This window comes from Calidris pugnax, unplaced genomic scaffold, assembly GCF_001431845.1.
Source record: "Calidris pugnax isolate Ruff unplaced genomic scaffold, ASM143184v1 scaffold271, whole genome shotgun sequence".
Lineage (NCBI taxonomy): Eukaryota > Metazoa > Chordata > Aves > Charadriiformes > Scolopacidae > Calidris > Calidris pugnax.
The window spans coordinates 691,293-763,381 of record NW_015091003.1 but is presented as its reverse complement, the minus strand read 5'-3'; the positions used below and the strand labels follow the sequence as shown (position 1 = coordinate 763,381).

The window sequence follows — 72,089 nt, the reverse complement described above, 5'->3', positions numbered from 1 at the left end:
GGCAATCCTCTACTTCTGCCCTACCTGAGGGTGGGGATGCACCTACAGGGAATAAGCAGTCTTGGGGTCCCTTCCTTCTCCAACTGACAAAACCTGCGCAGGGCTTGGGTTGATGCCTCATGTCAGGGGTACAAGACCTCAGTCTCACCTGGGAGCTACTTCAGCAATTCCTTACGGAAGACTGGGAACAGATTATGGTCAGTAAGATTTCAAAAAAAAGGGAGCAATATCGTCTGTTTATACTTAGTGCATTGCCATGGGATCTGACTATCACTGTCACGTTGGGTCAGTAGAAAGGCTTCGGAAGTGTTGTAGGAATGTAAAAGGTTCATTCTGCTACCAGAAAAAAGGATCTGACTATCACTGTCACGTTGGGTCAGCAGAAAGGCTTAGGAAGTGTTGTAGGAGTGTAAAAAGTTCATTCTGCTACCAGAAAGAAAACCAAACAAAAAACCCAAAATGAATTTTAACACCAGCTTTGCAAAGGAAATCATGTGCACAAGTTAGGTTTCTTCTGTTGACTGAATGTACTTATTTCTCTATGTATATTTATGATGACACCCAAGCATTATGTAGAAGTAAGCTACGTAGTGCTATTTCAAAATTCACGTAGGAAATGAAAGCCTTGCAAAATATGCAGGGAAAGACATCTTTTGACTACTATATAAAGCAGCTTTAAAACAACTTGAGAAAAGAAAGCAATTCAATTTTTTTCCTGTGCTTGAGCAGTATTAGGAGTAACAGGGAGCTGTGTGACACCATTCAGACAAGAAGATTGTTCAAGCAAGCCCCTAGTCAGGGGGATTCAGTCAGCCCTCCCATTATCCTTCCCTCCGAATTTCATCCAGCTGGATGAGAAAGAGCCGTGGAAGAAGGAAGCATTTTAAGCCATATACTGCCACTTGCAGGTCAAACTAAGCCCATGTCAGCCACACAAGCCAAGGACAGAAGCACACAAATCTGTAGACATGTAATGCGGGGCTTCAGTGAGAGATCTGGTAGATGCACTCCGGAATCGTTAATTTGACATAATAAATGCCAAATGTCTCTCTCGAGAGAGAGACTGAGTTTGCACAAAGCTAGCTTTGCCACCAAGGAGGAAGTGCTTAGCAGCAAACACATCTCCTTGAGTAACTGGGGTTGTGTATTGGGGTGACTGGCAGCACAGCAGGATCTCCTGGCTTTCACAACACAGACAGGAGAGCACAGAAATACCAGCACGTTGAGAAAACCCTCTTGGACAACAGAAACAGCCGATGAAACAGCCTGTGGTCAGCTTGGGACTGCACCAGGGTGAGTGCTGGGCTTGGGGAAAGCCATACATGCTTTAAGCCATCTTGATCTTTCCTCAGGACCTTCTCAGGCTCTTGGTGCCATTCCACACTGCCTCGGAATAGGTCTGCATCACACTGAGAGCAGCCAGGGGGGACACTCTCTTCCTTGCGGGGCAGCTCTGGTGGCTCAGGTTCGCGCCTCATTCCTCCCCTCTGCCAAGGGAGAAGCCCTCATAAATTTGGCCGTTATAGGTTTGTGCTCTGAGCTACTTTTCTGCAAAACAGGCATCCGTGAGGCTACTCATGCTGGGGGCTTGCCCCTCACCCAGAGAAAAAGCAGCAGTTCACCCTGTGGAAATGTCCTCCGGGCACCACAAACAGAGGAAGCAAGGGAGGACCAGTAGTCAGGAGGGGAAAGAAGCCAGTGAGACCTGCCATCCCCATCCCACCATCACGCCTGGAGCCTCAGAAGTGGGCAGAAGGGCCAGGAGGCGGCAGAGCCAGGGTGACACTAGTTCAGCATGGCCTACTTGGCAGGCTCCCCCAAGCTGAGGGCCAGCAGAGTTTTGCCTCCGGCGGCACTTTGAAGCTGCTGTCTGCATTCAAGCAGCCCCATGGGGCTCCTGAGCTCTCCTGGGCTTCAGAAAGGGAACACAGCCATGTTGGCCTCCAGGTCTGCATCGCAAGGGCTATTTGGAGGGTATCCACAGACCCTGCTGTGTTTGGGGGAGGCAGGGAAAGAAGAAAACTCAGTTTAACACATATGGAAGAGGTGGCCCTCATCTTGCAGCAGGGATGCATTCCTGCTGACATTTTAAATTAATAACTCATCAACAGAGCCCGGATTACACTGTAAACGCACCATTTCATCACAATAGCATCCCAGCCGTCATTTGGGGTGATGTAAAAATAGAAGTAGTAATTAGTGGGAGACTATGACCATATTAATTGCTTTCCAGTCAGCAGGGTGACCATACGCCGTACCCTTTCAGTGAGGGAAGGCAACCCAAGATCTCTGCTCTGGCTCCTACACTGCTCTACCCTGACCCACTGGACAAAACAGGAAAGATCATTTTTTTGATCCTGTTGAAAGGGTGACCGAACCTTCTTGCCTGTGGATTTTGGGTGCAAGGGTAGCTTATTGCACTCTAGGGAAGGAAGTTGTGTCTACTGTTTCCATGAAGTATTTCGAACAGCTGAGAGAAGCTAGGAAGCTTGAACAATGGTATTCACTGAATTACACAGAAGTGAGGAAAATGCTGTAGAATCAATCGGTATTGGTAAGTAAACATGCCACTTGATGTTAAACTTAATTGCTCCATTTTCATAGTAGATTATATGCATTTCGCTCATTGACAGAGAGATAATAATCATTGAATTTAAGCTCAAAGTCACTATTCACTGTTTTCAGATCCTTTCATTCTTGCATTTTCTGTAATTAAGGATTTTGTCTTAAGCATCCTAGAACAGTTGTAAATTGTTTAGATTTGTATAGGATTCTCCCTGACAAATTTTTGTAGAAATTTGCTGATTTGTACAATGAGTCCTGCTGAAAAAGACTGAACTTAAATTATTTTTAAAAAGCAAGTGTGCTACATGTACATGCATACAACATTAATTTGGGAGGGAGCTCAAAGCATTGTGTAACTCCAAGTTTATTTTGTTTATTATGACTGTAGTATAGTATTTATATTTCTAAGTATTTTGGCAAGCCAACATGAGCACAAGTGCAACAGCATCTTAGGCAAAATAACACTGTATTAATATTCCAAATATGGGATCTTCATGATTTGCCACTGTTAGGCTTTCTATAAACAATATGAACTTGATCTCTATTAGAATACATGTATTAAATTGCTTGTAAAAAAATCTTTCAAGACCAGATGGAAAGGATATTTGAATTTAAAAATATGTATGTTTTGAAGCTGGACCTTACTTATACTTCTATGTCAGTCAATTCCTCAAAGGTGTAGACATCTGTCACTCCAGCAACTAATGGAGAGACAGGAGCACCCTTACCATCTTTCCCAAAAAGTGTTGTAAGTAGCCTGGCTGTTTGTAACCCTCTAGTTAAGAGGGACACAAGCAATATAAACAAACATATTTGTTCTGCACACCACAAGGTTCCATTACTGAGCTTTGATTGCTCTCAGATACCTCTGACCATGTCTGCTTTTATGCCACAGGCATCAGAGAACTGTACCCAATTTCCATGACCAAAGGGTGTGGGAAAATTACAACACGGTCAATTAAACCAAACCTTGCTTCCGTAACCTGAGCATAAATTTACTTCCTGGAGCATGGCTGAGCAATTTAAGTCTCTAGAACCTGGACTTGCTGAAATTGCTTTCTACTTTCCTCGTCTTATAATTTAGCTTCTTCCCTTATCTTTTGTTTTGGGGTCTACATATCAGATGGCACTAATATTGACCCTACTAAGAAACCAAAAGAAAAACCTTCCCAGTTAAAAAAAAATATAAAAAATGATAATAATCAAGGATTTTGACAAGCTACAATGAAAAGCTATTGAGGAAATTTTAGGATAATAAGAAAAGTCCCGAAAACCTGGAACTCTTTTGTCAGGTCCTTAAGGTTGCTAATATAAATCAAGCAGAATCAAACCAGAGGAGGCTTACTTCTAAGGTTTCAGATAGCAGTTGCCACATGTGTTTGAAAAATGTACTGTGTGTATCTAAGTCTGGGCTCTGTCCCATTTCATATCTGCACAGGTCACACTTTCAGCTCCCCACCCCAATAGAGTCAATTGTTGACCTTCATGGATAAGTCAGGGTCCATGTGCAGAGATGATCATCATGCTTTCTACTCCTTTCATGCCATTGATTCTTCATCTCTAGCTTTCTATGCTGCATAGAAAATTGTGTATGTAGATACTCTGCTTCAGTGGCCCAATATCCTGTGAACCAGAGAAGTCAGAGTTTCTTTTTGTGGGCTTAAATTTCATAGGATTTTTGTGCCATCAGGGGACAGCCTGCTACTGTCTAAAGACTCTGAAGTAAATGTGCTCAGTACAAAGTACTTCATTTGTTTGGCAGATTTTGGCAGAAGCCTTCTCTGAAGCCATAAGACACACTGCTGTAAAAGTAAGCGGAACCCCTAGAAATACATTTTGATATTTCTTCATCCATGTTCAAGTCACAGCTGTCACCTAGCCTCCTTTGGAGGGTTATGGAAATACCTAAAGCCCTGGCTTATCCAGAGACCCATCTTGAGATGTGAAAGAGACGTGAACTTAGACCCAGGAGTCCTCCATTGCAGGAAAAGCTAGGAGCTGTCAATCACATCTGGGGAGGAGAAGGCTTTGTAGAAGAGACGTCAGAAGGCTTACAGCAGAGTAGGAAATTAAAGTTGGAAATTGGACACTTTGCAGAAAGACCAGAAAAAATTCCCACCCTATTGCAGGAGGCACTCTCCATGCTTTCACGTGCCCAATTTCTACTATCATATCTTTTCCTGCCCCACAGAGATTGTCTCTGGCTTCAGCCCAGGACTACGACAACATTCCAGTTTATCACACAGATGAGTAAAAGTTGAAATTCTTTTTAAAAATGGAGAAAATGCAGAGAAGACCTAACACCAAGAAGGTTTGAGTTTGGACTACAGAGGATACAAACCAAAACACTATATCCCTCTTCAAAAATTTTTGAACTCAGGCTAAGATTTTAAAGGTTATGTCAATTTTCCAGCTTTAACACACGTCCAAATTACATACATCCTAGGCCACTGGCAGATACAGATGCAAACAGCACCTGTACCAAATTCAGTTCCAAAGGAAAATTTAAAAAAAATCAATAAAATAGGCTCCTAGTATGAGTATGGCCACAAATGAGAAATGCCTTAACCCTAGAGAAATGTTTCAGAGGCAATTCTTATGAATTATATGCAATTTCATGGGCACCATTTAGCGAGAAAAATATAGTAGTGTAGTGTGCAAGTGACAAGAGCACTTAAAAGCCCTATTACCCAAGACAGGAAGAAACAAATTTTGGGATTTTACACAGGTAACAGAAAGAGCAGTTTAAGACAAATATAATATATTCTTATATAGAAAAGAAGTAATGATTCACTTAGACTTTTAATGGTTAGAATGAGGTAGCTACATTTATTAAAGGAAAGAGCCATGGAAGAAAGGAACTAAAAAAGTGTTTGGGGCCAAGAAGCAGCTTAAACTCTCTACGTATTTAATACAAAGACATTATTCACAAGTCAGTTATTCACTTCTTGGATATTTTGACTTAATTGCTACTTTGAAGGCCACTGTTATGGATGGGGAAAAATACTTAAGAGTATAATTTTAAATAATGGAGAAGTGAAGTGATCAAGCATCTCGGTTTAGCATAGACATTGGTACAAAATAAAACCCTAGATCTAAACAAGAATGTTTTTCTTAAGTAGCTTAACGCCAAAAAAGTATTTCTGACTCTATCACACTTCCTGCATTCATAGAAGCAACTGTATTTGACCCATCCAGTTAAAGCTCTCATATAAATGTTTCACAGCAATCAGTAGAGCAAGAAGTCTGGGACTATACAGGGTCAGGAGTTGAGAAGGATGCAGTGCTGGTTTTATTTCAAGTCTAATAGATACTGATGATGTACTACTTAGCACTCCAACTCCTGCCAACAGGAATGTGAAGTTCAGTTGTATGACAAGAAAACCTTTCTAATTCAAGGGACAAGTCTGGAATTTTACCAAGTACGACTGGAAGTTGACAGAGACTAAGAGAACCTAACATATTTCAAAAGACTAGTCTTTTCTCAGCCAGACCCATGTTGGCTGGAACCTGAATCCTGATATTTGAAAGTTTGCCTCTTCAGACTAATTCTTCTAATTCAATTTCTTTTTGCGCTGCAGAAGACTGTTACAGAATGCATCATTTTCCTTTTCATCCAGGAGGATGAAAAAAAGGCTGAGTTGCAGGCAGTGCTCCACTCTTTGGACTAAGAGGGAGACAAGTCCTCTGATTTCTTCTCCTATGCAGTTAACACAAGAGCACAGGCCAAAGATGCTGAACAACTCTGCATGAAACCAGCTGAGAGCTAGCATGGCCAGCTCCAATCCAGACATACCAAATCCATCTGGACTTCTTGCGACTTCTGAAGAGCCCTTTGGCTATAGCTCCATCCCATTCCCCCAGTTTTGAAGTTATGGTCCCTAAAAGCCAGCTCTGGACCTGTGCTGCTTCATTTGATCTCTATTAAGGCTAAGCTAATAAACTTAACTGGACCTGAGCCTCTTTGCACAGAGTCTCACTGCAGGTTTGCCTCCAGTTTATCAGTCAGGGGTTTAACAGAAGCAATGGAGGGCTAAGGTTCCTGGTGCTAAATCCTGTCAGGCACTCAGCACCTCCTCTCTCAGACACTATTTTTGAGGTCCCACATCTTCAGCCCTTTAAAGAACAGGACAATGTCCCATTTATTTTGTTCTTCTAGTTTTAAATCCTGTATTAATGCTGTACTTGTTACTTAGCCAGCCAAATGAGACTGTGACTATTATAAGTCAACGGCTCAGAAGCCTGGGGTTTAATACTTCATATAAATTCTGGCACCACTCAATTTCCTCAACAACATGTTCTCACAGTTGACTGAAATTCCAGGGCGGGGGGAAGTGTATCCATATATTAATGGGATATGGGAAATGCCAGCTCTGCCTCTAACAAAGTTTCTTTAACCAGATGTATAATTTTTCTCATTAGCATACTGAAGAGGTATGCATTTTCTGTTACAGATGCAAATGTAACATTTGTACGGATCAGTAAATACTTTTCCACTGCAATGTAAACAGACCTGACAGTTTCAATCTGCCACAAATTTCAGTGATAATTTTATGCAAATACCATACAATACCAAAGGAAACCAGTTTCTTAAATATTCATGTGGGAATACTTATGTTACAATTATTATAGCAAGATACATAAGATTGAAAGTATGCTGACCATAAAATGTCTATAACCTCTCTATTCTGCATAAGCAGTAAGGGAAAACTCAGTGTGATCCTTTATAGTTGTGGCCACAATAATTATTACAAATCACTCTTATTAATCTGCCTCCAGGGGTATGGCTTGTGCAGCTCATCCACAAGAGCTCCAACAGCTAAGTATGTACGGCCATGGAGACTGCCAGCATATGTCACCACGTTACTGCCACTGTATGCCATGCAGGGTTGCTTGAGCACATGCCTTCTTTCATAATATGAAGGAAAACACATTATCTGTGATAACAGCATCTTGCTTTTTCTGGGCTTTTTAGAGTTCTCGGGAAAATTCTCATCTCATTTCTATGGCTGCAGATTAACAGCACTTGTCTTCAAGGGCATTTTCTATCTAAAGGCCAGTTCACCACAAAGGGTGACAAACTCCACAGTCCAAGTGTTAGATATGGAACATTTCTTTTATTGTAATAGTAGACCTTTTAGGCTAACCAGGTGTAGATTGGTATTGGGCACAGCATCAACCATTTTTGCCTCTGCACCGTTGGAAAACCCAGTGTCAGACCATCTTCAATTGGCAGTATCTGGGGATACTCAAGGATTCCACTCATCTCCTTGTGACGAGGGACCCTTGGCCAAATTAAGGATTCCTGGCATTTCAACAATTTATTTTTTTTTTTTTAAAAAAAAAGGGTTGTGGACTGGTCACATTTTTTGTTTTGAGGGTGGCCTGTCTCCAAGTAATAGAGTATTCCCCATGTCACAACAAGAAATCAGGTACATGAACAAAGCCATCTCCACTATCCTGAGATGGTTCTCTGAGGTAGCAATGAACCCCTTTCTTCTCAAATAACTGAACTGGGTCATCATTATTAGCAAGAACGAGAAAAATTATGGATCCTTCCCCCAGCCTGAAGGTTAAGAGAACTCGTTAGGAATACACCAAAGTTAGCTGGCCTATGACTAACGCCCACTGAAGTTTTCTGATTAGGAGTGTTTTAGAAAAGGCCTGTTTGTAAAATTTGTTGCAAGAATGGAATGTTTGAATCTTTTAAAAGCCTCATTAGATTTTAATAAAACCTTCACGTTCATGGGTCAGAGATTAAGAGATATAATAAATGAAAGATCTCACTACAATAAAATTCACTGGAATCACAAAAGAAGATGAAACAAGGTAAAAAAGGAGGGATGGGATTAAAATAGTCCCTTCATCCCAGTTTGGGAAGACTTTACAGAGACTTAAAGATAAAACACCATGTGTTTTCCAGATACATCTTTGTTCCAGCCCTGTGAGGAGATGTTAAGGCAATATTAGATCCTGCTTCCCAGCACCTCTTTCCACATACATGACAAGAAGACAATTCCTTACATCGCATCTCAATTTAAGACTAGAGACATGAGGAAAAGAACTAGGTCTTTAAATGGCATTAAAATTCCCCTTTGTAGGAGAAACATGCAAGTTTCAGACATACAAAGCTCCCCATTAGAAGTAGCTTTCATACTTGCAATACAGACCTCTCTGAATAAGTGTGTCTTGGCTCTCTCTTAAAGTCAATGTCACTGTTGTCACTGAATTTTTGGCAATCTCGGGAAAAAAAAAAAAAAAAATCAGTGACTGTGTGCCATTAGTTGCTGGTTCCTCCGCAGTGTCTAGAGGATCTGGTTCTTTTCTAGCAAGTTCACAGTGCTGTTTGCTCCAATGAGATCCCACTATGAGTCCATTACATCTGGGATACCTACTAAAGATGTGAAGCTGAGCAACCTCTAATGACCCTTTGGAAGATAAGGAGAATGTTTTTCACCGAGGTCCCTGGAAACACAAACAAGAATATTTACCTGTAATTTGTTCTTTGACCCCCTCATACCAGTATGATTAGGATTCTAGCTTTTTAAATTAACCCACAACTGGCAATAAGAAGCCTTGCCTCTGCACCAGGCCATTGCCACAAGGAAGTGGCTGTATCCCATGAGTGATGTGAACCCAGCTTGTGCGAGACCTTAGACTGCAATTCTGAGATCAGGTACAAGAAAGAGGATTGACAAAGAAATAGACCCTTGCCACAGAATACTTCCTGCAGACCTTCATTTTTATCTAAATTGGTCTTCACCAGGAAAGTTCATTAAAGTTTGTCACACTAGAGGAAGAGTAAAAAAATATCACATATTGGTATTATCTTTAGTGCACTAATCCTGTTAATGATTATCTCCCTGATAACCAATGCCAGCAGCAAATTACAGAAGAGATTAAATCCCTGATGATACTGATGAATTTCTGACCCGATCTCACCATTCCCTCTATATTTCTCAGCATTGCAATAGAAGAGGCTGTTCCTGAACTGAACTTCCTGAACTTACATGGAAATTTTTATGGCCACCTTTAAGTTTTGAAAGACTAACCTGTATTAGCAATAATACTGATCTTTAACACACTGATATCTAAGGAGCAGGACATACTCTGACTGAATTAAACATTATGCATCCTTTAAGCATAGACTATGTCTCTTTAAAGTATCAAAGAAGTAAATGGAATTTTCTGATATAGATCTGTACTATATATTACTTAGTACATATATATTTTATATCTGTACTATGTATTACTTAGTACAGAAAAAATTATTTGATGCTATGAGTGCATATCTCACTTTGCATCATGTAGGAGATATCCTTCTGCATCTGAAAATACCTCTGTATTCACTGTTCTGGAAGACCTAAAGAATCTAAAAATAAGCATCAGAGCTATAGTGTGGCAACAACTGTACAAACTCAGACCTCTGCCTTCCGAAGATATTCTAGCTAGCCTTGCATTTGGATTCAGAGTCAACATATCCCTCAGCTAGTCAACAGCATAGGAGAGAGGGCAGTGTTCAAGAGGAACATAAAATACAGACAAGGACAATGGGAGCTCCGATCTCTTGAGGAACCCTCCTTTCACCTTTCCAAAGGAGAATATTCAATGCTAGTCCACAGCAATAGTAATAATCAGCAACTATCAGCTCTGTTACCAGGAAGCAAACAGCCCTAATACCTCTCTGGAATTCGCCCCCACTGGGAGATCTTCCCTTTGGACAGCCACCCACATGGCAAGGAGTCTGCCCCAGCCTCGTATCAACCACACGAGCAAACAGTACTCAGTGTTCATCTTCTGCCCCAAATTCAGATTGCCAGCTGCAGCACGTGAAACCGTATCATCCCACCACAGATGAGTCCTTCTGCAGCCGAAGGAGAGCTGGCTGCCGAAAGAAAAGGGAAGATTTCTTGCCATTCAGCTGCATCACACTACGACACTTTGGAAATGAGAACAGCAAGGCACTGGAGCTAAATGAGTAATTAAGAATGTAAGTAATAGATAACATCATATCAAAATTGATATAAATACACAGATATCTATCTAGGAACTTCCTATTTCAAAATCCAAGAATTAAAACGTGAGGGTTATATAAAGCCAAGATAACAATTCCTTAGATATGAATCAGGAAGTACAGTGTTGCAATGATTTTCCCCAGGACTAAGCACAATTCCAAGGTAGCTGAGCACCAATAACAGTTATCGAGTCTTTGCTGTCAAATACATTGCAAAGAGAGGACCTGGTAATAAGTTAGCAGAGAGTTTAAAAGAAGAGAAATGCTCTTATTCACACTGAAGCTCATGTGTGCAACCATGGAATAAATAGCATTTTCCTTGCTCAAACTAGCTTGTATACACCATGCAATTAACTACATGTATGTGCTACCAAAAAGTGGTATAGAAATAGCAATATCTTAACGAATGTCTGTCACATCAGCCTGATGACTGGCACCCAAGCCGCAAATCTACAACACAGCAAAGCATCACATTACTTATAATCACACTTGTAGGTTCCAGTCCAGTTTCTCTATGTTTGTTCGTCTGACAGATTTCCACGGAAACTTCAGACATTGTTGAAACCCTGAAAGGTTGAGATGTTCCACAGTTTGTCCAAGCTCAAAGGAGATCTATAACTGAGCAGCTCACATAACTAAGGTTTTTTGTGGGTTCATCCATCACTTTAGCCTTAAGAATGGGAAAATCAGACAGTTACAGAGAGCATTGTCCAGTTGCTGAGACTTTCCTGTAAGTTCAGCACCAGAGGTTATCAATTAAATGTTAAGGTGCATAGGGCTGACAGTCTAAATCTTGAGGGCACCAAGATGTTACCATTTATTGGTTAAAGATAACGCTTACTTGTCATTTTGAATATAGATGTGCCTAACAAAATGGTGCCGTAAAAGGTTTGTCACTGCAGGATCTAACAGACTAAGATGGGAGTCATTAAGTTTGCATGGTTATATATTACAACATTGAACTCAGTAACCTATAACATGCTTTCAGGAAAAGCAGAGCAAACTCGAGGTGTATCAGGATGTAAGAGCTGCTGCTTCCAGAGGGGAGATGGTAAATAGAACTTTCTGTTGGAGGCAGATGAGGGTACCCTTGGTCCCTAGCATTAAATCAGGCCAGTTTCAGTGAAGAACCTATATGTCTTCTTTTGAAATCAAGTATTTATGTTAACTTCCATTCTCCATGACAGTTCTGCACTTCAAGAGGAACTTCAGGCTTAGTGTTTCCAACAGTTTTCCACTTATTTGGTATCTCAAGTGGCATAAAAGTGACAGGACCTGACCCATCTTTACTCTGCAGTCATGAGGCTGAGAAAATGCTCACGTATTAATGTCTGTGAAGTAATCATGCGCACATCATGTGCCTTCTGACCAAAAATAATTGGCATTTGTAGATTTATGGCATCTAAAGCATTTACCTATATTAGCAGGGCTGCTGTGCTTCAGAAGAAATGGAATTAGTCTCAGGGAACATCATTAAAATCTTGCAATCAGATAACTAATTAAATGGAAGCTTAATTTTCTTTCCTGCAAACACCTTCAGGGTTAGAATGAGAAGGCAGCACAGGTAGGAAATGAGGGCTTCTGTCCACACTGTAAGAAAATGACTTTACCTCCAGGAACACATGACAGGTATCTCCTGATACCAACACTTTCAGAATAACAAATCCTGCTCTCACTGACATGACAGAGCCCCAGTGTCGTTACAGCTTTTTGCTCAGAAGCCCTAAAACCAAAGCAGAGCATCAGCATTTGACTTCCAATGCATCACATCCCTTTCAGTAGAAGAGGACCATGTACTGAAACAACAGCCTTGGTTGCAGACTTAACAAAACTGGGTTTGATTATTGAGCTTATAAAGATAGTTCTGATGAGAAAAAATAAAAAGTGGGAAAGAAGAGAGAACGAGCACTAACAACTTCAAGAGAAGGGACCGTATAAACATTTTTTGCACAGATCGAGTATAACCCAAAAAACTCTTTGGAAGTTTGGAGTCCAGTACTGGAACAAGGGAAATTTTTGTGACATGAATAATAAAAAGGAAAGAGAGTCTGAAGAACGCAAAAAGTCAAGGAAGCCTAGTGTCCTTGGAAACCAGCTATTGCATTTACTTAACTTCTAGTAGTGGGTTGACGTGAGCAGCTAGGGTCCTTTGGAAGAGCTATCTAACAATGGAAAACAACCTCCAATCTTTTTGTTATGATTAAAGCTAACCTAGCTTGTATTCACGCTCACTGTAAGTACTAGTTATGCTGTTCCTTTCTGTCTATTAAAGTAGCAGACAGATATCAAAGGCCAAGCTATGTGGCTGCCAAAGGCTGCCACATGAGTGAGTGAGCGAGGATGCACAGGAAGACTCTTCCCTCCCTTGCTGCTTCTGTTCCAAGGGCCATTTAGCTAATCCCAGCACTGACCTCTAGGAAGAGCCAGTCCTACATCTAAGGTGGAAACAAAGCACCCAATTCAACTCTTAGGCAGACAGAAGAGGACAAATAGAAGAGGCACCCTTTAGAACATGCAGGGTCTGTTCTTCTCCTCCTCCTGCAGCTGTTGCATTTGGGTTTCAGAAACACAGTCCCCACAGAGCTCCTTTGAAAGGAAGGATCCATGCAGTCCTTGCTTCCTGCAGGTACCAAGAGCTGAACAATTCCCTCCTCTCCAGACCGTGTTGCTAAATCAAGTGTGTGCCATATAGATCCCCTGTGTGTCCCACACATGGAATTCAACAGGTATATGGTCCTACTGCACTTGTGCACAGTTTCTTCCTGTGGCCCTGAAGCCTTAACACACCCTAGAGCTTTAAAAGTTTTTATTCCCCAGAACAGACTCCCCAGTCACTACTTCTGCCATACACTCACAGAAGCTCTGTGGTGCCTGTGTCTTCTACATCCTCTCAACTTCCAAGGCCCCCTGATAAGGCATACCCTGTGAGCAGCTATTCTTTCAACCAATCTAGCAACTCCTGCAGCCCAAGAGAAATTGCAATGTGCACGCACACACTCTTTGAACGCCATTGATAGTCCTGATTTCTCACCTGTTGTACCCAACTCTTTCAACTTATCCTGCTGTATCAAAGCGAAAGCGCACTTTGTGGTGATTTCTAGACCTTCAGAGATCCCAAGGCTACAAAGAAGGAATCCTGAATTCTTATTCCCACTGTGACACATCTCTCCTGGCTGCATTGTTGTGCCACACAGGCAGATAATCAAGGTAGTTCATTTGAAACAGGAACAAAAATATTAGGTAGGTGGCTCTGCCTACAAGCTCATTCAGAACTGGCTTGAGTGTCCCTATGCAGCTCTGTGCAGTGCCATATAGTCCAACCCACCACAAACTATCACTAAAGTGAGAATGCTAAGCTCCCAATTCATTGTGTCATTACAGAGTTAAATCTTTCTGTAGTGCTATCCCCACATATACAATAGCTATGCAGAAATTGCTATAACCATCATACAATTTTCAAGTAGGTATCGAAGTAATTTGTTCATCACGTCTTTCACTAACCTTGCATTTTCTTATCTCTGCTGTGTGTTTCATGTGTAATTTAGATGTTGGCAGGTGCTGCCTGGCTAAAGGTACTATTATTCTCTTAAAGGTATCTCCTGCTAAGCATTTTCCTATGTGCTGCTAACCAAGAAACTTCACTTTTCCCTTCCTTGCTTTGAAGTCATTCCTGCTGATCACGCTAATCAACACTTTGGCAAAGCTTTCCTTTTTATTCTTCATCAAATAAAGTCCTCATCAAAGTCATTGTTCAACATCTCTTAGCACTGGTAGTAACACTGAATCTTGCCCCCTCTCCCCTGCCCTGACACATGCTAGCCATTTCAATGCTTTGCAAGAAACAACAGCCATTTTTGCACCTCTGTGTCAGGCCCTGACCAGCCTCACCTGGGACCTATCTATTGGGGCCCTATTTAGGATCAGGCTAGGCTTTTACTCCCTTCTTCAAGCTTTGTCTCAGCCTGTACCGGGCCAAGCACTCACACTGTGGACTGACTTCCCAACTAGCCCCCAGACCTGCCTCATCAGTGTAGGCAATCATGTGGTGCCCTGTCAAAAAAATCTCACTTTTAAGGGTGGGAACTTTCCTCAAGGGATGATGAGTTTTTGGTGCTATGACCAGGAAGTCTGTGGCTTTCCTTTTGAGGAAAGGCAGCTTCTTCCTTGACAACAAATGCAGCCTACTCTGTAGTCCACAATGGAAGCCAAGGAAATAATTAGGTTTTGAGGATAACTACCAGTTCTGAAACATGCCAAATACCTGTCTTACAGCCATGCAAAGTTTTGCAAACCTTCTGTTGGACATATATGCGGGAGGGAGGATTTCAATCTTAAATCTAAGATGCTTCCACATTGAAGAAATACTTTCAGGGAACAGTCAAATTCCAAGGCTATGCTCTTATGTTCTGTTTTATTGTACAATAAAACACTTTATTGTTTTGTCTTCAGTTAACACTACTTAAGAATTTGCAGCTGTCATTGGTTTGCTTAAGTACCTTGCATAAAAATATCTAAACTCAGCAGAAGCCTTCATGTACAGAGCTGTAAGCTCCCAGCAATGGGCGCAACATCTCGTGGTGCTGCCACACATGCTGTGGAAAGAAGTATTAATTCACAAGTTTACATCGTTGTGCCAATTTCACAAGTAGCTCCTCTGTTTATAATGTTAATGGGAGCACTTGTACACTTCTGACAGTGAAGGGGCTAGGCAGAAGTTATATACTAATCCAGAAACTTTCTGGTCATAGAAACTGAAGACTCATAAAATCTATTTTGTAAATATTTCTTTAATAACTGTCAACATACTTATTTTAAACTTATTTCTTCTTTTTGCACTGAAATTTCCAGAATATGAAAAATAAGCACTGTAGAACTGTAGAAAAAAATGGTACGTCAAGTAACTTCATTATTTCTTTAAAGCAGTGCAAGAAAAGGGTCTCCTGATGCTCCTATGAAATGCATATTGCCTTTGTTCATGGCATTCTTTCCTTCTATTCATTGCTTAAATTATACTCTTATTCAATGTTGTATCAGTTGGTCAATGTGAACATGGATCTTTTTTCATTTGACATCCTTCTACCCCCAGTAAAAATTAAGTCTACTTACAATATTTGTGACTTGCTAACCTAGAGCACCAGAATGCTTTGCCAGCTTGGAGCCCAGCATTTCATGGCAGGCCAAGCTTTGGTACCTGCTGTGTAGTCTGATATGAAAAGCCTGCAGGCTTTTTCTGTTAGCTCCTCCCTAAAGAGTATGAGTTTTATCATCTTACTGTACACCACGCAGGAACTGCCACTAAACATACTACTTTAGACCTGTGTATGGAAAAAGGCTTCTAAGAATCCCCATTAAACACCTCTTTTTCCCTCCTGAAAGCTCTTTGAAAGAAACATTAACATTGCCTACTGGAAAATACCAAGAAAGACAAAATTAAGACCTTGGCAAGAAGTACTATACAGGTGTATTGTTGACCAGGACTCAAAGACTGAACCAAGACAGTCATGGCATAACAGAGTTGAGGAGATGAGAGATTCAGATAAGATGAGAGAGCAACTGACACGAGCGTAACTCTCACCACTTTGGAAAAATGACCACAACAGGAATAGCATCAGAAAAGCATGACCTGAGACCTCACAGTGATATTCTAGGAAGTATAGCACTTCTTTTGGATGTCACCAGAACAAGTACGAAGGCTCTGAACAACTAAACCTTTGGGAGCCTGTATATTGTCTTGCAAGTCAACCCTGTGTAGGTCAGCACTTTGAGCGTTTTAATAGAGCCCATTCCTTTTTCATTCCAGAGAAGTAAATTGCAGCTATCAGGCACAAGCAATGGTGCAGTTTAAGTTACAAAGTAATGAAACGGTGGAGTCTGGCTCAAAAAACAGCTAGGTTGTAAAAAGAAGCACAGTTCACTTCATAAAGACTGAGTGCACCTTAAGTATTAACAATATTAAACATCTAACTTCAGAATAGGATAGCAGAGAAACATTGTCATTCTGCTGTTTACATGAGGAGAAGGAGGTTACATAGATGCAGTAAGATCCTGCCCTTTTAGCCTGTTGCTTTCCTTTTAACAAAAACAATAATTGAAGGATGCACCTAAAGCACAGAAGTCATGTGACTTCCCAAACAAAACAGCATTTGAAACTTGGGACCTTGTTCATACAATCTGGACATTATTTAGCTAAAAGTCACTTTTAAAAATCTTTCTGTGGTAATAAACGTTCATATGAGTCTATTTTTTATACTGGTTCCACTTTCCACATGTGAGAACACTAATGCTATTTCCATATAATTTGATAACCATTACTTTCCTGATGAAATAATAAAGTCCAGCAACATATCATAAGGCAGAACTGTTTCTAGTACTCCATAATATACTGGTGAATCCTGATTAAACTATTACCCTACTTAACTAGAAGACTAATTGCAGTACTATACTACAGGAATCCCTCTGAAAATTAACATCCAGCTTCTATTTAAGCAACATGCTGCTCTTAGAGCCAACAGCTGTGGCTACCTATACTCAAAATACTGCAAATCTATCAGCAGAAGTCTAAAACAGGACAGTACCTTGACACCATTTGCCTAATCAGGCATACTGATTCAGGTTCACTTGCTGCCACCTTCATACAGCTGCAAAAAGTCATCTGTTTTGTACTTCTGGGCATTGAAGAGGAGTGTTAAATCCAGATGTTCTCAGGGCAGCATGCAAGGGAAGGAGCACAGCCCAGCTCTTCCACTCTAGCCTTAAGCAGCCAACCACCAGGGAAGTGGATTATATTCACAGGGAAGCTAATGTGAAGAAAGGAAAACAATACTAAATCAGGAGGAAATAATTTTATTCTCCACACCTGTTCCTCATTGGTATGTGAGTGAAACATCTGTTCCTATTTATAAATGAGTGATGAAGTTGCCACAGAGTAAGACAATGGAAGCTTGTCCTCGTGAGAATAGCAAAAGTACCTTTTCAAGATAGGCAGCTTGGGATAAGCAGCATGGGTTTCTGCTTGCTAGAATTGGAAAGTAAATCATAATCTGATACAAAAATCCCTCAGAGCCACGTTTCTATCGCTGCCAGGTCACTTAGCTCACAACTTTTGGAATTTGCTTATCTAAAGTATGTAAATAATCACACAGCTTTGGGGGCAGGCATAAACACAGGCCAGCTCCTGGCCACTCTTCTGTTGATGGGAGAGGGACACGAGAGGCTGCACTTTAGCACAAGGGAACTGAATCTGAAGGGTTAAACATCCATCATTGAGCCACACAGGTGCCAATGATAAACCAACCAGAACCAACCAAGCTGCCTCCTCAACTTCCCATCCAGGGAAACATTTTTACATATATCCATCTTCCATAGCAGATACGCAGAAATCTGTCATCAGGCCTCACCTCAGAAAGCAGGTTCCTTTAGCCTCCACCTTCTTTGATCACTCTCTTCCCAGCTCTTTTATTTAGAGCAATTGAGGCCGTTTCCTCTGCTCCCTGTTCATTGCCTGGCTTCACCCCTTGCTTTCTGGGTGAGGTTGTAAATCCCACCAGATCAAGGGATTTGGAATTGTATTTAAGAGACTAGTTCATGCTGTTCCCAGGGGGGAGGTGGCTTTAGTGATTTGCTGCATAAAAGCACTTTCTTTCCCTTGTTACAATGATTTCTGACACTCCTAAAGCAAACGTGTGCTGGAAAACACCCAAGGAGCTGAACTTTAGAATTTTCTCCTGGCAAAAGGCATTGATTGGATCTTTACTGACCCAAAAAGAGGAATGCAAAGGCTTTGAGGAGACACTGTATTTAGTGTTGCTGAAATGAATTAGAGACAATAGAAATGATGGTCTGTCTGAATTGAGCTAGTTCCCAAAGATTTGGTTAGCAGACAGTCTGGACAGTCCCTTGTTGGGACAGAGAGTATCCCACTCGGCTACTCAGAGGGACTGTGATACAGGGCTGAACGTGGGTTCAGCAGCTCTCAGGAGAATCACTCTAATCCCTGCTAGGCTGGGTGCTCTGGCCTGGGTGAGGCTGCGGGATTAGAGCTGAATTTTATTTCCCGGTGGAATGACACAGCCAGATATCAGAGTCCGCCTCCGAGCCCTGCACTCTCAGTCATCAGATAAAAGGCACTAATAGGCCATAGAGAATTTTCTTGGACACAGCTGCTGGTCACGTGCATAACGTGAAGCAACACAACAACTTTCCTCTCTGCAGGACTTTTTCAGTATATATTGCAGGAGACAAAATGTCCTGAAGTCTCGCTGTACTGCAGGGAAGGGTCTGGCATGATGCGAGCGCAGACACCCAGCTCAGTGTGGTGATGGCAGTCATCCAGACGATCCGACAAGCATAACCAGAATCCAGCTTTTTGTTAAAATGAGGCTGTATTTCTGCCTACAAGGCTAGATATAGTCTGGGTTATAACACTGTTTTTGATAGGATTCCAGGAGCACAGAGCTGCAGCATGTAATACACATAAGCTTTCAGGATAACCTTGAAAAGCAGGTGCTGAGTTGTTGGGTCTTTTTACTTTTTACTTATCTTCTTTCTTCCTTTTCCTTCACAAAAAAATGTTCAATTAAATTACAGTTTTGCCCATTTTTTAATTTACTTAATTTTTCTGAAGATTCAGAGTTAAATTGGATGCTTGAGCTCACTAGGAAGCGCTTGAAAAACTGGGCCACTTGTTTAAATGCTTCATGTGAATCTGGGAGTCTCAGCAGAGTGTGTGCCAAAATATTGCCACAGGACAATAAGGAACAGCTTGTGCAGCGTGTCAAACTGCAGTGAGTTTGCATGAAAGCAAGGCTGTGAACTCTGCTTTCTCTACAGCACTAAATGTGCAGCTGCCACTTAGAGGAACATAAGGGTTAAGAAAACTAAACGCCACCTTGGCAAAGCAGAAAAAGCCTTTTCTATTTCTCTGTCTGGAACATTTAGAGGTTTTCACCTGATATTGTTAAAACAGCACTGTTAAAATGTTCCATGTAGTCAGAAGCATTCCTTTGCAATCTAGGCAAATTATCTGCAGAATATCAGCAATTCAGGTATCTGTCCTGGTCTGGGATAATGGACAATAAGAATATTAAGCAGGAAGGACTACGGGGAGGAAATAGGTTTCAGTGTCCTTTTACATTAACAACTTTGTAGTCGACTACAAAGCAGTTTTGAGTCTCTCCATAACCTGTGATTAGTTTTAGCCCCTTTTCCAATTTTTTCCCTCCTGCTGGCCATGTCTGAAGATTTGAGTATCTCTGTCAATGATAGAAATATTACAGATGAAAGGAAGACGTTCGGGGAGGAAATAGGTTTCAGTGTCCTTTTACATTAACAACTTTGTAGTCGACTACAAAGCAGTTTTGAGTCTCTCCATAACTTGTGATTAGTTTTAGCCCCTTTTCCAATTTTTTCCCTCCTACTGGCCATGTCTGAAGATTTGAACATCTCTGTCAATGACAGAAATATTACAGATGAAAGGAAGAGGGTGGCATAGCTTCTGGAAAAAAATTGCCGACCCTCCAACAGGAGTAGGCAGACTCAGATCTCGTACAGAGATGCCCTTATGATCTCTGTCAATGATAGAAATATTACAGATGAAAGGAAGACGTTGGCATAGCTTCTGGAAAAAAATTGCCGACCCTCCAACTGGAGCAGGCAGACTCAGATCTTGTACAGAGATGCCCTTATATCATAGTCAACTTGATGCACACATTTTTATATAAACTTAAGGAAATTATTAAAGTTCTGTCTCTGAGAGAACTTTTTGTTGCTTTGTATCACTGTAGTAGTGTATCTTCCTCAAAAAAGTTATTTCTATTCCAAAAATCTCATGGAACTTAAAAGTGTAAAAAAGTTAAATAGATATTCCAAAAATCTCATGGAACTTAAAAGTGTGAAGGGAAGTTAAATAGACTGCACCTTGCTTTAACCATAAGTATATATTCAGAAACAACTTTCTTTTCTGGGAAAAGTAAGGTATGATCATTGTAAAACTACACTGAACAGTTTGTCCTTTGACTTTTTAATCTTTAAACCTATTCAGTTGAAAAACACTGTTGATTGCACCATAGATACAAGTTCTGATAATTCAGCTGGAGATTGCTTTGTCTGACAGTCCAGTAAGTGCTGGATAACTCCAATAAAATTCTCAGCTGAGCACATATTTTTATGGTATTATTTAATTTACAAGAACTTAATTTAAAGTCCTATGGCATTATGAGAAGCAAGCCAACAGAATGAGAACCTGTCATGTAATATGAATTAAATGCAATATGAATTACAGATGTTGGATTACAACTGATCAAGATGAATAGCACATACATACCTATCTGTATGTAATGTAGATAATGTAATTGTCCTATCACTTCATTTCATTCTGCCTTTACAGTTTTTTCTTTTTTCTTCTTTTTTCTCATTTCTAATACCAGCAGATGTGTTTGCTGGGCAAGGACCAAGCCTTTACTGCATCTAAAACCATTAGGCTGCTTCTGAATGTAAGTATATAAATAGAAGAAAGTTCTGTGAGGGAGAAGCATCAAACATCCTACATCTAAACATTCCCCTCAGATGTGGTAATAAACATAGGACTCCACTCCTCTGCTCTGCTTCTTGGTCTCTCTGCAGTGAATGGAAATGTTATTATTGACTTCAGAAAGAACCAGAAATAGCCTGAAAACAGCATATACAAGCAGTAGCAATTGTTTCTAACAGACACTAGGACAGAGGCTGAAAAGTAGTCTTTTTTATTCATTTTAATTTATTAGGTTTGTTGGTAATTCTTGTGGCTTCTATTGCCAGAAGTTCTCAGAAGTAAGTTCTTTTTAGTAAAGGCAGATTCCTGCTAAGGCCTATCACTGGGGTTTGAGGAAAATAAAAAAGTGAATTAAAGTGAGAAGGGAAAGAAGGCTCTGCAGGACATACCTGGCTGTACAACAATATCCCATCCCGTAGCTTATTCCATAAAACACCAGTGTTTAAACTTCTTCAGGGACAGCAGAGGCAGCAATCCCACAAATTTAAAAGCACATTGGTGCGTAAGGTCCAATCTCATTTGGCATCTGATTATCAGCGGAGAAGGTCTTGGTCAAGGGGTTCAAACCTCCAAGTGGATCCAGATAGCCCAAGACATTATTTTATTATTTTCCCAGCTCTAAGCCTCTTTGGCTCCATTTGGTGTTGGATATAAAGGATGCAACTCCTTAGCTGGTTTTAAAAGGAAGATGAAATATTGCTTTGATCATCTGTAAGATCTGAAATTCCTGTGTTTCTTTGATTTTGCTTGTGCTGCTTTTTCTTCAGTGCAATCTTTACCGAGTGCTTATTTTTACTGGTCTGTTCATTTATGCTCTTGGCAACCTGTAATGCCTGCACAGAAGCTCAAAATAACATTATATGCCTGAAGAATAAAGATGTCCTCATCCTTGTGTAGAAACACAGACTATTTCAGTTACTGCTGCTCATAATGAAAATTTACATATGAGGACTTAACTGCTGTCCAATAAAATTGTACTCCCAGATCAGCTTAGGTTTGCTGAAATAGAGCAAAATATTTTACAGTATTCTTTCTGTGTGAAAACGGTTGGCTGGTTGTTGCTCTGGAGAACACAACTCCCAAATAACATTGAAATAAACATTACTTGTGTCAGGGCCCTCCTCCTACTGTGACACTCCCTTTCAGGCAAACTTGCTAACCGGTACTCCAGTGCGTGTACCTCACCACCCCTCACATACACACCTGTTTGTCAAAGTGTGTGCCAGGAGTGATTTAGGAACTTGCCTAGGAATCAGTCAACTGATCTTTGTCTGTCTCCTATTCTACCCAAATAGAGTAGCAGCTGTTGGCAGTGGCTGTTAGCAGGAAAGGACTGATGAAAATAGAGCTAGTCCTTGAAAGAGAGAGATATTCTATGCAGGGCAAACCAGACGAAGTAAATGTGGTTGAAGCCCTAAAGACATAGCTTGTTCTGTTTCCATTTTGCAGGAAAGGAGACTCAACTAGGACGGGAGGAAGGAAGCTAAATCTATGACTGTCCACTTCATCCCCCAATCTCTGGATTCATTTTCAAATGCCTTAATATAACTACAATCCTGTTTGCAAAGGGAGCAAAAAAGGATTTTTTATATAACAGTGAATGAAACAGTTTATGCTGCTGCAATTGTCTTCTCTATTATCAGCTTCATCACCCTGGCCAAGAAAATGAAAACAAGGGCAAATGCAGAGGTAACAGACCTGGAAGTAATCTAAATACATGTTGACAGACATTTCCCCTGAGATTACATGTGCAACTGAGCAAAAATGTTTCACTATCTTCTCCTCTTCCATTAACTTAGTTTCATTTATGGGACTTCTCTGGTGCTGAAAATCATGCAAGCAATTATTTTTGTGATTTGGCATGATTTCTGATGCACCTTTAGCAGCAAAGGACCACATGAATTTGTATAGCAGAACAGATCAGAAATCTTCTCATTCCACTGTTCTGCTTCTCAGTGGCTTGCACTAGATGCTTCACAAACAGCATCTATGGCACCTCATTATGAATGGCACAGGTGAGATATATGTGAGATTAACATAGAATCATAGAATTGTCTGGGTTGGAAGGGACCTTGAAAGATTTTTTTTCTAATCTGTGTCAAATTGAAAGCTCTATGAGTTTCCTTGCTATTATATTATGGGACAGGTAAACTATCTTAATCAAAGCTACACAGTATTTTACACTTATTATATCCTATTGCTCTTTTTCCAGATTCTCAAGCACCATGTTGACTGTTATGGGATTGCTCCCAGCGCACACAGTTTTAAGAGAGCAAGATTCAGTGTCTTAATCTCCTTTACTGATTAAAAGGATGATTTATCCTTCCATTCTGTTTGTCTCGCCAGTTAGTTCAATGCTTTCTTTTCTTTCTACTACATCTTTTTCAGTAAGATGAGAAACCCACAATTTACTGTAAGTGGAAACATGCCTTAACTGAAAATACTGTTTTCCCCAGTAATCTCCATCACCTGCTCAATGAAGCTAGTGTCAGATACTAAAGTACTAAATGATACTATTTAGTAGATATTTGGATCACTGCATGCTGAGCAGACATCATTACTGGGCTGATAAAGCTTCGTTTTCATTTATTTGGCCTCTGAACTTCCCCCTGCTTCTAAAGGAGAAAACGGTACAAATAAGGCTGCCCTGAAGGTTAACAGTTTCTGGCTGGGGCTAGTCAAGGTAGGAAGGAAATTTTACCCCTCTCCTCCATCAAAATGCTTTTCTTTTCATGCCCTGCTATCTAGACATAGGAATGGATCAATATAGCTGCGTACCGAATGACAGAGCAGTGCTCAAGGGCAGAGGTAGCACCTCAAGGAACTGCAACTCACATCAGGTAGATTAAAAGTAGTGCCCTGAATTGCAAGTGGAGAGAGGAGATCTTCTAAAGTATCACATTCTACGAGGATAAAATGCCTCCAGAAGTTCATCAAGGAATTTCCCACTGAATTTGTAAACTGCAATATTTGTTTTTCCAGTGGGTCTGCTGGTGTCCCAACATATCCTAGAGGTTACACTGGAAAAGCTTGTTGCTTTTCTCAGTTTTGCTTAGGATGTTGTTAAACAAGATGCATGTTGAGTGAGTTTGAAAAAATCTCCAAGTTAAATTGTACTTTGTTGATACAGTAGAACTCTCCTCAGGCATATTTTTAAAGACAAAAAGGAAATTTCCTACTGGAAACTAGACTTTGAAGTGCAGAGACATAAACTGTAACTACTTTAATGACCAGTGTTGACAAGAAATAGGGTACTAAAATGTAAAAATAATAAAACATGTTAGAATTGGAAAGTTGGAACTGTATTGACCAGGATCCAGACTATTCTGGTTTCGTATTAAAGGTTAATGATTAGAATGAAAGAACACAGACAGGCTCCTCTTGGTAGCAACACAGTGGAAGATTAAATGATATGATGTGACATATGATATAGCAAAGCAAATGAATCCCATTTGACTTGCTTTGTTTACACAATAGCATAAGAGATGAGATTCACATTTTGAGGCACAGAATCTTCATCCAGGAATTTGAAACAGGTGCAAAAAAAATGAAAGGAAATAAAGCCTCTACTAAACATAACTAGCAGTACTTTCTTGTGAAGAGGCTTTAAGGCTTCGGCCCTGACCCTGGTGATAAATGAAACAGCCAGCACTGACCTGCTGGGGAAAGACAGCAGAGCCCCGGAGAGGTGGTGGGACCACACTGTGCATCAGCCGGTGTGTCACACACGGAGCTTGTCAGTCTGCAGCAGGAAATAAGGCAGCCCTCCCGAGGCACCACAGCCGACACCACCCCACAGCTGGGGTATTTCAAAGGTCTAAATGGGGCAACAATTATGAATGAAGAAATCCTGACTGTCTTTCTCAAATCAGTTCAAAACATTTGCATTTCCAAACAACACAAACCCCAAAGGACTTATCTTGTTGTTCAAAACTGTCATAGGAAAGACTGTGAGTGGAACAAGGACTACTGCAACCCAGTAATTACTAAGACTTACAAACTTTAGGGGATTAATGATTGCTAGAGGGTGTTCGAAGCCAAAGATGGAGACAGAATCAGTCATTACAGTCACAGGAAAATACTGGACAAGGGAATGATTTCTGACACAGTTCATTTATGACCAGGTAGAACACCACAGCCAGTTTCACATTTCTCAAATTAGGTCTGCAAGCGCAGCTCTGCCAGAAAGCAGCCACTACAGCAGATTGCTTCATGCTTTCTTTTTTCTCAATGACAAATCTGAGTCGGGGTGTTATTTTAGCATAAAGAGAGCCAAATTCCTCCTGATGGAGGCAGAGAGGCTCTGTTTACTATGGTATCCCTAAACCTTGCAGCAGGGGCAGCTCAGAACTCAGAGGTCCTTAGGCTCTGCTGCCCCCATTAGACCCTGGACACAGGGAGCCAAAGACCTCCTTGGCATATGCCCAGTGAGTGTTTCATGTTATTCCAAGGATGGACTTGGCTCAGAGGAGTTTCATTCGTTGTCAGCTGCAATGAAGGTTTTTTCTTTTTTTCTTCTTTTTTTTTTTTTTTTAAATATACTTCATTTATTTCCACATCTTTGATGCTTTCCAGAGCAGCTGTTTTCTCATTGTCAGCTTCAATTAAGGATTTCCTGGTACTATGTGACTTCTCCCTGAATGCCTACAGCAGGCCCCCGCTAGCGCTGATCCTGGCTGTCACTTGTGGAAATTTTATTCCATTTTCCGAATTTAAAATTGGAAGCTATATTGGAAATGAATGGCATACAATTTGGGGATAAAAATTAGAATTCATTTTTATGCCTGTAGTTGTCTGAAAAGATGTTGGGATATTGCTCCTACAGGCACATACGTGTCCCCACCAGCAATGTCATGACAGAGCAGGGTGACTTCATACCCCCCTCCATTTTAGGTAGCCAAAGGGGCAGGATTAAACTAGTGTGGCAATTCTGGTACAGATTAAGAACTGAGTTCTAACTTAAGGTGAAATTTAAAATTAAATTCAATTAAAAATAAACACTTAACAAATGATAGCAGACGTTGGCATTGTCCAGGTGACTGATAAGATTGTTTTAATCTCTCATCAGTTTTCTAGAAATTAAACTAAAGCAATTTCAACCCCTCCAAGCTTGGACAGCACTTGCCTCCAGCCATGCTTGTGGTTTATGCTGGAGCAGCTTGGGGTGTTCTTCCACTTTCCATATGGGGATTCATCATGTTATGCCCATTGGGAGAGGGTAGACAAAGTATCTATACCTTGTTGATGTTCTCTATCGTCTTGGGAGGCAAATTCTGTTCCTTGCCCCTTTCTGACTAGAGGCAGACAAACAGGGAGAGCACTGGCATTGCCCTTGGGAGCTCTGCCCTCTTTTATTGCTCCTGTGTAGAGGAATTAATAGTTTGAGTCCTGTCTTATTGGTGGACATGTGTATTAGGTCATTGGTCCCTCGCTGCCTTGGTAGCTAGGCAGCTTCCTAACACTGCTAGCTGACCCTAGCGGTGCCAGCTAGGAAAAAAGCATATTTCTGATCTGGGAGGGTAAGTCTGCTCATAACTACCACTATCAGAAATATATTATACCTATTTTTGGCTGCAACTAGGTTTGAACCTCAGTTTTTATAAAGGGAAAATGAATGCCAGAACTTGCGTATAAGCGCACTACTGCTCTTGACTGGCAGAAGACACCAATAATCTCTGCTACTTGTTGAGCTAATTCATTTGTCACTCCTCATTAGCCTCTAATGGCTTTTACAGCTAGTATTGTTTTTAAGGCTTAGGATAAGAAATACATATATTTTTGCTGTTTGGGACCAGCTCATTCACATGTTTTCTAGCTCTTTCTGAAGGAGGTAATTGTTACCAGTGAAGAAATCTGCAAGTATCTTTATAATTACAGTAAATAACCTGCTCTGCAGTCTATAATCTCAAAGAGCATTTTTTATCTCAGATTAAAAATATAACAGAAGACCTCATGGTTAAGAAGAATGAAAATGGGAGTAACATAAAAAGCATGTCTAAAAACAAGACACATTTACTATCTCATCACTTATGGCCTTCTCTGGCTTAAGATGTTTTATCTAAAATCTATTCTCACTCTTTTTCCTTGTCCTGTCCAATCTCAGAACAAAAGAAGAGCTGAAATGGTTTTAAATGTTAAGACCATGATCTTCAGTGCTGGCTCTGTTGCTAGAAGTTAAATTCTTACCCAATCCATTAAAGGGCACTGGTTTCCCATGTCATATCTAGTTTTGATCACAGCAGAAAAATGGGAAACAATAAAAACAGACATAATGTGAAACAGATTTTTAGCTTTCTGCTTCATTTTTTTTTTTGCATTGGTTTTTCACTTTTGAAAATATGAGTAAGAGTTAACTTCATGCTCTGCGAAAAAGACCTATTTTTTTCTCAGTTCCTGTTGGAAAACATTGTCTTTAAAACAAGATGCTATATAAATAGTAGTGTGCTGTAAGAGTGCCGATGTGGATTGGGTGGCTAAAGTTCCCCATGGTGGCTGGCGATACTCCAAAAGGAGACTTATAAAGCTTGCGAGCAGATCCATTTCCAAAAAGACTGGATGAAGTCTATCCTGGAAAAGCTCCTTCCCTGATTCAGTGCATTTCACTCAGATCATTTGTTCATGCATTGACTAATTCTAGGGCTTAAGTCAACCCATCCAGGTGAAACTTCACCCATCTCAAAAAAAAGAAAAAAAAAAAAAAAAAAAAGGAGGTTAACTAGTCAGAGTTGTAATTTACATGAAGAGTGATAATAATCTCTCTCCTAATAAACTAAAACAGAAGGCATGACAGGAGGCATGAAGCCAAACTGACACGCCTGATTAAAAATCTACTTAGGTGGGCTCCATAAGTGGAGAAAGAGGGTTAAGAGATCCAGGGACTGAGGTTTCTTTTCTACAATGTCTTCCTTTAGTTCAGCATCAAACAAGGTCAAGATTACTGCTGTACTCAGTTTCATACTGCATTAGCAACATCTCGGTTGCAGGCTTAGCGAGGCCTTACTTACAAGAAGTTCCCCTGAGCAGAATCAGGCTCTATTCCATTAATTTGTTTCGATGAAGTCCCATATCGTGTTGACATTCAGTAAATGCTATATTAGATCATTAGTACGTAAATCATATAACTGCCTATTTAGAAGGGTCCCCACAGCAAAGGTTCAAAGGCAGGACTGTAGTTGCTCTGACCAGCAAGGCAATGCTATCCCAGGCTACCAGCTTGCATGCACGGTTATGAGCAATCTCCTGGAAAATTGGCCCAATGAAAGAGGGAGAAGAATTAGACATGTTTGAAAGTTTGAAGTCAGTGATCAAAATTTATTTTTCCACCGGGCATTCTTCTGCCTGTGACCGCCTCGAATTACTCGGGAAAAGTAAATGAGCCTAGAAAAGAGGGGAAACAGTTGAAAAGGCCTTGAAAGATGTATGTGATTTTTGCTGGATTTTTGAGACTTTGGAGATGTCATTTCACAAGCTATAGGGTGGAAGTTCAAGGAAGTCTTTGCTAGTAAGAGGAAAAAGTTAAAAAAAAAAAAAAAAAAAGCCAAACCTCAAAACCCCAAACAAGATACAGCAGGGGGGAAAAAAGGAAGAGGTAGTGGCAAAGGTTGAGGGTTTGGAGCAGTTACACCTCTGTAAATTCTTTCTGAAAGTTGCTGACATAGCTTTGGCATCTGATCATCTCCTAACTGCTGATTAACATAGCACTGTTTTATATTTAACTCAGGCCAGAGCAGGAGGGACTGGGGGTGGGGTTGTGCTGTTTATAAGGGGAGCACGGCAGGAACAATGTTCTTCTGTGTCGGTTCCCTCCGTCTCCCAGCCCAGCTGCGCTCCTTTTGATCATTCACATTTCCTCCAAGCGCAGGGTGTCTTTAATTAATTGAGTGCCTCGTGGAAAGCGAAGTGGGGGAGACGGGCAGAGAACAGCTATAGCTGCACAATTAAAATACAAACCAAGTCTGCTGAGTTTACTGAATGCAAGTGCTGAAGTGACTAATAAGCTTTTTTAAAGTTAATGTTTTGCTCTGAGAACAGACCCGGGAGCAGAGATGGAGGGCATGAATTTTGAGGATGAGAAGTCCAAGAGGTACTGCATGAAGACAAAGCATGTGGCTGTCATCTGTGGCGTTGTGGTCGTTGTAGGTCTTGCCGTGGGGCTTGGCGTGGGATTGAGCAGACCTAAATGTCAGACGGAGGATCCCCCAGCTCCAGGAGTAACAAGCCCTACTCCCCCAGCTCCAGGAGTAACAACAGGTCAGCCAACACCCCCAGTGGATTTGGGTCCCTGTCCTCCTAAAAATGATGAGACTGGAGAATGGAGACATTTCAGGCTACCCACTTATGTCAAGCCTCTCCACTATGATCTGGAAATGAAGCCTGAAATGGAGAAAGACACTTACACTGGGTCAGTCAGTATTTCTATTGCTTTGGAAAAATCTACCAGCTACCTGTGGCTCCACCTGCGAGAGACCAAGATTACAGAAATGCCCACACTCCAGAAATCCTCAGGACAGCAGTTTGCTCTGAATGACTGTTTCGAGTACAAGCCACAAGAGTACATAGTGATGAAGGCAGAAACGGAGCTCTCTGCCACTGATCAAAGTGATCCCTATATACTCACCCTGAAGTTTCAAGGCTGGCTGAATGGCTCCCTGGTTGGATTTTATAGGACCACCTACACTGAAGACGGAGTGATCAAGTAAAGTGGTTTCTCTTTTGTTTATTAAACTTTCTTCTCTATTTCTACTTGCTCAGGCGTGCTCTATTCCATGCTCTATTTGTTTCAGATTCTCCGTCTGGTCTCTCACCAACTTGCTGATATTTCTGGGCTGTTCTTTAATTTTTCTCATTCCCCTAAGGAAGATGCTGTACTCAAAACCCTTTTGCTGTTGACAAGTGAATGTGGGCTGGAGAGACGAAGGGTTTGTTGTTATTATTATTCTGAAAAACTTTTTCAAACTCTACTGGTCCCAGGTTACCCTTGAGCTTTATGAATGGCTCCCTCAGAGAGCTGGAGGGATTAAGGCCTGTTTTTGTCTCTGTAGTACAATAAAAAGCATACAGCTCTCAACACTCTCTCCTAGCCCTCCCCAAGGTAACAGGTTTGGTGTGAATTGTTCTTGTGACAGTTTTTCTAACATAGTGCCTCCTTGATGTTGTAACCCTGAGGAATATCCAAACCAGAACTTTCCTGCCCCTTGTACAGCTGGTTTAAATGATGGGTAGGAAAGTCCAGATGATGAAGGTTATCTTTGACTTGGCTTTTTTTGTGCTCCAGCTCTTCCCTTTTAATATATCAATAGTAATTGAAAGATTACAAAGCCTCTGACAGTTTAGTTAACTCATTCCACTTCCCAGGTTTGCACTACTTCAAGGTGGAAGCTTGAAAAAGCCATTGCCCACTGCTCAGAGACATTTCTTCACAGTTAACATATAAACACTCATCCATTTTCCAGTATTTATGTTTCTGAAGTAACTCATTCTAGCCTTTATAGCTAGAAGATAAACTTGGCTAGACTTTTCCAAGGTCCTGTAGCAGGAACACAAAGACAAACAATGATGGGTTTTCAGGTACCATATTTGCCCTCCTGGGACAATGGTGTCATGAGTGAGTCTCACATCAGCTCCATTCAGCCACTGACAGACAATGCCAGGAGTAGCAGCAGTTACAGGCACCACCAGCAGCAGATCCAAGAGGCAGAGGAAAAAGCAAGCTTTGATTTTTCATACTTAAACATAGTTATCTGATCTGGGAAGAAGCCATGTAGCGAACAGCTCATACCCCAGCCAGCTCTTTCCCTCTTGTTTTTCTCCGTCTACCACCTCAGTATTGCTCTGACTTAGAAGGTGCTTTGATTTTATACTTTGAGTATCTAACATCCCCACAGCAGTTTTAAAGAGTAACGTCTTAGCATCTTTCTAAGTTGAGGTGTGTTACTTCCATCTTATTAGTGAAAGGTACCTAGATATTAAATCAATTGGCCCAGGCATGTCACAACACCAGAAGAGCAGAACCAGGACACAGATCTTCTGTGTCAAAGAGCAGGAGAGGCAAGTGCCCATCCCTCAGATCCAGACAGTGTAGGAAGACAAGGACCAAGCATCTGATGTCAGGAGGAAACGACAACTTCATAAGCTAAAGGAAGCATAAAATGTGAGCTCAGTGCAAGAGGGCTCCTACTTCTTGATTTGGTTGCTGGAAGTTACAATTACAAGGATAATCCCAGCCAGCAGTCTGAGAACACTCAATACAGAAAGGAACTTGAGTGTGTGAGTTTGTTTATTTTCTCAAAGTTTCTCAAAGCCTTGAGAAGGGCTTTAATAAGAATGAGTGATGTTAGATGAAGAATGATCAGATGTTAGAGAGAAGGGGGCTGAGGTGAAAACGAGAGTCAATGTGTAATTGACCTGCTCCCCCATCCCTTCTGGGCAGTGTTAGAAGCAGTGGGACCTCTTGAGAGAATTAATAACACTGGAAAATCAGCTCCGAGGGCTGAGCTGCTCCGCAGCTGTCTATTTGTGAGGGCAAAGGTTTGCTATAATGCTTTTTGTTTACCAATGGGGCACAAGTCCAGGCACTGCTGTTGCTTAGATTCAAATCTCCCACCGCTATTTTGTGGAAAACAGGTAGACATGTGATGAACATGCCTGTGAGTCTGGGATACTCGGTAGTAGAAGAAGAACACTTCTGTGTTCAGAAGAACACTTCTGAGAGGGATCACACAATCCCTCTCAGAAAAAAGGGTGGGTTTGGACATGTCTAGAAGCAGATCTTGAGATATCTTGGGGACATTGATTATTTAAATTGATGTGAGTATGTGAGTTATTTAAATTGATGTGAGTATGTGAGTAGGGATCAGGAAAGCAGAAACTTTGAGAATGCAGATTTTAGACATAGACCTGCCTAGACCCTCCCGTGGGTGCCTAAATCCAGCTGTGAACACTGAAATCCTTTGGTAAAGCTATTCCTCTGCACATTTCATTTCCCCAATGATGAGACGGGAATAACAGTCCTTCCCTACTTTGGGCAGTAAGCTTAAACACATTACATTTGTATTATTTTCAAGTATTAGGGAAAGGTGCACAAGAGTCCTTGCCTGGTAAAGTGGGTTCCTTTAAGGAATGTGCTAAAACCCCCTTTTATTTTCTCCTTAGTATTACAGATAATATAAACATGTCCCAGCAGCTGGTTTTGATTTTACATTACTGTTAGTGGCAAGGTATGACTTCTATTTTATAGGAATTCTCTCTGTCCTCAGTAAAAGTAGAACAAGAGGTTTATAAAAGCTACTCAGCTGGGCACATCTCTATCAGGGAGACCTGCATTTAGGATTTTATTGATTAGGGAAAGGCAAAGTATTCTTTAGCGTATAGAAGTATATAAGTAGCACTCCTGCAGTTCTTCCTCAAGGAAAAAATGTTCTCAAACAAAGCAATGTATCTGAATTTAGGGAAAGACTAGGAGAAAAATTCTTTAATTAGCTCATGGGAGGGGTTTTTGCACTAAACCCCTATGCTCTGGGAAAAAAAAAAAAGAAAAGGAAATTCATCATGGTTCTAAATGCAGTACTGTTTCATTTTGGGAACAACTGGATGCAGTCTCAGCCAGATCTTCACTTCTTATTACTATGATATTTACAACTCTAATTCACATTTAAAGGTCTGGACATCAGCAGCAAGTAGAAGGGCAGAAGCCACAATGTAGTGAAGAAAATCTTATCTAAAAACTACTTTATACAGTTTGAAAGGAAATTAAAAGGAAATTACAACATTTCATGTTTCTAGTGCCATTTCTATGCATGCCCTAGCCGGGAGTTCTCATCATCTACACCATAGCTAAGATTTTCCACTGCTGATGTCTGTCTGCCGCCACAAATATATGAGGATATAAGGACTATCACCTTATAAATCAACAGAGATATCACAGTGTTATCAGTCTGTAAGAACAAGATATAAATGTGTCAAAATATGTAGCCAATTTTTTAAGCAATAGCTGTGAAGCATTGCCCTGGGGACTTGAAGTTAATTTAATTGTGAAATAGCTTTCAAATCCTAAAAAAAAGTGGAGAGACTAACATCAAACAATTTACCAAGCAAAAGAAACTCTACTGAGCCTGAAGTTATATTAAGGTGAATGTTCATTATGCTTTCTGCCCACGAACTTTTGAGTTACTATTATGAACATGATTGGTAAGAACGCAGACATATTACCTCCGTCAGGCTTGAAAATGACCTTGCTGCTACAAGTTCCTAATGACCAGCTTAGTATTTAACCGTCACAGGGCAATGCCAAGGGCAACAGAAGCACTGAAAAATTGGTTGTCAACTGAGCTTGTAGGATTGCTGCAGATCTGTAATTTATGATGCACACTTTTAATTACTTTTTGGAAAGAAAAACTACCTTAATATAGTTGGAGCAGCTGTAGAAGCGCCGTCAGAAAATGCCCAACATTCCAGATTAATTGAAGAAGCATCTGTGATCCCTTCCACCATCAATCACTGCAGAATATGCTCTGTCATCGTGTGGTTCATTAATGGGGGAGCCTGATGTCACTGTGAGAGGCAAGCACATGATACGAACGTTCATAACCTTCACCTTATTTTTTTACGTGACCCCTATTGTCTAGCTCCTCCAGTTGTTTTTGCATAACTGAGATGACTTTCTAGACCCCCCCCAACAAAGCTAGCATAGCATCGGTTAGGATGTTGACCTGGACTTTCTATCTTTCCCCAGCAGTTTCATTAATGGAGTCGGGAAAGCATAACAGCACCAGCAGAAAACTGCATTTGGTAACTGCAGAAAAAGAAACACACAAGCAGAGTGAGATTTTAGGGACACTTACACAATTATCTTCTCAGGAGATGTTAAAGACTCAAATCCCAAGATGTGCTCCAGTGGGTAAACAACACAGGGAGTGACTTAATTAAATATCCCTATACAGGACCTTAATTTCCTTTCAGATAATACCATCAGTAGTTTATTTTGAGCACAAAAATCAATCAGAAAGCTCATAGAGAAGGTGAGCTAAATTTTTACCATCCATGAGGGGTCATTTGTATTTCATTGCCTGACTCCTAAAAATATTTGATGACAAGCAATTGGCTTTAGCCTTTGCCCTGAAACCCAGAGGATGTTACTGACAGACTATTATACGTGTCACACATGCCTATACGATGTCAGCTTGTGCATTTCTGATGTCACCTGCTTTTATGAATGGACAAGTACACACAAATATTTGTAGTTCACTTTTGTTTGTGAAATTGCTAAAACGTTATGCTTAGAAGTTTCAGATAAGATTTAAAAGGTATATAATGAAGGCCTGCCAATGTGTTGTTTGTTTAAGGAGCATTGCAGCTACTGATCACGAGCCAACAGACGCGCGGAAATCATTTCCTTGCTTTGACGAGCCCAACAAAAAGGCAACTTACAACATATCTATCATCCATCCAGAGGCGTACCAAGCGCTTTCAAACATGCCCGTACAGGTATGTATTCTCCAAGTCTTCCACCTATGTGGAATGGTTCTGTAAAGCCACTGGAAAGGTAGCATGGCTTGCAAGGTCCTTGCTCATTCACGGACTCTACCGCCCAGACACTGTAAATTTAATGGTTAATAAATATTCCATAAAACAGGACTGGTTGGTTAGGACTTCAGTGGTCTATCAGCACACAATATGGCAATACAGGGCCAAATCCAAAGCCGAAACGAAATGTCTCCTCTGTCTTTAACTAGGCTGGCTGTCTATTCAGATATTCTAGATGAGCATCCCCTACTAGCTATAAATAGGTAATGGCATGTTCTTCAGTCAAACCAGGTGGACTCTGAGAAGGAATACTCTGGAAGACAGCTGCTTCCCAGATGGGAAGTCTAAAATAATCACTGAAACTACATAAAGCTCCAAAGCAAGTATCTCTGATCACAATCAAATGGCAAAGGATCCTGCTAGCAAGAAAAGTCTAGGATTACTTTTTTTAATAATACAGGATCTGAAATCCCATCTGTCACCTCATGGGTGTAGACACTTGTCAGTCTACTATGACTGTAATTTCCTAAATAATCTATTTCTGGACCTGGTGGGTCAAATTCCAAGTTTTGTATGAAATTCAATAGCATCTATTATCTACCTCTGGGCCCTCTGGAAGAAGATTGAATGGCTTTCAGCTGCGAGAGAGTTTCTAGTGAGTAATTTAACTGAATGTGTAGTGCAATATATAATTTCTAATGAATATGTTCTGAAGCGGGAGATAAAGTGCCAAGTTTAAAAAATAAAAAAAAATAGAAAAAATTAAAAAGAACTTCCAGCCTCCAGGCTGTTGACATTTGCATCTTCCCAGTCATTCCCCCACCCAGAAAACAAAAGGTCTGCTTTACTGTGTACTGCTTTATTTAGAGTTCTCCAAACCTTAACTATTCCCTAGCAATGCAGCTGACAGAACTATTACCAATCTGATACAGCTGCCTCCCAGAACCTTAGCAAATTTAAAGCTCTGACCTATTGTTATTAAAAATATTTCTATGATACCTAAAGGAGCACCAGGCATTTTGACAAACAACACATGAAAGGAGTGTTTGCTGCACCTTTCCTCACGGACCTCAGCTTAAGTGAGGGTATGAGCCTGGAAGGTGAGGGTATGAGACTAGATGTTATCAAGATTTAGTGGGTTTTGAGATTTATTTTACACGTGGACTTTGCCTGTATTACAGACATACAAAAATAAGTTTTCAAAGAAATCCAAGTAAAGGCACAGAAATGTAGAATATGCTGAGTTCATACTCAGGTTTGACTAACAGATGATAACAGCCCTTTGTCATCTGGTGTGCTCACAAGGTCAGGAGCTCTGTTCTTAATAGTGAAAGATCTTTGGGAAATCTTTTCAACAAACGGAAATGTAATCATTTGTAAATGCAAGGCACGTTGTGTGTTACATGTCCCGTAGTAGTTTTGGTGGTGCGGAGCTTTACAATCAACATGGCAAAATCAGCTTGGCAAAACCAGAAACTTGTACCTTTCATTTATATTTTTCACTGGAGTGAATTATATTTTTTTACTTTTTTTTCACGGAAGTTCTCACTGTGTTGAAAGAACAAAATATATCAAAATAGAGTCCAAATGAGTCAAATAATGGAAAAATAGATTGCAAATACCTCTGTGAAATACCTCTGTTTGTGAATATATCCATGAAAAGGGATTTTTGCTCATGGAATTGTATCACCTGTAACACTCACTATCTGTGCTTTATTTATATTGTATTTATAACAAACAAATATCATGAAGTATTGTATCTCTAGTAGAAGGTTAGTGTCTTTTATATGCTGTTTGCTTTTGTCTTATTTCAGTTAGTCATCCAGTCAGAAGCAAAAAAAAAATTATCAGACAGGCAATAGCAGATAATGAATAGCAGAAAAAAATATATAGAGGATGAATCACATACAACAGGTTGCAGGTTTGGTCATATAGTTCAGTTGAGAGTTAAGGACATTCAGGAATATTGGGAATAGTTTTTAATTGATTTACAAAACAAAAACTATGGTCAGCACTAAACCCTATGTACAATTGGTGGGTAAACAACCCACCAATTAGCAGTGGTAATTTCTATCTGAATGAGTTCAGGATAGATTAATTAGACTGGGCTTTATCGTAAGTAGCATCTCTGCAATCCCTGACTCCTACATGATGCATGCATTTAAGAGAGGAGAGAATCCAGTCTTTTCTCTGATCTGTCCAAAGCAATGTTATTTCATGCAACTATTTCAAGAACAAAACAGACTAGCATCCACTGGAAAACTCCTGTTGGCAAAATTCCTGTGCATGTGAATTATTTCAAATCCTTGATGCAAAATTAGAACCAGGTAGACTTATGTAGTGCAAAAAAACAAAGTCCTGTTTCATGTATTGCAGGAAAAACATTTTGTCTGTTCTCATGCCATCAGCAATGGGATGCCAGGAGAGGCTGGAGAGACGATTTATCATTCCTATGTAGACTCAGCCTTCATAGAAATATTGTACCGTCTTCTGCATGTGTTTGCAATTCCAAAAAACAAATTAATTATTTTTCTGTTCCTGCAGCAAACTGTATCGCTGGGCAATGGCTGGAATCGGACAACTTTTCAGAAGTCAGTTCCCATGAGCACTTACTTGGTATGCTTTGCGGTGCACCAGTTTCAGCATGTCGAGAGAACATCCAAGAGTGGAAAACCTGTAAGTCCTGCTGCAGCCTGAACATGGTTCAGATGACAGATGCAATGTGATTTGTATCTAAAAAAAAAAAAAAGAAAAAGAAACATCTAAACAACTCTTTTTCTAATGCAAACAAGAATGTATTTTTTCCTTTCTTATAGCCTATTTTATGCAGCCTATTTTATCAGATTAGGTGTTCACAGTGGTCCCTCTGACATTTGCATACAATGCTTTGCAGTTCTTCCCTGTCTCCCATCTTGGTGAGATCCCAGTCAGTACCTCCCATACATGCACACGGGTGAGGCACACTGTTTCTCCAACCTCATCCCTACCTTGAAGCCCAGGATCAGACGGAATGTACAAGTCCAGGGGTACAAGAGATTTACAGGCCATGGATACGAATACTTTATAGCTTTCCATGGGTTAAAAGGTATGAATCTGTGTGCTTGATGCTTTCCTATTTACAGTCATGGAGACATAGGACTACAGTGCTATATGCCGTTACGCATTGGCTCTAATGTTTATTTTACAACAGTGACTAAAGACAACTGCCTAGTGTAAGTTCTTGACAAATAAGTATAGAAGTGATAGTGCCTGCCTAAACAACTGAATATTTGGTGGGTGCCCTAATGAAGTGAGTATGTTTGAGCCTAAATCCATAAAATTAAAATTGTTCCTTTATTTAGCTGCACCAGGCAGTCCACGCCAGTTCTCGCTTAGATTCAAATCTCCTGAAGGTGCAGCTGATCAGGCATAAGGAGATCACAAGACATGACATTGAATCACAACCTGAAAGCCTAAAAATGATTTTCTCCTCATTTAGCTGAAACCTAGTCTAGGATGCTCAACTCACTGTTAACTTTTTTTTTGGTTTGCATGTTTTTTTCATCTGAGACAGGGGACAATCCCAGGGCTGTATGCTCTTGCTGCTTCCCCTTCCTTTCCTCTTAGGGGTGTAACACGTGGTCTTGCCATTCAGCTCTCCTCCTCTTCTGGAGGCCGTGACACCAATGGACAGGGAATCTAGAGCAAAGCCCCAACCAGACCTCCCTTCCCCTAGCAAGTAAGCTCTTCCCGAGTTTCTCTATCCGAAAAAGCTCAGCAAATCCTTCCCTACTTCAGGCTGTCCACTGATGTGAAAATCTGCCCTGTATAAATCTCCAAAGTGCTGATCCAGTTCTTAGCCAAGACTTCCTGGCATAGCGCTGTGCTGAGGCCTCCCTCCTCTTCACCCTTGCCAGCACCACGCTGTACACTTCCACTCCTTGACGAATAACTGAGGCTAAATTATGCTCAGCCAAGCACATGGAGCCTGGTTTGAGATAGCCATGCGATATTCTTAGATCCCTGCTGTTTGGCTGAGTAATTTGCAAAACAGGAGAATGATTTAGGCCACTCAGCCACACGATTCTGCTAACCAGATGCTCTTCAGCGCGGCTGCTCCATTCACAATCAAGGACAGGACTTTGGTTATTTGGCCTCGATGGATACTCTCTAGAGTTTAGTTATTTGAAGAATCAGAATTTCTGCAGCTTTTGTAGAACATAGTGCAGTAGGAAAAAAAATATGCTGAGAACACATGTAAAACTCTTTGTTTTCTAGATTTCTAACTTTTGCGTTAACATTCTCTGCTTGTCCATGCCACACTCCAGAATATGGCTCTGAGGACAATATTTGGGTTTTTCCCCCAGGCAAAACAGTCAAACCCACAATGTTCCTGACTGATTGTAGTTTTTGTAAATAGAAGGGAGTGTTCACTGAAATGCAGTAATTAAAGTGTGTGTGTGTAGAAGCAGGGGTATTCGTGTCAGCACAGAGGTTGCCTGAAGAAACATCCTCTAATTCAGACCTCAGTTACTACATATCTTAATCAATGCCATTTGTTAAACAATGTCTGAGGACTTGCCTGCACTAGAAAACTTGGTTTTTAAGTGAGGTTAAAATCATAACCCGTTTCCTTTCTCTTAGCACAGCCAATATAAAGTATATGCATGCGATTGTTTTTAATTAAGGGAGGCACAGAAACTCCATCACTAAAAATTACCTTTTCCCCAGGAAAACCAGGCTATCTTTGGAGATTTTAATCAGACATTTAGAAAGTCCTTCTAACCAAACGGTTCCTTTCCAAGGAAGCCTACCTGAGCAATAAGGTATTTAGATTCACTGGCTGCTGAAAAGAACATTCCAAAGTTTGCTGTATAAATTGCTAGTAATAAATCCCTCATCCAATAGAAAGTATCCCTGTGATCCACATAATGCTTTCATAAACAACAGCAACAGCATAGAGCTCACATGACACGGTAAATTATTTAAAAACTCTGCCATTCCCTCTGAAAGCTTTTGCCCTAACAAAGACATTAAAAGACATTAATGGAATCAAGGGTGGGAAATGTGCCTACAGCTGGAAACGATGCTCCTGAGCTGATTACCTGTCAGGTTCCGAATGTCTGCTTTGGAAAATCAGAGAGGAGATTATACAAATGAAACCCAATGTCAGTTCTAGTGCATGCTGAAGGTTTTGGAAACCATTAATATGGATCAGCTAGGGGACCAAAGACTGCTAAATTGGGTAAAGAGCTTACTGAAGTGGAAATTGCAGATTGTAATTGCAAACTGACCCTGAGGGAAATCCCCTGGCTGGAATGGATTCCCGATTGAGTTTCATAAGCTTTTTTTGGTTTTGTTTTTTTCATTCCAGCTTTATTTCTGACCACTTTCCCATCCTCCCCTCTTGGTGGAGGAAGTGTAATTTCATGGTATTGAAATCAATGTGTTGTCAGACTCCAAGAGGGCTTCTAAAGTAGGCTGGCTCCTTTGCTCAGTTTGGACCCTAAACTCCGGGCTGTAAGACAGCATTGAGTAGTAAACAAGCCACACCAACACAGCCAGAAGAATGTGGCCCATTCATAAGAGACACAGAGCCTGCAAAACTATATGGATTGGTTTTCCTAAAGCCAGGAACTTCACTCCATCTTACTTTCCACACTGGAGACATTGGGCTACAGTGAAGATAACAACTTACAGCTCCTGCCAGACACTCCAGTGCTATGGCTCTGCTCTGGGGCAGAGATCTGTGTGAGCTTTGGGACAAAGAGATTGAGGGAAAGACCTCCAGAAGACTCCATAAATTCTGAAGTCAAACCTGGTCTTCCTGATGTGGAGATAACACCCCAAAAGGCTTTTTCAAGCTGTAGGTATCCTCATCATGGTTATGGGTGGCATAAGGACTCCAGTCCTCCAGGGCTTGAGGTTTCCTGTTGCTTGACAGTAATAGCCAAATTAGTCCCAGGCACCAAACATCAGGGTGGAAAGGTCAGCACTCAAGACACCATTTTTGCATTCAGGAAAAAAAACCATGCTCAGATATGCAAGAGGAGCACAGAAATGGTTACTCATCACACACAGGGCTACCAAACACGCCCATTTCCCTGGACCTGACTGGTGGGAAGAGAGCGAGCTGATTTTTGTCAGGGATTTCCAGGGGTGCAGCAGCCCAGCAGGCACCATAGCTGTGACTGGGTGACCGTGTGGCCTGAGGTCCTGGCCAAACAGCCACTCAGTTTGCATGGGCCAGCACACCTGGGAAGACTTACATAACTGGTAAACTCACTGCCCTCAAAGGGTCTGAGATATTCAAATATATAAGGACAAGAGGAAATTATGATGATGGTAGGTAAGAAAGGTAGGAAGAAATTGAAGAAAAGAAGGCATTATGGGCTTCAGACACATTTCAGGATAGAAGTGCTCCTAAAGATTGGTCTGATGGGATCAATCCAGATCAATGAATTGCTCAGAACAAGTGGATTCCCTTTGATTGCACTTGCCCAGTGTTCCTTCCTGAGCAAAGCAGACCTTGGGGAAAGAGGTGCTGGTATGCACCCAGGCCCTGCTCCAAGCTTGGCCACTGCAAGGTTCTGGGGTTCTTGCTAGTTCATGGGTCCTGTTGTTTTTACAAATTAGGCATATTGTGGAAAGCGTGCACTGATTATGTTGTCTTATGTACAACATTTGAAAAACTTTGTTGAATAAATGTGTTAGGGAGCAGAATTCAGCGTCCAGGCCAGTCACTTAGAGAATTTGTTATAGTACACATATAGTATGTTATAGTATACATATAGTGTTATAGTATACATATAGTATGTTAAATGGCTTTTCAATACTTGCCACCTTCTCATTTCTTTTAACTGAAGACTACTCTAATTGTCTCTCTCTATTTTACAGCTGAGAGTCTATGCCCAGAAACAGCAACTACACACGGCAGAATATGCAGCAAATGTAACAAAAATTGTATTCGACTTCTTTGAAGAGTACTTTAATTTGAGCTATTCTCTTCCAAAACTAGGTGATTATTAATACTTATATTGTTAATTTTGTTAATTCACTGTCATGGTTATGTTTCTTCTACAGGTCTCTGTGCTTTGGTATGAAAGCATTTGGTTGCTAATTGCTGATATTATTTTAGAATATTTTAAAACTGTACCCATGTAGTTCAAGATGTTCTTAAAATTCATGATGGGAGTGTTGATCTAAGTAACAGTTTAGTTACTAGTTCTCACAGTTCAGTTTGCTGAACTGAAGCACTGGTTGTAATATGGTTATTTTAAAGTGAGCTAAAATAGAGCCAGAGGAAGTTTAAGAAAAATATGTACCACTTCCATGGGACCGTCAGGACAAAAGTCAGCAGTGAGATAAGGGGAGATGTAAGCTGGCAGAGAGTATGTCATACTATTTATTAACCTCAATGCAAAGTGGGTGTGTATCCACTTCTTAGAAAGATGAACAGGGTTCAGAATATAATTTGTAGTTTCTACTGCTGGGCTAAATAAAGGCCCAGAGCTAAACAAGGGTGGGCACATTATCAAATTTTGCCCATGGTTACAAAACAAGCAAAGAAAAAGCAATGCAGTTGAGCATCCTTTAGCTTGGACTATCTGGACTCTGAATCGGATTTGTGCTGTTTGAACTAATGAAGTTGGCAATGTAATCAGAGTTTTGGAAATGCCCCCTCCTAAGACCTCCAAAGATTTGGTAATTCAGTTAGACTCACGAACTTAAACGGATCGAAAAATATTAACTACAAACAAATCAAAGCAATGTAATTGGGGGAGGGCAATGAACAAGGTTATCCAAACTTTTTATTGGCTATTCAAACATGTGCCTATCAGGGTAACCTGTATTACTCTAATACTGGATTTTTACTTCCTCCTTTCAAAACATCATCTGAGTTTACTGTAAATATCTGTTTGCATTTCAACAACTTAATTAGGACAACCAGTACAATATTTTGTTCCTTCGCACACTGGTCCCCAGTAATAATTGAGACTCTATCCCACCTATGTTTTATATTCAAACTTTCATTTCCATAAAAGCCAGATGACTTTGGCACATCAGTGTATGGATAGGGGCCTGTCCATGCTACCGGGTGGACTGGTAACCCCAGGTCAGCAGTATCAGAGGCTAGATGCTCTTTTATACTGTTTTTCTCAGAATGTCTATTTGTTGGATCACAAATCTTGACTTACTGTGTTGTTCCCCTAGTATTAGAAACCATCTAGATCAAACCTTATGAACCAAATATGTTTCTGCATAATGGTTTATTTAAATATTGTATTTCACATTGATTTATGGCTTCTGGCATTGACATTCTCCCTGTGATCCTCATTTTGACTGTCAAAGAAGCCCTTGCCAGACTATCAGCTTTGATTCTGTAATCAAGTTGTTTAAATTAAGATAAGGAATTCCTATCTTCTATTAGAGTGAGGGTTGTTTCTTCTATTCAGTTTTAAATTCATCTGTACTTTTCCACTAACCCACATGGAAAGGCTGTGGTCATTATTTGCAGAAGGAAATGCCAGTCCAATTGAGTCCGCAATTCTCATTTAAACCTGTATTGATTACTGACCATAAATGAGTGACCCCCACAAATTGCCAGGAGTAGAAGCAGATGTTGTTCACTGCATGGGGGATTTACTTCAGTTAACATGTCAATAGATATTTTTAATAAAACAGCGTGATAAACAATGACATGCCTCATTATGCTACAGATAGTTTCAGAAGGTTTACTGCCTACAGCTTATCCCCAGACAATACTATTAATTCCTGGAGCCAAAATTAAGTGATGTATGATACAGATGCTCTCAGGAGGTGGCATAGCATCACCTTGCGGGACAGATCCTCAGCTAGTGCAACTGACACTAGCTCTATTAATCTCACAGAGCCAGGACGCTTGCTGTAGGCCAGTCCCCTGCTTCTCAAACACAGGTTATAGACTGCAGTCCACAGCAGTAAGCCAGAACCACAAATTCATAGCAAAACAGGCTGTGAATACACAGAAAGAGGATAAGCTAAGTGGCTTAAAGGATACAGCGATAATCGTGTTCTCTTTCTTTCAATGTAGATAAAATAGCTATTCCAGATTTCGGGACAGGTGCTATGGAGAACTGGGGGCTGATCACATACAGAGAAACAAACCTGCTGTATGATCCCAACGAGTCGGCCACTTCCAACAAACAGAGAGTAGCTGCTGTGGTAGCCCATGAGCTCGTTCATCAGGTAAGTTTTAGGACACGATTAATTTTTACAGTGCTTCAAATGTGCAGTCGCAAATATTAATCTTGAAAATACTGTCATTGACTCTCTCTCGGGATCTTCTCCGTGCTCTTACAATTGCAAAATATCACGTTAAAACAGTTCCCCGTTAGTACCAGAAGTACTGCCTCTTAATTTTTCTCAGGAAAATTCAAAATACTTGGGTCCAGACTGTGAGCCAGCTTATGAAAATCTGTCTGAAATGTCTTATAGGAGGTAATTTGCATGTGCAGATGTCTCTTTTGGGCAAGCAAATAGGGACAACTATACACTGTGGAGGCTGGATGAAAACATATCCTTACAAGCACAAATCATCAAATCAAGAGGAAGAAACTAAAAATATTTTCAGTGGCACATGAATCATTAGCAATCTCCCCAGTAAAACGTAATTTTATAATAAAAGTGGCGTTTTGACACAAGGCAAAGCCTGAATTCTGATTTAAACCCCAAAATTATGATAATTTTCATCTGGCAACAGGAAGAAATGTAAACATGTGAATGTTCTATGTGGAGATGTGAGATACTAAAATGTACATTTACTTTTCAGCTAACATTACATCTTTCAATGTTTATAATTGTAGTGGTTTGGAAATATTGTGACCATGGACTGGTGGGATGACTTGTGGTTAAATGAAGGATTTGCCAGTTATTTTGAGTTCCTGGGAGTAAATGCTGCAGAACCAGATTGGAAAATGGTAATTATTTCTGTCTTGTGGAGGGTTGGCAGGGCTGGGGAGAGAATTGTGGAAGGGAGTGAAAATTAGACAAGGAAGATGAAGACTTAAAGTACATTTATAGAAAAATAACATAGTGCAGTGCAACATAAAAACAAAGTTGGCTTAAGCTTTTCCACATACCTATGTTATGGTCTGAAGATAGTAAAAATAAATTTAGTAAAGTTTTAGGTGGCAGGGAAGAGTCATTCTTTTTTAACAAGTGAGTCAAGTGTTTCGTTGTTATTATGGCAAATAATATCTGGGTGGATTCTGTTTTAGAAGTTATAAACATTAGGATGGGGAACTCTGCCTCCTTCCTCCCTTCCTCCCCAGCTCCATTTTTGCAAGAGAAGCCCATAATCCTTTGCAGATCTTGTCACAGCACTGAAATTAGTAACACAAGCTCCTTTTTTGCCTACTAGGGGTTTTTGTGTTACAATACACACGAGAAAACAGGAATGGCAAAAGGTAATTTATCTTAGTTGAGGAAAAAGTCTATCCCTCCTCTCTCAGATGTAAAGTAAGAGTTTGTATGTCCTTCTTTAGAGGAAGTGAAATTTCATTCCTTTTCCAACTGCCTCCCCCTGGAAAAGCTGCAATTCAAGCTACTTATTTTGTGAAGTTAGGCAAATAGTCCTACCTTTGTTTCTATTCTAACATCTTCTCTTTCTCAGCTTGAACAGGTTTTAATTGATGATGTACTTCCTGTAATGAAGGATGACTCTTTGCTCTCTTCCCACCCGATTGTGGTCAACGTGTCATCTCCAGCTGAAATCACCTCTGTGTTTGATGGGATATCCTACAGTAAGGTAGGGTATCCTTTTCTTGTGACTTTGAATGCAAAGAAAGTGGAAGCTTGGGAAAGAAGATAAAAGGCAGGGGAGCTCATAACCATAACTCCTAACCCCCCTGGGCTGTGTCTGTGCAGATCTTTTTTTCTGGGACATTCACAACTCTTGTCAGTGATGGTTCAGTCAAAAGTGACTGTAAGAGGAGCCATGCCCCAGAGTGGCACACAGAATCTGCCACTGTGTGCCAAGCAAACCTGCTCACAGCATGCAGAGCAGCAGGGAAACCACAGCGTCAGCAGATTCTGCCACTAGAGGTGTTGGTTTTTAAATTATCCTAAACCAGCTACTAAGCACAACCCTCTCCCATCACCTTGTGCTGATGCAGCCCCGAGCCTCAATCTAATGCAAGGGCAGATGATGCAACAACAGAGGTCCAGGTGTCCTCTCTCTCACCTCCCCATCATGCCTTTGGGGCAGTATAACTTCTATTTTGAGGAAGCTAAGGCAGGGAACCAAGCAGTGAAAACAGGAAAATAACTTTGACTCATGTTACTTGCAGTATCCCAGCCACCCAAGAAGCCTTAGCAAAGACAAGCTACCACCACTGTCTGCTTGCATTGTCCCTAAATTAGGAAATAAGTTAGCTCCACAATTCACTGAGAGTTGTGGAGCGCAAGACCGACTTGAGTACAGTAGTCTATAGCCCAGGAGATGGTAAAGGACATTCCATTAGGTATTTGACAAGTTTTTTTGCTCATCCTTGGGTTGTCCCTCTCAGTGGTGGTGAGGACCCATGCTATAAAGTCTCTCTCAGGAGCCGCCTGGAACCAGCAGGCTCCCGGACTGTGCTGCTTCTGACCCTGATACACCACATTTGTGTTAACAGCTTCTTGTATGACTCTCTCAGTGTTTCCTATCTGACACCATTACAAATTTCCACCGAACACACAAAGTCCGCCATTATTAAAACCTACTTGTTGCTCTCCTCCAAGCTCCCATTATCAACTAAACATAAAATACGTATTGCATTGCCTTTAGCTTAAGCTACGCTGCAGTCTGTAGCCATAGATATTACTTTTATTAGCCAGACTTGAGCCATCCATTTCCATCAAGTTTTCTGTTTTCAATTGTTAAATCCTCTATCGAACAATACAACCAGTATTTATTGCATCATAAATGCCTCACAGTCAAATCATAAACTATGTGAAAACCTGCATTTTGTAAGACTGTTCTTAAATCAAACTAACAAAAGTCAAGAAACTTACAGAGCTAAATCAAAGACTCTGGACAAAAATGTATTTTAGTGTCAAGCTAAGCAAAAGACACACTTTTCTATGGTCTGGAAAAACAATGGAGAAAAAAAAATCCTAGCTCTTTGTGCCTAGATAATTGCTACATGAACTCTTTTTTTTTTTAAGCTAAAACATTTGAGGACTCATGCATTGTTTGGGAACAGTTTGCTTGGGATGTAATTTGGCTTTGGATATAATTTGGCTTGAATGAGAAAGTCTTTGCATAGATTTAGCTCAAATTACTGTTGGTATTTATGTATAAACGCGTGACAAAATCAACTTGGGGTTTTTTGGCTTTATTTGGCTTCTCTTTCGCATGTTTCTTATAAAAACAATCTCCTCATGATACTATTCATCACTGAACAAATAAAGCATAATTTGGAATGCTTTCTGTTAGTTTTACCAGAGCAATTACAGGTTTTATATGATCTGAAAACTCCAGTGAATTGCCTAAGGGCCAGTGGAGTCAGAGTATTGCAGTGTATTCTGTAAGGGAGCCTCTAACCACTGTCTGATTTGGTAGGGCATTACGTGCCTAGGAAAGATGTACTGGAGTAGAGCTGGTGACTACACAATTAATGTATGTATTGGTTTTAATCTGCTCTTAAAAAGTAATTGTATCTCAGTTCTTTTCCAGTTTAATCCTCTCTCTTAGTGTGAAAGATTCCATTAAAGCAACAATGAGATTTTTGTCTCTGGAGTTCAAACATTGATTACCTTTTCAGAAAACAGATACTTTACTTAAATATCTAGATGCTAGAAATTTGCTCCTAGACCCCCACATTTTTGGAACCTCCCAGCTTAAGAAACAGGATTAAACATTCCACATTTCTGCCACATTCAATCTTGTCATATACTTGGCAGTTACTACAACTGTCTAGAAGTTATGTGGGTGTTGATAAAAGACTCCCCCCACATGTCCATCAGACAAGGTCAGCTATTAAAATCAAGGTCACTCTCTTGAACCTCCCCAAATAGTTAAGAAAAATTATGAAAACACTGAGGTTCCTATAAACTCATGTTAACAAAATCACTGGTGTTCTCAAACACACTCTATCGTGGACTACAGAGGAGGGGCTGGAGTAGGGGGAAAGCAGTAGTAGACTACTTTCTGAAAAGCAGTAGTAGAAGATGCAAGGGCTAAATGTACTTCACAATTTAAAGCAAAAGAAACATCCACTGCCCCCAGACGCATACATGAGTGTGTATTTCTACCCTGGCTTTTAATATAAATGGGAGCCAATGGTCTATGAGAGGTGGTATCAGATAAGTGGCTGACAGACAAAGCTGAGGAACTGAGATACCCTAGCGCATACGCATGGCCTTATGATCACCATTAATCATAAGCAGCATTATGATTACCACTAATGGATATCTGTTCTAAATTTCACTGAATCATTTTTGAATATATTTCATGTCAAACACATTAAATTACTGTATCAGAAAAGAGTCGTCTGCTGACCATCAGTCCCAATAGCCTGGAGAGTAGTCTGCGGGGTATCTGTTCAAATGGCCTCTCTGCTGTGACTCGTGCAGCCAAGTAGTAAGACACGTACATAGGAGAGACAAGATTTACAGAGAATTTGGATAACATTCTTGTTTTTATGGGACAACTGGATTTATAAACCACTTGTAGCATTAGTCTTTCAGCTGCCCTTTGATTTAGTTCAGAAAATGAAAGCATGCTGATCCTAAAAATCATATTCTGTGTTTTAGGTTGAGTTTGCATTGCTTTTGTTTTTCCATCACTTTTTGTCCATACTGTTCTTTATTCCATGTGACTCTCCTACTTCTGTCTTCCCTTTGTTTCTTTCTTCTTTCAAGGCCCTCATGATTTTTTTTCCTGTGGCGCCCAAGTAACTTCTCTGATACCATTTCTACCCTGCTTCAGAGACCAAAGTTCTTACATCAGTCCTCAGCAAAATTTATTCTGAGTCTTGAGATAGCATCCTCAACATGCGAAGCCCCAGATTTGCAGCCTTTTTGGAGCTCCCCACCTGTTGGGGTTCAGCCAAAGTCACTTCCTGCATCAGGCTGTGCTGCTGGATGGGGCTAGGTCCTCAGCCTTGTCCTGTTCAAAGTGAAACAGGGAGCCCCACTTACACAAACTGGTGCAATGGCAGGACAGTAACCCCCAGCAGCAGGGCTCAGAAGTCCTTCAACTGGCACAGCCGAACTCTAAAGTGAGCATCTGATTGCAGCTAAAGACCAACTATCATATCCAGCATTAAGCTCCAGCAGGCCAGCATGCCATGCCATGACAGAGGAATTAGAAAAACCACTTCCTTCATCAGACAGATGGTTTCTATTTTTGCCTTATAAAATATTCACATGTTGCTTTTTAGTGTTAGAGCAGCACGGATTGACCTTCTACCCTTTCCCTTTGTCCTCAGGGTGCATCAATCCTCAGAATGCTTCAAGACTGGATTACACCAGAACTCTTCCAGAAAGGCTGTCAGGTAAGGGTGGCACCAAAACATGCCAGAAATGCAGCTCATCCTCGTGTGACAGTAGCAAAGCCATTATTCAAAAAGTTAGTATCAGAGATCCTTTAGTAGCAAAAGTATTTAATGCATTTCAGTACTCAGTGGACAATGTCAAGGGGAAGAAGTTCCATGCTCCCACAGAAGCAGGAATGTGAACTGCATTAAGATTTGATAGCTTGCCAGTGGGGGACCTAAATTCATGACAGCTTTTAGTGGAGAAACCTCCTCTACCACACTGTTACCCTGTTGTCAGCTAGGATTTCCTTGTTCAGCTATAAAGTATGTGTCTGCAGCTGCATATGGCTATGATCCTCCAACCCACCCAAGCCTGCCATGCAAGGCTTACAAGCTCATCCATGCCCTGACACAGGAGCACCCAGCCCTAGAGAGCTGAGATAATAGGGAGTAGAAAAAGGAGATACTGCACAGTTCATAGTTGTTTCTAGTGGAGGAAAAAACATGATGCTACTACATTATGAAAAGAAAAAATGGGAGAAAGGAGTCCTCCCAGGAGGAAGGTTGTCTGCCTTTTCCTATGAACTGACATCTATTATCTCTGCAGAGTTACAGTACAGACTTACCATATTTGTTCTTACCTCCCCCCTCCTGGAGAGCACGTTTATGGGCTGCTACAAGACAGCTGTATTTCCCTTTATTTTTTCTGTCATGCATTCAGTCAGGACAGTCCCCCAAGATGGAAAAATACAGCCACCTTGTCTACAAGAAATTAGTATTTCCCCTCTACTCAGAGCCTTCAAGAACATTAAGGTAGCTACGGCTAACAGTGAAACAAACAGCACCATCTACTGACTAAACATCTCCAGGATCCAGGTAACAGGGTAAGAAAGCACTAGTTAAGCAGCCAGGTAATACACAGGACAGGAATAATGTTTAGGAGGTGCAAACACTTAGCTGAATACCATTATTCCTTGGAATAACAATTTTGATCACAACTTAGGGGTGACTAGACTTTCCTATTTCCATTCTGAGTCCACAGCCAGTGAAATCTCCTGAAGTAGCTTCCTCCTTCTGAACAACCTCTCACATTAAAACAGAAATTTGCAACGGGGTATGCTGGTGTGCATTTAAACAAAATATAAAGAACTCTTCAAGTACAAATACATTTCACACTAACCAGTCATACTGGAAAATGCTAACTTGTAGTGTTACAGCATGCATTGGAAAGCAGAGGAACTTCATCAGCTGAATATTGATCCATCTAAGCTCCTACTCACAGTACTACCACCCATGGATAGATACTCTATAACTGATCTGTACTCTGTATCTTTGTACAAATGATTATGTTTATCGTTTTCATAAGCAAAGAAGAAAGACCCGATAGTATTTTCACAGTCTTCTACCTCTCTCTAGGCATATTTGAAGAAACACCATTTCCAGAATGCCAAGACAGATCAATTTTGGGAAGCTCTGGAAGAGGTATGTTTTGCAGCAACCCAGACGCTTGCTAATAAGTGTTTTATATCTCACCCACTGATTTCAGTTTCCCAAACTTTTTATACTCTGTAGCTCTTCTGTCAAGAAGATATCACAAACTAGGCAGGCTCCTAGTATATTCCAACACATCTTATTTCTAGCAAATAGATATTATTTCCTCTTTTTTTTTCACAAGAATGTGGGAGTGGAATAGGCAACAAGAAAGGAAGTTTTGTTGACAAATAGCCTGCTACTGAAACATTGCCCCCACAACTCAAACTCATTTCATGGATGGTTTCACCCCTCATCCACCACACACAAGTACCCCATACTCTCCCTTCTCTCTAACCAGACTCGGTTGTTTGAAAGCTCTCAACAGTATCCATCCCCAAGAAATTTTTGTGCATATTTCCATCTCTAGCTTCTGAGTCCCAGTTGAGTCCTTCTCTGTGCAACTATTTTCTGATCTTTCTTTTTCCTTGAGGCTGGACTGTTTCTTTCCATGTGTCTCATTACCCGCAAAAACCCACCTGCACACTACCAGGTTCTTCCCCGATGATATTTCTTTTCCTTCCATCACTGTGGGCACTCAGCCCAAGTTGCACTTTAGTGTCTCCTTTCAAGTTCTGGTCTTCGCTTGGTCCCTGACTTCTTCCTGCTCTCTTTCTCCTATGCATCTTCACATCATCTACCTTGTCTGAAGAAGGAAACAGTGATCTTAGCTCCCTTCCCTCACAGATGGCAGCCTGAGGAGGCAGCACCAGCTATTGCAACCTCCAGTCTCTAGGACAGAAGTTCAAGGTCCACAGAATGGATCAAATTTTACATTAGGGCAGCTGCTGGTGGTTAATACTGACTTCTTCACTCAAAACAGGGCATGCTGCTAGGAGACTTCTCGCTTTGAGAAGTCTCTTCATGTACTTTGTCCTGGTTGGTTATTTCCTCAGAAAAAATGGAGATACCTTAGAGCATGCAAGGGTCCTCAAATGTTCATCAGTATCTCTTGTCCATGTTACTGGCCAGTCTCCTGCCCACTTTTTGTTTCTTCTGTGTTCAATTTTCCAGCTCATTACTTCTTTCAGTGACAGGCACCATAAAAGGATTCCATAAATGGAATATTTTTTGTACTGAACCTGCTTTTTCCTCTGTCCCTTTCTGCTTTTCTTCCTCTCAATGTCAGAGATTTGGGTGGGTTTTTTCCCCTCTTTGAACTGAATTTGCATTTTCACAGCAACCTTCTCCCATTGTTCACAGGCAAGCAATAAACCTGTGAAGAAAGTCATGGACACATGGACTAGGCAGATGGGATACCCTGTTTTGCAGATGGGAAGTAACGCAGTATTCACACAGAAACGTTTTCTCTTGGATCCCAGTGCAGATCCTTCTTATCCTCCTTCTGAACTTGGGTAAGATCCTGCTGTAAATGTCTATTCAAAACAGGTAGAAATACTGTACAAATACTCTCTCCAACTGACATACATGAAGGCAGTGTTATACACTTTCTTACTAAACTTACTCCTAGCATTTGTTTTTTAAAGAGAAAAAAGCAGGAAGTTAGATACAAATATTTCAAATCTAGGACAGCATCAGCCCTTCATCTTGGGGTTTCTTCCTCCAATACAGCCAGTAAAATTGGACAGATCTCACAGAACATATTGTTCCCATGCACAGACAGCTCAGATAGTTGCAAATCTGTTGAACCACTGCAAATTATAGTCCACCAGACTATGGAAAACTGACAAAATTATCTGTCCAGAAATCAGACACCATGATCCAAGTATTTTATACCACTATCATTTGTTCCCTTTCCTATATGGTATAGGATCTATAATGCTTCACAGTGATCTGCACATACAATACAGGGTCTTCTCTACATGTCTTAAAAACATGACTTACTGTAAAATAGCCAGTCATGTATAAATGTTACCAATCCTCATCATGAGCTATTTTTTTCTTATTTAGTTCAGGGGGGTATTGCCTAATTTTAGTGATCTAAAAGATAGTTATCTAGTCAGAGATCTTGGTCTCTTATGTGGCCAGACAGACAGCTGCACATATTCACCTACCCTACTCAAGACAGGTGGGATACTGTATAGGAGCATATTCATTAATTAACAGCTGACTAATGTGAGAGGAGACAAACCCTACCTGTGGGTTGGTGGACCTGCACAGAAAAATGGCTTGGCTGCACCATGGCATTACCCAGCTGAACTATTCAGAGCTGGCACTGTGTATCACAGAGTCTTCATGGCTGGAAAAGACATCTGAGATCACCAAGCCCAACCATACACACACAAAAAAACCCAACAACAATCTCAGGCACTAGAGCATGCCCTGAAGTGCCACCTCTACACGTTTCTTAAATCACTGCCCTGCTCCTGCTTGCCACGCTGTTCCTGATACAGGCCAGGATGTCGTTGGCCTTCCTGGCCACCTGGGCACACTGCTGGCTCATATTCAGCCAACAGGCCACCAACACCCCCAGGTTCTTTTCTGCCAGGCAGCTCCAGCCACTCTGCCCCAAGCCTGTAGCATTGCCTGGGGTTGTTGTGACCGAAATGCATGACCCAGCATTTGGCCCTATTGAACCTCATCCCATTGGCCTTGGCCCATTGAACCAACCTGTCCAGGTCCCTCTGTAGAGCCTTCCAACCCTCCAGCAGATCAACACTCCCACCTAGTTTGGTGTCATCTGCGAACTTAGTGAGGGTGCACTCAATCCCCTTCTCCAGATCATCAATAAAGATATTAAACAAGACTGGCCCCAAAACTGAGCCCTGAGGGACACCACTGGTGACCCGCCACCAGCAAGATTTCACCCCATTAATCACAACTCTTTGGGCACAGCCATCCGGCCAGTTTTTTTACCCAATGAAGAGTAAACTTGTCTATGCTAGGATTTGCCAGCTTCTCCAGGAGAATGCTGTGGGTGATGGTGTCAAAGGCCTTAACAAAGTCCAGGTAGACAACATCCACAGCCTTCCCTGCATCGAGAAGGCGGGTCACATGGTCATAGAAAGAGATCAAGTTGGTTAAGCAGGACATCTCTTTCATAAACCCATGCTGGCTGGCCCTGATCCCTTGGCTGCCCTGTACTTACCACGTGAGCTCACTCAAGATGATCCTCTCCATGATCTTTCCCGGTACCGAGGTCAGGCTGACAGGCCTGTAGCTGCCTGGATCCTCCTTCCAGCCTCTCTTGTAGACAGGTGTCACGTTGGCCACCTTCCCATCATCTGGTACCTCCCCTGGTCAAAAGGATTGTTGATAGATAATTGAGAGAGGCTTGGTGAGCTCTCCCACCTGCTCCCCGAGTACCCTTGGGTGAATCCCATCAACTTGTGTGTGTCTAGGTGCACAAGCAGATCATTTACTATTTCCTCCTGGACTAATGGGGGGGTTGTTCTGCTCTCCATCCTTATCTTCCAGCTCAGGAGGCTGAACACCCTGAGGGTAGCTGGTCTGACTATTGAAGATGGAGGCAAAGAAGGCATTAAGTCAAAGCAGGCACTCAGCCTTCTCCTCATCCTCAGTTGCAGGACATCTCTTTCATAAACCCATGCTGGCTGGCCCTGATCCCTTGGCTGCCCTGTACTTACCACGTGAGCTCACTCAAGATGATCCTCTCCATGATCTTTCCCGGTACCGAGGTCAGGCTGACAGGCCTGTAGCTGCCTGGATCCTCCTTCCAGCCTCTCTTGTAGACAGGTGTCACGTTGGCCACCTTCCCATCATCTGGTACCTCCCCTGGTCAAAAGGATTGTTGATAGATAATTGAGAGAGGCTTGGTGAGCTCTCCCACCTGCTCCCCGAGTACCCTTGGGTGAATCCCATCAACTTGTGTGTGTCTAGGTGCACAAGCAGATCATTTACTATTTCCTCCTGGACTAATGGGGGGGTTGTTCTGCTCTCCATCCTTATCTTCCAGCTCAGGAGGCTGAACACCCTGAGGGTAGCTGGTCTGACTATTGAAGATGGAGGCAAAGAAGGCATTAAGTCAAAGCAGGCACTCAGCCTTCTCCTCATCCTCAGTTGCAATGTTCCCCCCTGCATCCAGTAAGGGATGGAGATTCTCCCTGCCTCTTTTTGTTGATGTATTTATAAAAACTTTCTTTTTTGTTGCCCCTTATATTCAGGTTGAGTTCCAGCTGGGATTTTGCCTTTCGCCTTTCTAATTTTTTTCTCTGTATAACCTAACAAGATCTCTGTACTCCTGAGTTGCTGTCCCTTCCTGTCCCTTCTTCCAAAGGTGGTAAACCGTCCTTTCCCCCCCCGCCCTCACTAGGTCCCATCAAAAGCTTTGTTCATCCAGGCCAGCCATTTTTGCCACCCTTTAATCTTGCAACACATGGGAGCAACCTGCTCCTGGGCCTTTAAGATTTCTGACTAATGGGGGGGTTGTTCTGCTCTCCATCCTTATCTTCCAGCTCAGGAGGCTGAACACCCTGAGGGTAGCTGGTCTGACTATTGAAGATGGAGGCAAAGAAGGCATTAAGTCAAAGCAGGCACTCAGCCTTCTCCTCATCCTCAGTTGCAATGTTCCCCCCTGCATCCAGTAAGGGATGGAGATTCTCCCTGCCTCTTTTTGTTGATGTATTTATAAAAACTTTCTTTTTTGTTGCCCCTTATATTCAGGTTGAGTTCCAGCTGGGATTTTGCCTTTCGCCTTTCTAATTTTTTTCTCTGTATAACCTAACAAGATCTCTGTACTCCTGAGTTGCTGTCCCTTCCTGTCCCTTCTTCCAAAGGTGGTAAACCGTCCTTTCCCCCCCCGCCCTCACTAGGTCCCATCAAAAGCTTTGTTCATCCAGGCCAGCCATTTTTGCCACCCTTTAATCTTGCAACACATGGGAGCAACCTGCTCCTGGGCCTTTAAGATTTCTTTCTTGAAGAGCATCCAGCCTTCCTGGACCCCTTTGCCCCTCAGGACTATATCCCGGGGACTCTCCCAACCAGAGTTCTGAACAGGCTAAAGTCTGCCCTCCAGAAGTCCAGGTTGGAGGTTTTGCTAACCCCCCTCCTTACATCAGTACAAATTGAAAACTTGACCATTTCATAATCACTAAGCCCAAGACAGCCTCCAACCACCACATCTCCCACTGGTCCTTCTTTGTTTGTGTACAGTAGGTCTAGCCAGGTGCCCCCCGCCCTCACTAGGTCCCATCAAAAGCTTTGTTCATCCAGGCCAGCCATTTTTGCCACCCTTTAATCTTGCAACACATGGGAGCAACCTGCTCCTGGGCCTTTAAGATTTCTTTCTTGAAGAGCATCCAGCCTTCCTGGACCCCTTTGCCCCTCAGGACTATATCCCGGGGACTCTCCCAACCAGAGTTCTGAACAGGCTAAAGTCTGCCCTCCAGAAGTCCAGGTTGGAGGTTTTGCTAACCCCCCTCCTTACATCAGTACAAATTGAAAACTTGACCATTTCATAATCACTAAGCCCAAGACAGCCTCCAACCACCACATCTCCCACTGGTCCTTCTTTGTTTGTGTACAGTAGGTCTAGCCAGGTGCCTCCCCTGGTAGGCTCTCCTACCAGTTGTGTCAGGAAGTTATCTTGCATACACTCGAGGAACCTCCCAGCCTGCCTGCTCTCTGCTGTGTTTTATTTCCAGCAGACATCCAGTAGGTTGAAGTCCCCAACCAGAACAAGGGCTGGGAGATTGTTCTCTGGCAATTGCGATACTTCAGCCAGCCACTTATAGAATACTTCATCTACCTCCTTATCCTTGTTGGGTGGTCTATAGCAGACTCCCAGCACAAAATCTCCCTTCTTAGCCTTCCCCTTCATCCTTACCCATAAACACTCAACTTAATCATCACTGGAATCTAGCTCTATACAGTCAAAACACTCCCTAATGTAAAGAGCCACACCCCCACCTCTCCTTCCTTGCCTGTTCCTACTCAAGAGCTTATAGACATTCATCACAGCATTCTAGTTATGACTGTCATCCCACCATGTTTCCATGATGGCGACTACATCACAGCTGTCCAGCTGCACAATGGCTTCCAGTTCACCGTTTGTTGCCCATGCTGCGTGCATTAGTGTAGATGCACTTGAGCTGAGCTCCCAATTTCACCCCCTTCCTTGGCTCTTTACCCCCAGGCCTCTATAGCAGACTCCCAGCACAAAATCTCCCTTCTTAGCCTTCCCCTTCATCCTTACCCATAAACACTCAACTTAATCATCACTGGAATCTAGCTCTATACAGTCAAAACACTCCCTAATGTAAAGAGCCACACCCCCACCTCTCCTTCCTTGCCTGTTCCTACTCAAGAGCTTATAGACATTCATCACAGCATTCTAGTTATGACTGTCATCCCACCATGTTTCCATGATGGCGACTACATCACAGCTGTCCAGCTGCACAATGGCTTCCAGTTCACCGTTTGTTGCCCATGCTGCGTGCATTAGTGTAGATGCACTTGAGCTGAGCTCCCAATTTCACCCCCTTCCTTGGCTCTTTACCCCCAGGCCCATTACCAGTGGGCCTGGTTTTATCCCCTTCCCCCTTCACTTCTAGTTTAAAGCCCTGCCCATGAGCCTTGCTAACTCTTGGCCTAGTAATCTTATCCCCTTTCAGGATAAGGTTTTCCCATCCTTTGTGAGCAGACCCAGTGTCCTGTAAATCAAACTATGGTCAGAGAACCCAAAGCCCTGCTGGTAGCACCAGTTTGGAGCCAGGCATTGATCTGTCTGGTCTTCTTGTTTACTCATTCATCAATCCCCAAAACTGGAGGGACAGAGGAGAACACGATTTGTGCTCCCAAACCCTTGACAAATCATCCCAAGGCCCTGAAATCTTTCTTCATTGCCCTTAGACTTTTTCTCTCTAACTCATCACTGTCTACCTGTAAGATCAAAAGAGGGTAATAATCTGAGGGCCGTATCAGGCCAGGAATGGTTCTATCCCTGACACAGGCCCCAGGGCGGCAGCAGACCTCCCTCTGGGAAGGGTCTAGACAGCACATGGGACCCTCAGTTCCCCTCAGAATGGAACCACCTAGAACTATTGCCCTCCTCCTGCTCCTCACAGAAGCAGCCTTAATACACAGAGCTGGCTGCTTCAGCAGCTCCCTGGATGGGGCTTTATCAGCATCCTCCATTCCCTCATCCTCTATCTCCAGAGGCCCATACCTGTTCTGTGCAGGCACCTGGGAAGGTGGGAAAGGTCTGGAGGGGACTCCCCTGCTGCCATTGCCCCCCATCCTCTCCTCCTTCTGCCTGGGGACAAGAGGGCAGGGGATCTTCTGCCTCTCCTGGAGCCTCCCCCTGCTCAGTCAGTTTGGGTGGCTTTATTCCTTTGGACTGTGGCTGCAGACCCCGTGCAGACCAGCTCTAGAAGTTTCCTTTCCAGCCCCCACCCCGCCGCGTGCCTCCCCTCACACTCACCCGCCGCCACAGTCACGCGCCGCGCTCCGCTACAGCCACGCGCCGCCGGCCGAGCACGTGCCTGCTCTTCCAGCCTTTAAACCCCGGCGCGGCTCCTGGCCACGCCCCCTCGGCCGTCTGATTGGCTGCCGCGGGCTTCCGGCTGGGGCGGTGAGGGGGGACAACTGGGCTTCATTCCGCCCCTCGGACTGTTTTACAAACCAGAGCTAAATCTACTAGTTTCCGTTAGCTTCTACTAGTGTATTTTCATACAAAGAGCAAGATCAGGGAGAAAATTAAAAAACGGTTGTGGCCACTGTATTGCATTCGGATCAAAGAGAAAAAAAAAACCTTGAGGGATGAGAAGGCCCATGGTGTCGGCAGCTTTGGATAGGTATCAAAAGAGTTGGGGTGCTATAATTCGTCGTTTATTTGCAATGTGCATCTCTCCCAGCTGCAAATTACAGCACCGTGCCATCTGAAGGCTGGTGTTACAGACTGTTCAGGCAAAAATACTTCTTTCTGTTAAAAATTTTGACATATTGCACTGTTCCCTGAGGTGGCAGGCTGAGCAATCTTACTTTTGCCTGAATTCAGGACTTAAAGTACATCATTGCTTTTTGTCATTTCTTGAGTAGAAATGCCAGCACTGTTCCTACCCTTAACGTGTCAGGAAACTCTATGCCGCCCCTCCTGTTCCCCAAGTGAGAAATCTTACTTTTGCCTGAATTCAGGACTTAAAATACGTCATCACTTTTTGTCATTTCTTGTGTAGAAATCCCAGCACTGTTCCTACCCTTAACACATCCAGAAACTCCACACCACCCTTCCTGTTCCCCAAGTGAGAGGGGAAATTGTTTCTGCATGTATAGTTTTTATAAATGACTTAGAAATGAAATGCGGTAATATATATTATAATGCTGATACTATCTATTCTGGGATAGACTTACTCCCTTGCCTAAAAGTCAATACGCTGACTTTAAGTCGAGGGAGGTCATTCTCCCCCTCTGCTCTGCACTGGGGAGGCCACAACTGGAATCCTGCGTCCAGTTCTGGGCTCCCCAGTTCAAGAGAAACAGGGAACTGCTGGAGAGAGTCCAGTGTAGGGCAACAGAGATGATGGAGGGATTGGAGCATCTCCCTGATGAGGAAAGGCTGAGAGAGCTGGGGCTCTTTAGCCTGGAGAAGAGAAGGCTGAGGGGAGACCTTATCAATGCTGACAAGGATCTCAAGGGTGGGTTGAGGGAGGATGGAGACAGACTCTTTCCAGTGGTTCCCAGTGACAGGACGAGGGGCAACGGGCACAAGCTGGAACATGGGAAGTTCCACTCCAATCTGAGGAAGAACTTCTTTGGGGTGAGGGTGGCAGAGCCCTGGAAGAGGCTGCCCAGGGAGGGTGTGGAGTCCCCTTCTCTGGAGATCTTCAAGCCCTGCCTGGATGCTCCTGAGTGATGTGCTCTGGGCAACCCTGCTTTGGCAGGGGAGTTGGACTGGATGATCTCTAGAGGTCCCTTCCAACTCCAACAATTCTGTGATTCTGTGGAAATCAATACCCCCTCCTTCTAACCTCCCAGACAAGGATGAGGAAGCTCCTGAAGAGATCCTGCCCCAGATAGGACTGGCCCGTTTCACATCTGGATGCAGGGTTTTGATTTAAGCAGTGAAAACTGCAGGCCTTGTGTATGCTTTATTCTCTGCATCCCGGAGGGATAGTCTCTTGAGCTGCTTGTTTGGTTTGAAAAAGTCATTTCCTGCATGGTGGCACTCAAAAGAAATGGAAGTTCAGTAACTTGTGCTCTTAGAATAGTGTTCTGGGCAAATATGTAGCTACAGCACAGCATGTAAGGAAGACATCCTCAATATGCACAGTCAACAGGACACAGCTATTGTATCTTAAGCTCAGGAAAAGTAATCTCAGGAACATATAAAGAAAACTAAATAAAATCCCCCTCATTAAATCCATTTACAAAAGCAGAGAGTTTTTTTTTTAAGAAAAAAAAATATGGGCTTTCTCTTGGAGAGACAAAATACTGGGGCTTCTGGCCAAACAATAACCTCTCTAAATTCCATGGCAGTAAGCTCTATAGGAGAACTAGTGAAAACTGTCAGTGTATAAATCTGTTAAGATATTTTTGTTTAGAAGACACAAAACAATAGCTTATCTTTCTTCTTGGAGGCAGCAGGAGATACCGCAGCCTTCATTTTGTATTTCCTGGAAGTTAATGACCATTTACTTGATTCAGGGTTGTAAAGAGGACTCAAGTTTTCCTGTAGCGCTGGTCACCAGGGTATTTAAGATGGAACAAAAATCTCCCTGGGATGGACTGTAATATGCTAATGTGGAACAGCAGCTGACTGCTCAGAAGGGGTTAATGATTTTAACAGCCCTATGCAGGTGGCTGTGCAGGCATGCTCAAGGCATGCTCTGCCATCCTACTGCCCTGACCACCTGGTCATGGCCTTGGTCAGGCCATGCTGTGGCTCCCTTCCAGCCCAAATGTCTCAGCTTCGTCTCCTGGGCACATCCCAGACTGGGGAGCCTGCACCTACCCACTGAAGGTATTCTAGGAATCAAAAAGCAAGAGGGAAGATCACATTTGGCTCCAAGTGCTTTAGAATGAAGGAATTAGGGTTGTCTTGGAGAAGGAAAATAGAGTGGAAAAGGCAAGAGGTCCCATAGACTGTATGGCAGCGGTTGCTTCATCTCTTTCAGTTTTCCCATCTGCAAAAAAGGTTTCATGATACTTAACCGGTTATTTCAAGTCAATGTTGGAAAGATTAACTGGTATCTGCACAAAGCTGTAGGCATGTCAACATTAACACTGACAACAACCATCCAGGTATAATCGTCTTTTACTTGAATTAATTGCTTTGTACCCTGCTAGATTATTATCTGACATGATGTGAAGATCCTTCTTAGTGGGGCTGCGTGTTCCAGAGCTGTGTTAATAAACTACACAGTATAGCACAATGGAAATTAGTTCATGTGATCTTTCTCTGATTGTGGGTAATTATTACCCTCTCCAGCATACAGAGTCACCAAGAGGTGAAGATTGCATTCAAAAGGACATGGCCCTAGCAGTTCCATTGATTTTCAAAGAAAGAACCAGATAAATTGTGCAGCTTTCAGACATGACTTCAGGCACATAATTAACACAGTACCATATTAACTTGACTAATAACATCAACATCGGACAGTGGACAAAAATCTTACTTCTCTCCCTTGCTCAGTCTGCCAGATGCATTTTGAGAACTACTGATAAATACAAGGTATTAAAACAAGCTACAGCTATTCCCCATCTCTAAAGCATGAATGCGCTCAGACATTTCATGCTTTTTAGTTTGCTTTTCAGGGGATACAACTGCCCCAGTGATACCAGACCAATATATGACATTTTGTTGCCTGAATAGACTATCACAGCACAGAAACATCTTTACAACATAAACAACAGCTATTCATAAAACGCTGTGTTTTGTTACAAGGGGTGTTTGGTAAATGTATATGTACATAAGCACAGTTGGCTTCAGAAAAAGAGATTTAAGCATTAAACCAAATAAAAAGATATACTGGAGTTTTAGTTTTAGCATTTGTCATTTGATTCTCTTTCCCTTTAAATAATTTCAGTTACAAGTGGAATATACCAATGAAATGGAAACTTGGGGATTCAACAAATTATACTTTCTACAACGCATCAGATTCTGCAGGTAAACTTCCCCTTCTCTTTTAAGAGTAAGGAATGGATAAAGCTTTTCAATGTCCTTAACAAGAAATAAAATACAGAATTAACTTTTCATGCTTTTCAGTTTTCAGATCCACAAGCCAGCACACAGCTTGGTTGTGCTGAAGGTAGTAGTCATTTCTGTAATATGATTATTTCCTCTATATATACATTATGTCAACTTAGACCAGTTTCAGTAAGGTGCTTCAGCATGTGTTTAAATCCAGTCCTATTCAAGGAAACATCAGAGCATACTCTTCTTAAATATGATGTACTAAAATCAATGGGACTTAGATATGGCCTTTGTCGAGTCTGTGAAAAGAGGTGAAGTGGGAGGCTGATGAACCCATCTGTGGCATGGTAACTGGCATTCTGAGTTCAGGTAAAGAAAAAGAGCTACAAATGATTAAACACGTTTTCTAGTGCTGATTTCAGGAACAAATTAAAACCTACAGGGGTGTTTTTGATGATTATTATGCAGTCAAATCTGAATTTCTCATTCTACATCTCTAGTAGCCAAAAATTGGGTTAAAATGCAATTTGCCTTTTGTTCTGCTTTTTTTTTTTTTTTTTTTACCTAGTTACTTTTAGTATCCATGCAAAAGCAAACAAAAAAGTCTTATGTCAGGATACAAGTCTGAGATTAACACAAAGACATTTTCTGTCTCTAACTTCCACATGACATTACAGTGGGCTTCAAGGGGCTATTAATGTGACAAAGCCTGCAAAGGCACAATTAGGTGCTTACTTCTGCATCTGTGAAAATTTTGGCTAGCAGGGCAAATAGCAACTGCGGGGAAAAAATGCCTTTTGAAATACCTTGTATGGGTCATCCGAACAGAAAAGTACTTTTAACTCCAGCCACCCTCAAACCACAGATTGAAAACCATGACTTTCAACGGGCAGAAGAACTTTCATAAGTATCAGCACCAACTGGATCAGGCCAAGCTTCTGAAGGAGGAACATTTTTGGAGGATTCATTTTAAATGGGAAATTCCTTAAACATGACTGCTTGAGTAAATTTTCAGCCTATTTTGTAATTCCTTTATCCATAGTTACAGAAATGGAATCAGAAAAGAGTACAGGGAAGAAAAACCCTAAAACGTTAGTTGAAAGAAACTGAAAAAATTAAATGAATGGAGGATAAAACATAGAACTTTAGAGTAAACATGAGGGTGAAAAACCTATTAAAAGAGATATTTGCAAGAATTGTTTCTTTGCAATTTTTTCCTTTTTACCATGACTCTAATTTTCACCATGCTCACCCTAATCACAATGACCTCTGTTTTAAATTTAATGAATTATCTGGACCAAGTAATTACCACAATTCACTATTCTAAGACAAGTTCTGGCATTCATTAAAGTCTATAATAGCGCATCTTTACTCACAGCCATTTAAAAAATAAATAACTAAAATTAAGGTTTGGATCTTATTTTGGTATTCATTAAAACCAAATATTACTTTTGGAGTCAAGGAATCTCCAGTAAGTTCTGTGTCATATAAGATACACAAACCGATCACTCTTTCTTTGTTTTGCAGGAATTGAAATACGACCAGATCTTTTTTCGACCGTTAACCCAGATCACATTGGATTCTATCGGGTGAATTATAACAGTGAAAACTGGGTCAGGTTAAGCCGTCTTCTGGCCACCAACCACAAAGTGAGTGTCATAACATTAACCTGTCTGGTGGGTCTCTAATAGAGACCTCCCTAGAGGCTGTTTTTTCTGCAAATAATCTATATATTTTTTATCACTCTTTTCCTCTTTTCACACAGAACCTTTCAGCTGCTGACCGTGCGGGGATTTTGGATGATGTCTTTTCTTTAGCAAGGTAGACTAATTCCCTGCAGAGATTTCGACACAAGTTTTTTCACTTTCTATTGCCTATTGAATAGAATTAACTCAGGTGGTTGGAAGAAAATTTCTAAATTTGTTATAAGTCTTAATGATTTATTGGCTGATGTTGTCCTCCAAAAGGGGTAAATTCAAGTATTCATTGGCATCTTGCAGTATCCATTAAATCAAGTGAAATGCTCCCCTTCATTTCAGTACCAGAAAAAAAAGAGGGCTTTAATTGCACAGGTCTTAGAAAGGGGTGTTTTTGCCGTGTAAGTAACAATAATAGAAGCACTCCAGAAGAAATTAGGTGTCCAGAAAATCAGAGGCATGCCTACAATGCATAGCATGGCATTAGGAAGTTACCACCTCAGCTATCTTGTTTAGAAACTTGCTTGGAAACTTCTAGCTCTTGTACCCAGCCGTGCTGACGCAGATAAACTTTAGGTGACCTTGTGTGACAGCCAGTATGTCTGAATCTCTCCAGCCTTTCAGAATGTCTCGAATGTCTCTAGGGCTAGCAGTTCCTTTTTATGTGACAGGACTTAATGTAGTCAGTTGAGGACTACCCACTTCTGGGCACATTGGGCTGCTGCACAGTGTGAGCAGCCTCCTCATGGCAGTGAGAGCTCCTGCAGTTAGGCATTGACTGACAGCGATCCTCAGTGGTCTCTTTGCAAAACACCTCCCAAGTTACATTCCAGACTATTTCCCCCCTCCCCCTGAAATGTGTTATTTCAGACCTTCTAAAGTAAATAGTGTTCTAATATCTTTAAAGCAGCAAGTTCTTAGCATTAATTAAAATAACAGAAGTTATGTTTTCTACTTCCACAGACCTGGACTTGTGAATTACTCTGTTCCTCTGGAGCTCACAAAATACCTAATAAATGAAACAGACTATTTACCTTGGCAAAGACTTATCTCATCTGTAACTTACCTCGCAGACATGCTTGAAGATGATACAAGTCTCTATCCCGACTTTCAGGTGATGAAGCAAACCAAAGCATCCATGGCATAGGACCACTGGATCTGACAATTCAGGATCTGTAACAGCAATAATATTGAAGTTCAAGTGATTTTCAATGTTGTTGAGCTATCAGTATTTACTTTTTGTTACTATACTCTTTTTAAAAGAGCTGAAAACTGCTTAGTGCTGGTCTCTGAATTACCTGGATTCTCAATTCAGGACTATGCACTTGGAGGAAAGAAATTATGCCTAATTATTCTTATAGTCCATCCCCATAAGTCACAGTGCAGACATTTGTTAGTCAACACTGCCCTGCATCCAATAAAGAAGAATGTATAGGGCAGAAAAATCTCTGACACCTGTCCTCAGCATGAGGGATGGCTATATCTCAGTGTGGCAGTGAGCAGGCTTGTTAGTTGACCTAACATGCTGACCATGATTTAATGGTCACTAAAGTAAGTATGCCCTGAACTCAGCATTATCACTGGAAAACAGTTGTGGCAGTGTGTTCTTGCCGTACCCCAGCCTCCATTTGGGAGCCCAGACAAGGCTGGAGAGAAGCAGGTTGCCTTTGTCCTAGCCTTGCCTTTGTCCTAGCCTTTCATCAGTATTGCAAGCATTCAGGCTTGTCATGCTGTGATGATTTGGAAAGATTGTGCCTGTTTGTGTTCCTTTTTGTTTAAGAGATGCTTGTTCTGGGTCAAATGAAGGAGAATAAGCTATGAACACAAATATATTATTATTTAAAGAAATCCACGCCAGTAACCAATACCTTTTTCTACCACAGAGATATTTTCGCAACCTGGTGAAACCCATTGTGGATCAACTGCAGTGGAATGATTCTGGAGACCATTTGCAGAGGTTGAACAATCTTTTTTTTTCCTTCTCATGTTATTGATGGATTCAACGAATGCTAAGCAGTAGCAAAGTCTCTCTCCCCCTCTCTCTCTCTTTTAAAGGCTTCTTCGTGCAACTGTTCTAGACTTTGCCTGCAGTATGGGTGACACAGAATCTTTGAACAACGCTTCTCAACTATTCGAGAAATGGCTAAAAGGAGAAACGTGAGTGTTCATGGCTTTTGTGTTTGGTGAAGAACACAGTATGTGACTTGGGGAAAGATCTCAAGCAGGAAGGGGGGAAGGATATTCAAGTACTGTTTATTTATTTTAGTGTTTCTACAAATCTCCGACTCCTGGTATATCGCTATGGGATGCAGAACTCAGGCAACGAGACATCATGGAATTACATGTTTAAGAAATACCAAGAAACTTCATTAGCACAAGAAAAAGAAAAGCTGCTGTATGGCCTGGCATCAGTGAAGAACATCACCCTTTTGGACAGGTGATTTAAACACACAAAGATCTTTTTTCAGTAGAGAAACAACTGGTCAGTTTGTTCGTTCCCCTTCTCTCTCTCCTGTGTTGTCATTTTTTGTCAGAGTACAGCATGAGGAATGCAAGACATTTTCAAGACCAGTTATCTAACATCCCCTCCTTTGAGATTGTACTATAGTAGAAAAAAAAGCCTTGCTCCTTTAGTGGAAAGATACTAAACACATGATATTTTCTGCACAGTGCCTCCACCCTGTGTAATTTTAGCTGTCTAATAATTAAGCTTCAGGAGAAAATTAGTCATCTACATTTCCTCTATAAGCAGCGCAGGGAGGCAGGACCTCCAGAGCACTATTTATCCCGGACCAGTAAAGGGACTTAAAATCAATGGGAAGAGTTGCTTTTGGGTGTTGTCAGTCACCCTCTGTTGGCTACAGAGGGAGTTTGCTTAGAGTAGATGTTTACCTTCTAAGTAGCCAAAATTAAGCAGAAAACCTTGAGCAATTGTTACTAACAGTCCTCTGAAGGCATCTGTGTCAAGTTGCAATGCTCCCTGAAGTGCTGGGCAGAGATACGTGAGCTAGAACCAGAAATGTTGTATTCATGCCCCCGTGGCAGTGATGGGGAGTCTGGATGCTACCCCTGGCTGGTCCAGGTGTCAGACTGGACAGCATCTCCCCAGGCTTCCATTCTGCACTGACACACCAGCTCCTTTAAGCTTATCTGATAACTTTGCACGCAGTTGTATGATGCAGAAGAGATGCAGGCAAACATCTTCACCAGGGCCATTCAGCACTTTGTTGGAGCCCTATCTAAATATCAGAAGATGGAGCAGTCTTTGCCTGGAAGACTTCCAAGTTTAAACAAGATGAAACAAGGAAGTATAGGAGGTTCAGGAAGAGTAAATATAAGAGTCAGAGTAATTAAAATAGGGGTAGAAGGCAGCTGTTTTGTGACCACAACAGCCATAATCTAAAGCCATTCAATAACTAATTGCTGACATGATTAAGACATTCATTAGCTAGATCAGCCTATATTTGCAGAAAATAAAAAATCTCCTCTAAAGCAGGGAGAACTTGTCTCTTAGCTTACTATTAAAATAACAAGGAAGGGGAAAAGAGCAAACAGATTGAGAAATTGTTCCTTACATATAGGAAAAAAGAAGACACTCCTAAATCCCAGGGCACAACAGTTTAAGGGTGTTCTTCTGCAGCTGCTCCTGTGAAGCCATGACCACACTACTCCTTTCCCTGCAAACACACGTGCTGAGGGATCCCTCCACTCTGTCAATCAAAGCCATTTCTGCTGTAACTGGAAGTATAGCCACAGCTCTTGCAGGCATGCTATGCCCAAATGAATTTTAATTTTGTGTGGATGAGAGTTTTAGAACAAACCACAGATTTCAGTGTGAGCAACCCACCTGCGTGTGTACTCATGGTCCCTGCTACTTTTTTGGCACTTGGCTACGTAAAAAGGCTAGAATATTGACTGATCCAAACTTATTTTCACTACTTGATTGAAATATAAGAATAATAATGGGTTTGGGCTATTTTCAAGTAACTTAGAGACATAAACCCTACTTACTTTCTAAAGAGATGCCTAACTGTTTGGATTTCTTTCAATACAATTATTACGTGACACAGCTATCAACAGATATGCTTTAGATCAGTATACTTCCCCTTAAAATGCTGTACACAAAAATAATATTTCTGCTTGGAAATGGGCTTTAGACTGAGGTGGGAAGTACTTGAGGAATATAGACATTAGCATTGCATTATTTCTCATCATCGTGATGTAAGTCTATGCTGAAAGTGTTAACTTATTAACAATGTTAATTGGTTTCCATGGTCTTTCATGAAAGGCGCTCACTGATTCTTATGGCATTTGCTCTAGGTATCTGAAGTACATTTACAACACCAGCCTCATCAAAAGCCAAGATGTGTTCACAGTCTTGAGATATATCTCATATAACACCTATGGGAAAACAATGGCCTGGGACTGGATACGACTTAACTGGCAGTACTTAGTGGACAGGTATGCTAATGAACTCGTTGGAAACTTTAGGTTTACATCCATTTGTATAATCTCATGTACTTCCCCTTAAAATGCTGTACACAAAAATAATATTTCTGCTTGGAAATGGGCTTTAGACTGAGGTGGGAAGTACTTGAGGAATATAGACATTAGCATTGCATTATTTCTCATCATCGTGATGTAAGTCTATGCTGAAAGTGTTAACTTATTAACAATGTTAATTGGTTTCCATGGTCTTTCATGAAAGGCGCTCACTGATTCTTATGGCATTTGCTCTAGGTATCTGAAGTACATTTACAACACCAGCCTCATCAAAAGCCAAGATGTGTTCACAGTCTTGAGATATATCTCATATAACACCTATGGGAAAACAATGGCCTGGGACTGGATACGACTTAACTGGCAGTACTTAGTGGACAGGTATGCTAATGAACTCGTTGAAAACTTTAGGAGTACATCCATTTGTATATCTCGTTATATGCCATGATTTTCTATATTTTCACTAAACAGTTATAATCACCAGCCTTTGCAAAATGAAAACCGAAAGCATATTCAGCACAGTTATATCCATCTGCTGTGAGAAAGTACTGTGCTGCTAACTTGAAACCCACTCTTTCCCTAAATGATCACTACCAATAGATGGTGATTAAAAAGTATAGAAAGTTCTGCCAAGGCCAGAGAAGTCTGGTTATTGCATGGAAGTTAGTCAGTCATGTCTCCGTCCTTTCTGTTCATTTCATAACAAGAGGACAGTGTATAGAACTTTTTTTAGTTCCTTCTAGTGGTAAAAGCAAGCAGCAGATGTACAGATGAGCAGTGGAACTAACAGCAAACCTTTTAGCTTTGCTCCTCCCTAGTTGAGTGAATTCTCTCTCCTTTCTTCTCCATTCTAAGCGCTCGGTGAGGGCACAGAAACAAAGCAGACCTGCAAGCCTAGAGCTGTGATCTGGACAGCATTTGTATTGTTGAGCAGCAATGCACCTAATTGCCAGCAGGAGACAATAAGTCATTAATTTAAAAAAACAATCCTGCAGAAGAGATCACTCCATTAATAAACGTATTTAAGAAGAGCACAGATATTGTATAGGAGTAATATTTTTCCAGTATTTCCAAAAATGCTAGAATCTGAGTGCATCCATTTTATTGTAGCACAGTTAGAAGCTTAAGCCTCAGATAATTACTTGTGCCTTTTCTATTTTAATGGTTTTACAACAAACATCATTTATTAAATTGTTTTCTAGATTCACTATCAATGACAGAAGCCTTGGTCGAATAGTAACTATTACCCAAACCTTCAACACTGAGCTCCAGCTTTGGCAGGTATGGTGACAGCACTTCTCTTGGGTTTAAGTCAGTGTATTTAACAATCTACTGGCCAGAAAAGTTGACTTTTTAATCATTTAAATGTGTAAAGCAGTGGAAGTTACTGTAAGACTATCCTGGTGCTACTAGCCTGAGCTTAAACATCTCTCCCAGCCAAAACTACCCGTGACCAGGTCCCTGTAAAAAGCCACTTGCCCAATAGCAGCACTATTTGCTTCATGACAATTCTTTTTCTCTCTCTTTTCCAGATGGAAAATTTCTTTGAGAAATATCCTAATGCTGGGGCAGGAGAATTGCCCAGGAGTCAGTCAATTGAGCAGGTGAAGAACAACATCGAATGGCTAAAAGTAAACAAGGAGGAAATACAGAAGTGGCTAGGTGCACAGACCCCCCTTTGAAGTCTTACTGTGTTAAAAGTACCAGGCACTCATTTGGGCACTCAGATCCTCAAAGATATTTAGCAATGTGGATTTCTCACCTAGGTACCTTAGAGGACCAAGGCCTAATATTTTTTCTACAAACACTCAGGAGACCACTGCCAGAGCAATGTTTGGGTAGTTGCTGATTCTAGATCCTGCCAGCACTTGTGTCCAGGAATAGCTTTATATTTTGAGAGATGAATCTGCCTGAACAAACAGGATAAATGTTTAAAGTTGCTCAAGGCAGAAGTGATGGCAGAATCGGGGTCCTCGATGGTTAAGCTGGTCTCACTCCTTCCGCATACCACTCTGAAAAGCAACTTCTTGGTTCACACACCACTGTTTCTAGTACACTCAGGGATTCCTTTCCAAGTGCACCTCACAGGAGCTTTCTCCTGAAGGAAAGGGAAGTAAGCAGTAACTTTGACATTGTCTGAAAATTGTCCTCTATATTTATAGCTGTAAAAATTCTACATTTGAGATTTAGCATTGCATTCCGATACTACAGAAAGGCCAGTTAATCTTCTCTCCCCATTGATTTTTGATGTTTAAGTGCCAGTACACAAGGGATCAATATTATCAGCTTCTTTTTAATGTTATTAGTTGGGATTCTGTAGCTTTGGGTAGGGGTTGTCTTGGTTATGTTTGTCTTATTTCTAAATCTTCTCAAAAGAAGAACTCGTGGCAGCCGTTACTGCAAAAAAAGGCGTACGGTACTTTCTGTCTCCTTTCTTAGGGAAAAATAAAATTTAAAAAGTCTACATGGAAATCTCAGTCTCTTTCTAATAAAGCAGTAAAACTGTCTGGTGTATAGAAAAGTAGCTGTTATATAGCCTAGCTATGCCATCCATATAGCTTCAGTGACTTTTGAGGGGGAAAAAACTATCTCCTCTGAGAAAATACCCCAAAATTGGCAAATTCAGGCAGAGGGGGCAGATGAGTCCCACTGCTGCAAGTACAGGCAAAGAATCGACTCTCAGTCCCAAGTCCCTCTGCAACTATGATGCTGGAGAAGGCAGTGGGGCTGTTCTGACTGCCCCTTCCAAGCTGGGAGCTGGTGTGCCTTGAAGGTCCCAGGTTTCCACGTGCTGTGTCCTGGCACCCTGTAGGCAGCAGACATGAGCATCAGCCCCATCCTCCTTGCCTTCTCCCTGGTCTTCTGAGAAGAAAGGCACAACAGAAGGGAACCAGCTAGAGCCATCCCTGTCCAGACTCCTTGGGAGCAGGACCACAGAGCACCTCACAGTAGGTAGCCCTGGGAGAGATAAGGCACAGATATTGGGAAACTCTGGAGCAGGACAGGAGGACAGAAGCATGGAAAAATACTTCTCTTCCCTTCATCCTGCAATAGTATTCAAAGGGAAAGCTAGAGATGTTGAGGAGATGGCTCTAATGTGCAGAAATCCTGGAGTACAAGCTTTGCCTGCCTCTGGGCCTTGGTACGGCACAGAGGGCTCCAGAGAAGCTTATACAGTCCTAGCTGGAAACACTTTATTGTGCTCCCCCAGGAGATCCAGGACTGGATTTTTTTTTTTCTGATTGTTTTGGGCCTCTCCCTAGATACCCAAATAGCTGCGGCAAGCCCAGGCAAATCTAGTGACTTGGTGACTACCAAGTCAGTTGTCCTGTCAACAGAAAATGTCAGTCATTTGCCTTCTGCAAACAAAACGTGACAGGATTTTGACTAACAGAAGTTACAACTTGCTACAGATACCAGCTGCTCTTTAAGGTAAAAAGGTGGCAAAGGGACAGGCAGTTTCTTTCTCGCTCAGATTCACACACAGAGGGCAGCGAAAAGCGAAGCAGCTGCCCTTACCCAAACTGCCAGCAGCTCAGTGCAGGGGGAGCGGGCTGTCCTCCTCCAGCAGCTGCCTGCTCAGCAGGACACGTGCCAGTTCGCCCTCACGATTTTTCGTGTTTCGATGAGTGAAGCCAAACAACAACGCTCTTGGTTTCAAGATCAGGGACTGGTTCGGTAGCACCGCGCTGTAATACTGTCGACGTGTTGTTTCACCGTCACTGCACAACAGTACGATGGGCTCAGAAACATTTTCTGCTGTCTGTTTTAATTGGAAGTTTTTAACTCCAGCTGGCTGTGGTGTGCAACGATGTGAAACTGGTAAGAAGACGTTCAAGCACGTAGCTCTTAGTTATTTTCCCTTTCAGAGAAGATTTAATGAAATCTGGCAGAAAGAACTGATTCTCCAACTATTCATAAGCCTCTGCCACAATTTGCTGTAGGAAGAAAAGAACGAGTACTGCGGGAATGATACAAGATTAAGTAGTTACTTTAAGAGATTTCTCTCCTTTGTTACACGTAGGCCCACTGAGTGGCCAATGTTGTCAGCTACAGTAGTAGGCTTTCATCAAAGAAAATGTAAGAAGTAATGAAAATTTAAATTAGATACTAAGAAGTTCTTTACTCTGAGGGTGGTGAGGCGCTGGAACAGGTTGTCCAGGAATGCCACCATCCCTGGAGGGGTTCAAGGCCAGGC

General features: G+C 41.6%; 1 protein-coding gene across 1 annotated transcript; it reads left to right on the top strand.

The window, feature by feature from the left end:
* The first annotated feature begins 28,899 nt into the window (after positions 1-28,899).
* ENPEP (glutamyl aminopeptidase (aminopeptidase A)) lies at positions 28,900-70,363 on the top strand. Its single transcript, XM_014955581.1, has 20 exons — positions 28,900-29,802; positions 34,448-34,589; positions 37,173-37,304; positions 41,505-41,625; positions 43,681-43,835; positions 44,453-44,566; positions 45,262-45,396; positions 49,064-49,129; positions 50,528-50,593; positions 51,845-51,996; positions 61,588-61,667; positions 63,222-63,343; positions 63,460-63,515; positions 64,355-64,505; positions 65,275-65,348; positions 65,447-65,548; positions 65,658-65,828; positions 67,712-67,852; positions 69,094-69,172; positions 69,424-70,363. Exons 1-20 carry the CDS (start codon positions 29,153-29,155, stop codon positions 69,571-69,573), a joined length of 2,859 nt encoding a protein of 952 aa, XP_014811067.1. The 5' UTR covers positions 28,900-29,152; the 3' UTR covers positions 69,574-70,363.
* The last annotated feature ends 1,726 nt before the right edge of the window (positions 70,364-72,089 follow it).

Coding starts and splice junctions, on each gene's coding strand:
- ENPEP (XM_014955581.1), top strand. CDS start 29,153: ATGGAGGGCATGAATTTTGAGGATGAGAAGTCCAAGAGGTACTGCATG. Junction 34,590..37,172: donor TTTCAAACATGCCCGTACAG/GTATGTATTCTC, acceptor CTGTTCCTGCAG/CAAACTGTATCGCTGGGCAA. Junction 64,506..65,274: donor GTCTCTATCCCGACTTTCAG/GTGATGAAGCAA, acceptor TTTCTACCACAG/AGATATTTTCGCAACCTGGT.